Source organism: Saccoglossus kowalevskii, chromosome 2 (assembly GCF_978046115.1).
Source record: "Saccoglossus kowalevskii chromosome 2, keSacKowa6.1, whole genome shotgun sequence".
In the NCBI taxonomy this organism is placed as follows: domain Eukaryota; kingdom Metazoa; phylum Hemichordata; class Enteropneusta; family Harrimaniidae; genus Saccoglossus; species Saccoglossus kowalevskii.
In genome coordinates, this window is record NC_140642.1 from 38,583,291 (window position 1) to 38,644,238 (window position 60,948).

The 60,948-nt window shown below is 33.7% G+C and overlaps 2 protein-coding genes across 2 annotated transcripts; one reads left to right on the forward strand and one right to left on the reverse strand.

The window, feature by feature from the left end:
* Positions 1–5,566: 5,566 nt before the first annotated feature.
* On the reverse strand, positions 5,567–22,590 carry LOC100375367 (pre-mRNA-splicing factor ATP-dependent RNA helicase DHX16-like). Its single transcript, XM_002734145.4, has 17 exons — positions 22,085–22,590; positions 20,237–20,371; positions 19,871–20,107; positions 19,395–19,567; positions 18,850–18,973; positions 18,240–18,464; positions 17,519–17,934; positions 17,019–17,160; positions 15,748–15,816; positions 13,805–13,936; positions 10,626–10,886; positions 9,709–9,822; positions 9,252–9,487; positions 7,516–7,678; positions 7,017–7,178; positions 6,249–6,425; positions 5,567–5,869 (listed from the first exon to the last, which is right to left on the reverse strand). The coding sequence occupies exons 1-17, from the start codon at positions 22,289–22,291 to the stop codon at positions 5,738–5,740; spliced, it is 3,105 nt and encodes a 1,034-aa protein (XP_002734191.1). The 5' UTR covers positions 22,292–22,590; the 3' UTR covers positions 5,567–5,737.
* A 4,099-nt stretch (positions 22,591–26,689) lies between these two features.
* On the forward strand, positions 26,690–55,268 carry LOC100375521 (double zinc ribbon and ankyrin repeat-containing protein 1-like). Its single transcript, XM_002734146.4, has 15 exons — positions 26,690–26,878; positions 29,917–30,065; positions 30,769–30,916; positions 39,016–39,142; positions 40,213–40,416; positions 41,918–42,000; positions 43,743–43,842; positions 45,089–45,314; positions 46,267–46,370; positions 46,563–46,683; positions 50,119–50,187; positions 50,914–51,053; positions 51,252–51,332; positions 51,542–51,669; positions 52,764–55,268. Exons 2-15 carry the CDS (start codon positions 29,957–29,959, stop codon positions 53,038–53,040), a joined length of 1,917 nt encoding a protein of 638 aa, XP_002734192.2. The 5' UTR covers positions 26,690–26,878; positions 29,917–29,956; the 3' UTR covers positions 53,041–55,268.
* Positions 55,269–60,948: the final 5,680 nt, after the last annotated feature.

Below are 60,948 nucleotides of genomic sequence, written 5' to 3' on the forward strand. Positions count from 1 at the left end.
TGTTATGTCTGTCATCGTGTAGGCCTATTTGAAGTTTTGGACGGAACTTGGCTCAGTGATTTGGAACTAATTACGAGATATCCGTCGCGATTCTGACAGTTGGTATTCCATAGTTATTAATGTAGTGAACGATTAATCAAAAGATATGACGTATTCAGTACTTAGTGTGATTGGCTTTATGATTGAAGGTTACGCCCTAGAGTCTTTTTACTGCTTTGTAATTGGTTAGAGTTTTGAAAATGAATAAAGAGAGTTTGAGTTGGTCTTGGCGAATACTCCAGGACAGACGCAGCCTTGGGCAGTCGAGTCCAGTCCGAGAGAGTCCAGGGGCGAGCCTTGAGGCAGTCCAGTCTTGGGCGAGTCTTGGTTCAGCCTTGCGAGAGTCTTGGGGACTTTTCCCCAGGGCGCTGTGTCTTACAGAGTGCTCGATTGACCGACTAAGACGAGAGCTGAAACGTATTTCGTTGTGTGTGTCTTATTTGACTGTAAAGTATAAGTGATTTTCCCGATCCCGTACCTCAAGGGGACGAGATAGAGAGACGAGACGAGTTTCCCCCCTGGCAAGTGTGGAGAACCCGAGAGAGAAGAGAATTTATCCCTATGATACGTGAGTGGAGATCCCGGGCAGGTGTTTAACACACATTGACATCCTGTGAAGAGAAGTGGAATGGCGAACATGTGTCTTTCTTGTGAACCGAACTAGCAGCGATGGCGGAGACGACTCGGAAACCGCGCTTGACGACTAACACCGTTACCAGTATGGCACCGATGTACAACGCTGAAGAGAAGAAGATTTCAGAACCCCTTCGGAAGGACGAATATCCTATAGGACTGTATAATTCAGAATTGAGCGACATTAAAGACAAGATGAAGAAAAAGAACGACCCGGAATAACGCGACAAAAGAGGAGACGCTTATAGACTTTGACTTTAGCTATCTTTGTATTGCTTAGAGAACCGCTCGTTGGACACTGAAACTGACACTGTATAACTCAAGGACGTTGAACTCTTTTCCAGAACCCCAACCCTATTGCTCAGTAATGTAATGTATTGCTTGCTTTTCCTATTGTTTTACCGTTTTTTTTTGTGATGTTGAATTGTATGTACGTGAGCGCCCAGATCTTTGTTTTGAACTGATATTTAGTGACGTTCGAGGTCCTTTATAACGATTTAAGCGCGCCTCAGTGGACAAGTATTTGCAACACAGTGTTTTGAGTTTTGTGAAGTTTTATGGAGTTTTTATGAGTTTATGAGTACGGATTATGATGGGGAAAGTAATGCCCCAATGAGTTTTTAAGAGTTTTGAGATTTGTCGAGTACAGAGATATCGACGTTTTAAGAGTTGTTGTTGTTTATGTGTTGTTTCCGGAATACTTCTGACGCTTTTTTGAGTTGATAGCACCTTTGTAACGTTTTTTAATGTCTTTTTGGGATGAGAGTTTGGTGCGCTTTTATACGTATTGTTTGATATCGCAAGCTTTTGTTCATGATTGACAGGATTATATGTAACTCAGTAGTGTATATCGTTTTAGTCTTTTCCGTCATTTTGCCAGAGGAGTAAGGTGTTATGAAAGCGACATTGTCTTTGCATTCTGTTTCCACGCCGTATGACTTTGTTTAGATTAACGACTTTTGAGTTCAGTTGAAGTTTATAAGCGTATGTGACAGGAGTTTGATTAATAGCTTTTTATTCATTGTTTATTAGTTACCGCTTTGCAATGCTTTAACCGAGAGACGCATCCCTGGTAATCACGTGATCATGCTGTCGACTGCAGCGATTGGCTGATCGCTTGGTTACACCGCCACACCTTAGTTTTTTTTGACCTTTTGATATAGAGTTTGTAACCTTAGTAATGGAGACAGTGCAGCGAAGGGTTACCCTCAGCGGACCTGTTTGAGAAACGTGAGTCGATTGGTAGCCTTTCCCTTTTTTTTGATTTATAACCGTTGATATTTGAGACTTTATAACCATTGTATTTAGACTTTATAATCATTATACTTAATTAGTGTGTTTTACTCTTTTTGATTTATACCTTTTATTATTAGTATTGTATTTAACCTGTATGACGATGAGTAGAGGACGGTATCTTTGATTTATGAACGTGTTATGCCAAGAGGCATATCTCAGTTTGGGTGAAGGGATGTGTCATGAATTTGTTTTCGCGTATCTGTTGACCGACTTAATTAACTGATTATTAGCGAATTGCTGTGTTATGTCTGTCATCGTGTAGGCCTATTTGAAGTTTTGGACGGAACTTGGCTCAGTGATTTGGAACTAATTACGAGATATCCGTCGCGATTCTGACAGTTGGTATTCCATAGTTATTAATGTAGTGAACGATTAATCAAAAGATATGACGTATTCAGTACTTAGTGTGATTGGCTTTATGATTGAAGGTTACGCCCTAGAGTCTTTTTACTGCTTTGTAATTGGTTAGAGTTTTGAAAATGAATAAAGAGAGTTTGAGTTGGTCTTGGCGAATACTCCAGGACAGACGCAGCCTTGGGCAGTCGAGTCCAGTCCGAGAGAGTCCAGGGGCGAGCCTTGAGGCAGTCCAGTCTTGGGCGAGTCTTGGTTCAGCCTTGCGAGAGTCTTGGGGACTTTTCCCCAGGGCGCTGTGTCTTACAGAGTGCTCGATTGACCGACTAAGACGAGAGCTGAAACGTATTTCGTTGTGTGTGTCTTATTTGACTGTAAAGTATAAGTGATTTTCCCGATCCCGTACCTCAAGGGGACGAGATAGAGAGACGAGACGAGTTTCCCCCCTGGCAAGTGTGGAGAACCCGAGAGAGAAGAGAATTTACCCCTGATATTTCGCTGACTGGAAAATGTGCTAAATTAAAACCCAGTGAATTTGTAAAATTGAGCATAGAACACATTATCTGAATGATAAATCCGTGAATTTAAAACCCACTCAATATGCCTGATATGCTAAATTAGCGAAATTTAAACCCAGTGAAAATTAGTCATTTTACAGTACTGTGTTTTGTTTTCCCCAGCGTCAAATAGGTGTTCGCCATGTAATTAAGCATATTTAACACTTCCGCCACCATTGCCTGATCAGAAAAAAGAAAAACAATATAACAAATGTCAATCTTTTCTTCAGAAACACTCCACCTAAATAGCGTTAAGATTTTCACTGTTCGGAGTAATACATTAAGGAATGTATATCAGCAATATAATCAATGGCAGGTGTAGAATCGCTGAAGAGTTGGACTCAAAATACGCAGGAAATATCACCTAAATTATTTACACAATCTCTATTAGTCTGGCTAAATACGTTACTTTAATTAATAAATCGATTGAATGCAATATTCTGCTTGCAATCAACTAACTTTATGCGTTGAGTTGAATCAGTATGTTAGTCAAGAAAGTAATATGAACAGCGGAGTCTTTATTATGTAATGGACGATCAGGTGCATTAATTGTGGATTGACTTAACGGCCGGTGGTCGTCGTGGCACGTCCTGTTCGTTAGGGGCCCACATGTAAAATACAGACTACCTGTTTTAAACGATGGAAATGCTCACTGCAGAACGACGCATTTAAAATCAATCATCAACATTTCGTATCACTCAGCAATGAACATGTGCAACTTGTGTAAAATGAATTCCATTACATTTACATTCCATTAATTAACATACAATATAAATTACAAATATAAAAGACTGCGATGCAAAGAGCGGCTAGTTTTATTCTTTATTACTTCAAAGACAATCTTTTTCTCACTAAATTATAAATCCTTGAGACATAAGATACCTGTAGGACTATGGTACCCGAAGACAGCACTTTTTACAATTATATATGTCTAAATGTGGGACATATACCTACTGCCTTTGAATCGAGCCACAGTCTTTTAGAATTTGAGTCCAACGTATGAATAAATAGATGGGAGGGAACAAACCAGCCACTGGCAAAATAGTAAATAAACCAGCAGCCTCTCGACTGAGATAGCTCCGCTGTTAGCAATGTACATTTCAATAAAAGAATTAAAGATATAATTAGAAAATGAACAAATCTGAGAGAGGTTTACCTGTAGTACCTATATGTATAATATCAAAGCAATCAGACTTGCCGTTTTCAATAAAAATACAAAAATATTCACCAAATTCAGAGAATCAAAGATATCGTGAAATAAATAAATTCGAGGTTTACCTGTAGTACCAATGTCTAATATCAAAGCAATTGGACTAGCCGTTTTCAACAATAAGTCAAAAATATCACTTTTCACCAAAAATAATCATCAAAATTTGAGACTTAAAGATATCATCACGAAATGAACAAATCTAAGAGAGGTCAGGGTGGCATTCTGCAGCTCGATTCATTTGTGCTGACATTTGTGCTATTCATTTCGTGTTTCACAGTGTGAAATTTTCTCAAGATATTATTAGGCAAATGAAAAAAATATGCGGGTTTGGGTTAGGGTTTCGTGGAAAAGACTAAGCCGATGCATGTCTATTTCTTATTTCTATTCCTTGGTTAAAAAAAGACATTGGGTTGACTTGAGACAGGTTCATCAATTACTCTGAAGAGCATCCCCCAGGTTACATCGAGTAGAAACAGACGTAGTACCATCTTCACATTCCACGTGAAGCTTAGATTCAAAAGTAAGTTCATACAGTTGTTTGTCAAAGGGCGGTCAACAGTGTGACTGAAGCTAGAAGTGGAGCGACTTTTGTTATTGGTGTTGCTGTGAACAACTAGTAGCAAGGTAGTTTATGCACATGAATTTTAAACACGAACTAGGCAATAGGCAAAATGGGTTCCAACGTGACACGTTTCACAGGAGCAGAGAAAACAATTGCATTTGTTGATTTCACGAAGGTTTGGCATACATATAAATATTTTCATTAAAAATAACTGGTGAGGTCGCTGTAAACTCATTATCAAAACAGAAACAACATCTCGCTAGTGACATCTTACCACAAATTATGATAATTTAGATCCATAAGATTCAGCTGCGACATCACAGACTTAACAAGCACAGACAGGCTCCTACCTGGCTTTGTCCTTTATCAAAGGCCAATCGATGTTTAGTTCAATCAATGTGGTGGCTCAATAGACGATCTCCACATTATGTATTACACCAAACATTACGTGCAATGAATATTAATAACTTTATATAAATAGAACATGTCATCTGCCACTGGTATCTCAATACGTCAGACATTGCAAGATAACACGTTATATAAGGCTTAGCTTCACCTTAGAGCACACGATTAGTACATAACACTGCACACAATGTTGTGGTGGGATGTAATGGATTTCCTTTTTCAGCTATGACTGATTATATTATACATGTACTATGTTTATTGGCCCAACAAGTCAAGAAGCATGATGTAATTAAACCAGGCTCATCAACTATGATACATTGTATATATTCATTTCTGAATTAGTGGCTAATAGGTGTATGTAGTATGATTTCATTGACATGGTTAGTTACTCTCTAAGATATCTAGTGTTCATAACTGCCATTCTTATGTCACTGGTGTAATTCATACATAATCTTTACATAAACATATTCAAGGAAAGATGAATTATTAAATAACTGTGAGCAACTCGCTTGTTATATAACAATAAATGTTTATTAATTTATATATTTACTCATTTCAACAGGTTGATTGCAGTTATTACTGAGTAAAAATGATTAACTGTATTAACTGACAAGGTCCTTACAGTTCTATAAATTTACACATTGTTGCTATGTCTCTTTAACAGTAATGTGAAGTATTATATATTTAAGATCTTGTTTCCTCTTTACTTTTTCCTGTCATTTTTGGCATCTTCCTTCCGCTACCATCTTCTAATTCCTTTGCTTTGTAATAATGAGGAGCTACTTCCAGTAACCAACTGTTCTCAATTTCAATAACCTTAAGGGATCAGAAAATAAAATAATGTTTGGCATGATAGGATATGATAGAAAACATGAATATAACGAACAGCCTCTCAGGTTAAATAGCTCCATTGGTAGCAATGCACATTTCAATTAGAGAATTGAAGATGTCATCACAAAATGAACAAGAAGTGGAAAATATCACTTTTTTACCAAATATATTCATCAAAATTAAATATAATATCACGAAATGAACAAATCAAAGAGGACTACCCAAGGTATCAAAGCATCCGACTTGTAGTAAAAGAAGAAGTGAAAGTAAAAAATTGATGCGAAAGCCGATGGACGGCAATGGCAGATAATCACAAAATCGGAGATGAAAAAAACAATTGGTATTTGTCTTTCACTGGATATACCTGTCTCATGTATTCCTTTGTTGTAAACACTAATTCATGATATATCAGCCATCTTGGATGCTCTTCAAATAAACAACTATTAGGATGGACCATTACAGTTTGGTGATGTTTTACTGTCTTGTACTGACCACTTTTACTAAGTCTTGATGTGTGATAGAAGAAGCCAGCTGTGATGGCCTGTAGGGGGTAAACCACAAGTACACAAGATGTTGATAGACATAGAAGATAGCAAACAAATTAGAAGTTTTGAGGTAACATGGTATATTCTAATGAGAAAAAAGACGATACAATGGGCAATGTATTATGTCAACGAAACATGTAACTATCATAACTGAACAAACCAATATAGTTTATATGATGCAAATAGTCCAATGACAAAATAAGGAATACATGTAGTTCATAAACACAACAAGTCATTGTTATTGACATAGTTAGAGTTAGAATTAGGGAAAATGTTATTCATGCCAAAAATAAAGTATTATGCACCAAAAGCATAGTTAGTAATTGAGAATAATTGGTTGGCTTATTGTCAACAGAAATAAGATGAAATATATGGTCAGAAATTAATGGCTTGTGTATAGTGGTATGGTCAAAAAGCAAGATTACAGGCAGTCAACCATCTTTGATCAGATTGTGAAACTACCGGTAATTGTCATGGTCATGTATCCTAACATGAATAATTTGAAGGTAAAAGAAAAATGTAAACAATGAGAGAATAGGACAGAGGTTGACATCATGCAAATAGCCCAATTTATAAGAAAGTCTTACCTTTCTAATTGCTACAGGATCATGAGAATTTGTCGTGGGTTCAATTTCCACTCTTTCCATCAATCCCGCTAATTGTTCTCGAACATCACGTGCTCGTCTCATAGATCGATGTTGAATAAAATTCTCAAAGCACCATTGTGTGGAATGATCTGTTTCCACCCACTACAACAAAATAATAATTATTATAATATAACAATAAACGAGTGATGGCAATAATCAACCCAAGACCACTGGTCAAAAGCAAGAACGTAGTTAATGATAATAGTAACCACACAAGCAAACAATACTGACATTAGAGTTGTTAAAAAAGAGGTTATTTTGCATTATTTTAAAATTAACCTTTTTTTCTAAGTGGAATTAACCATATATTTTTAATTTTATTTAGTTTTCACCTACTAAACCAACCAATCATTTAAGCAATGCATTTCATCCGGAAATTGCACATATCCCAAGTCTGACACAAGAGGGCAGTATTACAATGATGAAACACAAGCACTACCTGATTGTAGACATTCAATAATGTGAGATGGTCTCCACCTGGTCGGAAGAAATTGACTCTGGCATTATCAGCATGAACTATTTTATCCTTTGGTCTGTAGAATATAGCACTATTGACTGATAACATGGCAGTGATTGAGAGGATTTCTTCAGAACAACGGTATCTACAAACAAAATAACAGATTAACATAAACTGACACTATTTCATAATACACATCGAGTGAGTCATTATCCACAAACAATCTGATGTTGATATTCAGCACTTGGAGCTCCTTCCTATTTATACTCCCTTATTGAAGAGTTATATATGTTGAATCTAGCCATCTGATTGGCTGCAGCAAGGTCTTATATATATATATATATGATCTGGAGCTGAATAAACTGGCATTGCCACTCGCTGGGCCTGTTTTGTAAATTGACCTAAATGCAAAGATTCACAACTAGAAACATTGTATTTTTTACTTTCTTTTTCTTGTTTATGTGTTTAATATTGTGCCGTCAGTATTTATATCGCCAGTTTGTTTTAGCTTTGAAATTTGAATAAGAAATCTAGAACGCGCACTACATGGTAGCTAAATTCTGACCCCTCAAAATTTATTAGAACGACAGTTCACACAAATAAAACCAAAAATCCATGTGGAAATCATACAATATAGTGAAAATTGGGTATTATGTTTTTGGAATTATTACACTATTAGGTGTTTTAACCACGCCTTATGAAAGAAGTACCATATAATCCAAGGAAACAAGTTGGGAGGATTGGAAATTTACACATAGCAACGTGATATAAACAGCTATTTTATAGCATATTTCTTGCTTATGCTTGGTTATTATCTCCTGCCAAATATGGTAATTTTCTCCAGAGAGGTCTTATATTCACTAACAAATATCCTCACTTGCTTTTTATAACCTCTAAATAAACAACCGTTGAAGTCTGGTATACCACAAGAATTTTCACAATGCACAAGTGTCAGGAAGTGTGTATATAAGAGTGAATTGTGCAAAATCAAGTGGCATACCTGACTTTGACTTTTTACTGCAAAAACACACACAAAAAACAAAAAATTGTACCCATTCCAATTGACCTCTATTTTGTGCTATTCACGTTTGTGGCTTACTTCTAAACATGAAAAACCATGGTATACGGCATTATTTACCATGTACTAGTTTTAAAACATGCTCTTGACCAACATATTTGGGAAACTGAAATGCTGATATAATATTATAGTATTTTTTGGTTTACTTCTGTGAGATGACTATGGATTGGAAAAGGCTAATATAGATCCCTTTTAATTCAATTTTACTGAACAACTAAGCTTCAATTGTACATTTTCTATTTCCGGTACTGGTAATGTCATATAATATAATGTCATATAAAAACAGCAAATACCATTAGAGAAAACCACCTAATGGGTCATTAATATTTTTCCATTATTGCATGTAACTGTATTGTAGTAGATTTTAGATATCTAACTTGTTATGTTTATTTTTACACCTTTATTACATTTTATAAACCAAAATAGATATGTAATTTATTCTATAAGGTTGTACCTGGTAATAAAGAATTATCTTATCTTATCTTAAGAAATATATCAAAGAAATTTACATTACTGACCAAATATGGATGTTTATGACTGGGCATGCAGCAAAAGGAGGTGGTTCTTGCAAATTGCACAAATTGGGCTGTAATATTGTTAACAAAATACAACTATCACTGCACATATTATATATACATACTTTTCTGAAGCTAGTAACATTTTTGACATCATAGGATCCACTGGAAATTCTGCCATCCGTCTTCCTAGTTTGGTTAACTCTCCTAAATGGTTTAATGCACCCAAAGCATAGAGTTGTTCTAACGCCAATACTAATGTCTCATGTGGTGGGGGATCCATGAAATCAAAGTGAATTAAATCATTTATACCAAGGCTTTTTAGCAATAATACAACATTACCAAGGTTGGTACGTTGAATCTGTAAGGGTAAATATACAAGTGATCAAATGATTAGATTTAAATTTGGTTACAGTGGTTCAAAGAAACACATAAATTTTATATTATACATAATAACCTTACTCCAACTGGGGTATTCTTTTCTTAACCTCAGTTAATTTTCCTTTTTAATTTCCTTACCTTCCAATGCCCCTTACCCTCAGCAAATAATGCTCCAAACATTAGAAAACAAATTCCCCTTACCTCAGGTACTGTAGACTCTTCTAATTCATTCTTATATGCCCATGCAGTATAAAGACGAAAACATTTACCAGCAGCCACTCGACCTGCTCTACCAGCTCTCTGATTGGCAGATGCCTAGAAATGTATTATGCAAACATGGATTACAATAATTTGCTTGCAACACTGTTACAATATTTGTATTGATAGCTAGTGCGATATACAGATTTTGAAAAATTGGTGAATAAAAACACTTTATCAAATATTTCCGCACTTTAGCTACTAATATAAGGTTAATGCCTACAGAAATATTGCATAATAATACTATAACATACAACAGCCAAATACTGTAAAATGACTAATTTTCACTGGGTTTAAATTTCGCTGATTTATCATTTCAGGCATATTCAGTGGGTTTTAAATTTAAAGTTTTATCATTTAGATAATGTGTTCTATACTAAAATTCACATATTCATTGGGTTTTAATTTAGCGCATTTTCCAGTCAGTGAAATAAGCAAAATTAAAACCCAGTGAATAATTAATCCTTTTACAGTAGCAAAGATTTTCCTCAAATGAGGATGAAAAAAGAGAGAAACCACTCAAAGAAAGAAAATAATTCTGCAACGAATGATCAACAAAAAATGTTCATTGAATGACTGGTTGTTAAAATAACAGTAAAGCTGAGAATTGGAGAGTAATAAAAACCCTTGCAAACTACCCAGTGAGTATAACCAGATAATTTGTATACAGGCATTTACCAGTTCTTGCAATTGTCAAATAGCACAATCTGAATTGAATCTGTATCTGAATTGAATCACTAGTTCTTGTGATATCAATTGAATAAGATGTGTGATGCAAGTTCCAGTCAGAAACCTAAACATTTCTAAATAAGAAATCACTAATCAAAAGGAATTGCAATTCAGAATAGTGATTAAAATACCTTTGATATTGGCGTAACAACCAATGATTCCATGCCAGTCCTGGCATTATAACTTTTCTGTTTACAGAATCCAGGATCAATAACATAAATAATTCCATCAATTGTCAATGAAGTCTCCGCAATGTTGGTTGCTAATATCACTTTGCGTGCTCCAGGTGGAGTTGGTTCAAATATCTTGGCTTGTAAATCAGATGGTAGATTTGCATAAATTGGCAGCACTAGTAACTCACGTATCTTGGAACCAAGTTTTCTTGTCCTTTCCTGCAAAAAAAAGTACCATCTGGATACTACAGATTCTTTCATTTTCACAGGAATATTTTTATATTTAACAAGCCATGCATGGCACAGTCCCCGTTAGTTATCAAATTTAAGATATATAGTTTTGTTTATAGTAATATAGCTGGAATATAACCATGTCAGGAATATGATTTTTTAACATTAAAATGATTGACATCTGATCGTCAAACAAGTACTTGTCCATATTGAAAGATATTGCTCTAGAACAGCATTAATAATCAGCCATTTTGAATACATATACCGTACTTGACCGCGTTAGCGCCCATGCCCGGGCAAGCGTCCACCCCCCACTTTTGCGCAATTTTTATATTTGGGGTCACATTCGGCAAAGCGCCCACCCCTTCAAAATGCAACTAATTTAAAACTTGGTCTTGCGTAACGAATCTTGGTAATCGTTTTTATATGATATAGCGTGGATATCGACCGCTGTGAACATGTTGTGAATGCGTAGAACACGGTAACCGTGCGTAAACTACGCTTTGACAATGACCTGTTAATACAAGTAAAATGCGGTAAATATTTCATGCCATATTCAGTTTATCTCTCAAAAAAGGCTAGTTACTAGTTTTTTGGAAAAACCATGTCGTTTATTCGCTGAAATAAATTCCAACAGATCGTACTTCGACATCGATAATTTACTTCCGCATTGCGTTACCGGAAAGTCTTCGAGAATTCCCGAAGAATTGCGTCAGTGCAACACAGCATTCTGATTGGTAAATAACCAACTTAACCCATTAGGTCAAAGGATGCTGCTGCAGGTCAAATGCAAATGCATCATGGCGGAAAGTGATTTTCATCGAGAGTTTGCGTACGATCCAACACCTTCGTCAGTGGAGATAATATGACAATTTTGACTGTGACTGTGTTCCAACAGACTCAAATGTTTTTAATTTCATGAATTCTGGTGGTTCGTAATTAATATTGTAATAAAATGTGCATAATTTGTTGTGATCATTTTTGTTTCTTCCTTGTGAAAATCAATGACGACTCAACAAATTTCGTAATTTGATTTTCCCTCAAAGACGTAATCTGTCACTTGATGAATCAAATTTTTCATTTGCACTCTTTTTCAAGGGGGGTGCTCGGGTAAGCGCCCACCCCTAAAAAATCGTGATTTTCTGAGTTGAGGCCCCTGGGCGCTAACGCGGTCGAGTACGGTATATATACAACATGATGTACAACTAATATATAAAATTTGAATATAATCAGTCAAAGCATTTTAGAGATATGGCTCTAGAAGCCCAATCATTAAAACAAAATGGCCACCAGTCAGCCATTTTGAATCCAATCTGAAAAATAAAATGACGTGCATCAGGAACTCGTGATGTCTAATGTATGTACCAAGTTTGGACGAAATCCATCCATAAATGCCAGAAATGCTTGATATTTGATGATTTTTTAGTACAAAAATGACCACCATTCGGCCATTTTGAATATGATCATCAAACCAATATACATGTATCTGTTTATCTATGACATGATGTATAATGAATATTTAAAATTTGAATATAATCAGTCAAAACAAGTCGGAGATATGGGTCTAGAAGCCCATTCATTAAAACAAAATGTCCGCCAGACAGCCATTTTGAATCCGATCTGAAAAATGAATGATGTGCATCAGGAACCTGTAATATCTAATATATGTACCAAATTTGAACGAAATCCATCCATAAATGCCAGAAATGCTTGATATTTGATGATTTTTTAGCACAAAAATGGCCACCATTTGGCCATTTTGAATAGGTCGTCAAACCAATATATCTGTCTATCTATGACATGATGTATAATGAATATTTAAAATTTGAACATGATCAGTGAAAGTAAGTCAGAGATATGGCACGAGAACCACATTCATTAAAACAAAATGGCCGCCAGTCGGCCATTTTGAATCTTATTTGAAAGGTCCCATAATGTCTAATGTATATACCAAGTTTGAACAAAATCCATCTGTAAACAGCAGCGAAATGCTTTTTAGCACAAAAATGGCCGCCATTCGGCCATCTTGAATCAGATCGTAAAACAAAATGATGTGCATCAAGGTCCTATAATGTCCAATGTATATTCCAAGTTTGAACAAAATCCATCTGTAAACAGCCGAGAAATGCTTGATTTTGATGATTTTGAGCACAAAAATGGCCGCCATTCGACCATCTTGAATCAGATCGTGGAACAAATTGATGTGCATATGTATAATATCATGTATGATGTATGTGTGAAGTTTGATTGTGATTGGTCCAGGTATTTCTAAGATACAGGTCTGGACGCACGCATGCACGCACGCACGCACGGACACACAGAGGTCAAAACATAAGTCCCTTTTTCGGACTGCGTTCGAACGGGGACTAATAACTTCATATATACAGCAATCCATAAAAATTTGTTTACACATATATGTAAGTATGATTATGAAAAATTATAACAAGTGTTTAACCTTTTCACCACCAGTTCCCACTTTTCATCCAAAATAGACCTGTTTAAATTCTATGCTTCCCTTCAAAAAAAAAACCTAATTTTGTTTTAGTAAAAATTAAAATTCACCAAAACTTTTTGTGTTGGCTCCAAATTTGTGGGTTTATTTCAAGAAATATTGAAGAATATTAGAAAAGAGTGCAGACAAATTTGGGAGAGAAATACTGGTGGTGAAATAGTTAATGGTTGACACATGAGTATCTGAGACATGATCAACCACATCTACCATTGATGTAGGTTTTTCTATTTATGCCATGTTTATTCCTGGTTCTTCTGATCTAAGATATGAATTCCAGTCACCAGAAACAAATAGCACCACACTAGTAAACTTGAGACATCCTTTCATATTCAACACACCAATTTAGGATAAAGCTGCGTGTGTTCCAGGAATTAGGTCTGTTCACTATGCATACCTGTAATATTTCCATACATGTTTCTATTTCTTCCTGTCCAGTTAAAAACACTAATACATCTCCAATAGGCTGTGTTATATGGATTTGTAAAACTGACACAGCACAGGCTTCTAGGTAGTCAGCTTCAGGTGCCTATGAAAAGTTGAAATGAGACATAAAGTAGATGGACAGTTTTCCAAAAGCCTTGTGTTTCAAAAGGACAGTTTTGGACACCCACAATGCACCATTCTCTGTGTTACATTATGTAAGATATATTGATTCAAAATTATATGCAACCTATGAATGGGGTATGACTTGTATGACATTTTATCAACTGATTTCAGAAGACAGATGATTTTCTTTGATTCACCAGTACTAGTTAGTTTTTTCAGTTCAGTCATATTGCTTGGTAATGAAGGTAACATTTTACTGTCTTTAGAATATATTTTTGCTTTCATTTTTTCTGACTAATATGCATGCAATGTTATTTTATAAATATCAAAACAAGGATACCGTATAAAAAAGAAGAATGCATATTTTGGAAATAAGTAAGAATATATAAAACAGAATCTAACAAGTCAGACTATCTAGAGATAATGTGTTACTGCAAAGTAGAAATTATAGTGCAGAAAGAAATGTCAATCACAGAAACAACTATTGGGTGCATAGTCATGTATCATTTAAAGTAACAGCACATCACTCAAAAACAGTTTGTTGAATGCCACATCAATGACAACAACCATCCATCCATCCATCCATGGAAAACAACAAGAGTATTGTTTCTTGTATTCATATTACTGGTACTTGCAGCAATATGTGAGTAATTGGATTATATTACCTTACCGTAAAATCATATTTGAGGCCGCAGCTTTAATAGAAGCTGCACCCCTAACTTGCGACATCGTTTCATGTTGAAATTGACAAGTTTTGATCCCTGGAAAAAGTCTGCAATATAAGCCACACCCCAAACTTGCACAAACCAAATTTAATTTTAAGTTAAGGCATAATTTTTTGAACATTTCAATCTTTCCTGATGCCTAGATTAGAGTCTAATTTAGGGTTTCCGTAGTCATTGACGCTTATTCGAGAGTACAGTGTTTATCGAGCGTTTATATGTGACCGAAATCATTCGTTTGCGGTGAAGCTAAGTTGAATTTTCACAATAATTCAACAAATTTATTTTTTGTACGTTATTGTAATCACTACTAAAGTAATAATCATCAATTGTAACACTTCGAAAACAAGTAAGTTATTCATTTGTGTGAAACGCAGCATGACCGGCTGGATTGCAATACCGTTACCGTGATCATTTGCTACGAATGCATTTGTTTTTGTTTTTACTTCATTTAGAATATACTTTTCGTTATCAAAAAAATATTTTTTGAACATGTGAAAATTTTTTTTTGATTGACTGTAAATTTCCCCAATGTCTAAATTAGAACATGGAAGGTACAGTCACTCTGCCAGAAGTCGAACATGCCAGTAGTCAAACACAAACGACTGTGTCAGACGACTGTCTGTCAGTTGTGACCTATACCAGTGCTAACGAATTAGAGTGACGCCTATTATAGTATACGGTACCGTACCGTAATCTCCAAATGCTTACAAGTCTATTTGTAGATATTATATATTGTGCAGTATGTTATACAGTGTGAAATTTCGTGTACAAGTTTGTCTGTGTGTAAAAATCCGAAAGTGCGCTCAGAATTGCAACAAAGTTGCAATCGAGTGACATGCATCTCATTAGCATATCATTATCCCTTCTGGCCTTTGTTTTCTGAGAAAAATTACCCACTGTTACCGAAGTGAATGCTCTAATTAAAGCCGCACCAAGACTTCACGCATCTGAATTCGCCCATTGAAAAAATGAATTTTAATTAAAGCCACTGCCTCAAATAGGAATTTTACGGTAGTATGTGAGTATGGATTATATACCTTAGTATGTGAGTAATAGGATTACATACCTTAGTGTAATAAATATCAACCGGATACCGACGACCGGGAATTCGAAATATTGGTGCATCATCAAAAAACTTAAAAGAAGAAAAAAAATAGCATAGTTATAAGATTTTTGTATCCTTGTCGTCATCGATGTGTGGTGATCAATTCAAGGTAATCTTGAATAGTCCTGTGTGTATCTGACTCACTGCTCAAGGTAAAGTTTTACAAGATTTCAAAATATACAATCATATTATATTCAACATTTACAAAACTATTCATAGCAGCACTCATCAGTTCACCCTGTATTATATTTGCTCTGTAACTAGCACATGTGTTTATGTACATATCTGCATTGTAGTGTGCATATAGGTTAATGTATTCAGTGAAGAGTGAAAAGCACATCCGCCTATTCAATAAAATACACATGTGTTTATGTACATATCTGCATTGTAGTGTGCATATAGGTTAATGTATTCAGTGAAGAGTGAAAAGCACATTCGCCTATTCAATGAAATACACATGTGTTTATGTACATATCTGCATTGTAGTGTGCATATAGGTTAATGTATTCAGTGAAGAGTGAAAAGCACATTCGCCTATTCAATGAAATACACATGTGTTTCTGTACATATCTGCATTGTAGTGTGCATATAGGTTAATGTATTCAGTGAAGAGTGAAAAGCACATTCGCCCATTCAATGAAATACACATGTGTTTATGTACATATCTGCATTGTAGTGTGCATATAGGTTAATGTATTCAGTGAAGAGTGAAAAGCACATTCGCCCATTCAATGAAATACACATGTGTTTATGTACATATCTGCATTGTAGTGTGCATATAGGTTAATGTATTCAGTGAAGAGTGAAAAGCACATTCGCCCATTCAATGAAATACACATGTGTTTATGTACATATCTGCATTGTAGTGTGCATATAGGTTAATGTATTCAGTGAAGAGTGAAAAGCACATTCGCCCATTCAATGAAATACACATGTGTTTATGTACATATCTGCATTGTAGTGTGCATATAGGTTAATGTATTCAGTGAAGAGTGAAAAGCACATTCGCCTATTCAATGAAATACACATGTGTTTATGTACATATCTGCATTGTAGTGTGCATATAGGTTAATGTATTCAGTGAAGAGTGAAAAGCACATTCGCCCATTCAATGAAATACACATGTGTTTATGTACATATCTGCATTGTAGTGTGCATATAGGTTAATGTATTCAGTGAAGAGTGAAAAGCACATTCGCCCATTCAATGAAATACACATGTTACTGGCTTACCGTAGAAAACTTCTCTGTATCCAGTGTAGCACTTGAGATAAGTAGTTTTAAATCAGGTCTGAATCTTGCGATATCTTTAACCAATCCAAACAACACATCTGTGTGTAATGTACGTTCATGTGCCTCGTCCACAATCAGTGCACTGTAAAAAACCACACCTTTATGACACAGATTCAAATTACCTTTTTAACAGCATACTGTAAATAGCTCTCATTTCATAAATTTATGGGAAAATAATATTTCACTAAGATTTATTAGGCGGGGAAGTTACAATGGCACTCAGGATGGATGATCTGTAAGTTTTGACCTGGACACAACGTGCACTAATTATTGTCAGTGACTCAATACCTTCCAATCACCAACAAAATTAGCAAATTAAAGCTTGGTAATGTGTTTGTACTTGCTGGTCTGTGCAACAGTCAAAGTCGTCACATTTTGTTTATACGAGACTCATATTTTGTGCATGTGTGGCACAACAACCACCATCCTTTAATACATACCTGTAACTTGCCAGATCGGGTTCACTTAAGAATTCCCTTAGTAACATTCCATCTGTCATATATTTCAATATAGTTCTATCAGATGTACAATCCTCAAACCTTATACTATATCCTACTTCATTTCCCAACTTGACGTTCAGTTCTTCAGCGACTCTAGCGGCAACACTCATTGCAGCGACCCTACGTGGTTGCGTACACCCTATTTTCATACCGTCCTTAGTATATCCACCTTCGTATAAATACTGAGGTATTTGAGTCGTTTTACCCGATCCTGTTTCACCTTCAATAATTAATATTTGATGTTCACTAATAGCGTCCAGTAAATCCTGACGAAACGGATAAATTGGTAAACTTTTTCTCACTTCCTGTATGCTTAGTTTCTTCTTTTCTGCCTCAGATACTTCTTGTTCATTATCCTGAAATAAAATATGCAATACATGTATAGCTAAAATTAGTTCTGTCGCTTAACCAGTTTCCTGCACTTTCCTTCAGAAATTAGGATTTTTTTATGTAAAAAAGTCTGGTAGAGAAAGGGTTAACAGCTCTTAACAACAAAAATTACAAAATATAAACAAAAATATTAAATTGATGATATTGTCAAAAAATATTTGTTTATTAACAGGCAAATTTTAAATTTAATGGCACACTGTGTACATTTACCACATACCCACATCGCTATGCATTATGGGTACACTACAATGAATATCATGTGTTGACTGACCTCTGTTTTACCAGACCCAGGCATTTGCAAGGCATTTACAAAATCAATTTCTTCAACTTCATCCAGGACCACCAACTCATATTGTTTTTGTTTATTTTTCCTTTTTGCATCTTTAGCCCCAAACTTCAGAGATCCTTTTTTCACATGTTCTTCTTCCCATCGTTTTTGTTCAGAATTTGGTCCTAATTCTTCTTCCAATGGTTCAACATACCTATCAGATGGTTTCTATAGCAACAAAGGTAAATCACAATAATTATATATTCATCAGTTATTTACTACTGTAAAATGCTTTTATATTAGCTGGAATTAATTTTCACTTAAAACAATTCTTGCATGATTTGTATGGGGTTTATTTTCATCAATTAATGTAAAATAAAGAAGAAAGGGTACATTCACTGGATTTTATTTTCACTGAATCCTCCATACAGCAAAAAGAAATAAACTAGTACAGGATGCATCTGTACACAGCAGACCAATATACAACAGGATTCTAAATGTTAATCTTTGACATGCATACTCTGAATGGTATGAGTCATAATTTCCAGGATCTACATGAGTTATACAGGTGCAATCTCATCACTTCACTGTCCTTCAATGTATATATGCTTACCATGTCATCTTTTGGCATATAGTAACGATGTTCTTTCTCAAACTCCCCAGCCTTTTTGTGTTCTTTGGCAAGTGTTAATACAGTCTTCCTGTACTTCAGCTCTTTTTTTTCTCTTTCTGTTAATCTGGAGTACAAACAGAGTGTGTAGATTTACAATGCATGGTGTGGTTATCCTTGTGTGAACACTGAATGTATATGCACATTAGTTGTGGTATTTCGAATTATACATCTGGCAAATGAAACAATGGAATTTGCTGTTCCGTAAAAAACTGTATCATTACTCATTCTACATCTTATCAGTATTCATTTGAATATTCAAATTTTCCCTTATATGGGATGAACTGCATCATCAACATTGAACACATTACAGGTCATTAACATCACATTCAAACACTTTCATTTGTTCACATTGAATGCACAAGTGTTACAGTGCATGATGGGAGTATAATCACCAACCACGGTTGTTACGAACACCGTACTGCCTTCGTGCAGACTATGCTGTATTCTTGTGATAACCTCATAGTTTCATGACATGTGTTACTTACTCTGATTTAGAAAATAGATATTCATCATCTGCAATATCAGCTTCCAGTTCTTCTAATTTATCAACTTCTCTTTTCTCTAAATATTTCCGCCGTGAACTTTTTCTTAAATCTGGTATTATTTTCTTCCTGTCTTCTGTTTCCATTTTAAGTCGTTTCTGAGCCTCTCTGTAAGCCTGTGGTACAAAAAACACTTGGGTAGGTTATCAGATTAATATAATTATCATACTTTGACACAGCTCTGTGTCTAAAATTATAACTGTATACTGTATTTGTTTTTATAGAAGTGGATCTCTAATATGAATGTGCATAAACCAAACAGGATTGTATACAGGGTTGTTACAATGTGATTTTGTTTGAAGATGTTAAAGTGCATGCACTACTAATAGAACAAATACAGTACTATATGTACAATTTTTTGTGAGCTCTATGAAAGCCATAATTGCATAAGAAAGGGATTTCAAAGGGATAATTGTTACCTTTTTATTGGATTTTTCTGTAATATTCTTTGTTTTCTCTTTATCTTTCTGTTTCATTCTTTCAGCAAACTCGTCCCTTTCTTTTAAATCTCGTAGTCTCTCTTTCTCATCATCTTCCAAATCAGATTCAGAGTCAGCGTAGTGTTTCTCGACTTCCATCTCGTGATCACTTTCACTCTCACTACTAGAGACTTTTTTCTTGCGGATATGTTGTCTCTTCTTCTCAGCTTTCTTGGACTAGAAATAAATATTTAATACTTCTGAACTATATTGAGATGACATTTATTAATTAAGAATCTGGAATTTAAATTATGTAAATATTTATGATATTTCAATAAAAATGTAAGAAGAGTTTAGAAGAAATACCTTTGTCGTCTTAGTTACGGCATAATCATCATCGTCATCAGATAACAACTGGTACTGTTTATTCTTTGTTTGAAATGCTAACGCTTCTCTTTCTTGAATTCTTGCTCTTTTCTCTGTTTGTTGTTTGTGTGGAATCTAAAAGTACAAATAGACAGTGATTTTACTATGGCTGACTTAAGAATATTTCATATATGCTGGGCACAACGCAGAATGATACAAGTCATAAGGCTCACATTTATGCTAATTACATGCAAATAGCTGGAAATTTTTATTTAAATACAACCATACAAATTTACTGATTTCTTGTGCCTAAAATGTACATCCTAAAATTTTATTAGGGTCCAAGTCTGTTTTTCTTAAACTTCTCAAGTACATTGGGAGTTGGTACACCTCACAAAAACTGTTGATTGGTCAACTGGTTTGGCATACATGTTGAATATTAGTTAAACAGGAAGTGGCCAATTTTGACCTTTTTGGGGGTCTAGGTATACTGAAAAATGGCAGAAAAACATCTAAAAATCTTTTTCTTCAGAACCACTGAACATTTTTTGTTAGCATCTATGTCTAATGCTCATTACAGTAAGCACAAACAAGATTTGTACAGGAAGTTAGAAAAATTCTATATTGCATTGTAGTATAGTGAGGGACTTACTTATTGGCACTCTCAACTGATCTAATGTTATGAAAAACAATTTGCTAGATTTTGTTTCAATGTCACTTTTCCCCTGGCAACACTTTGATATGTGACTATTTCATTTTGTCTAGATACTACTGAGTTGTTGTCTGTTTTTATATTGCTAACGTTGATGTGACTATACAAAGGAAATTGTAAATAATTCGTACAAATTTTATTTGCAGTTGCTTCAACCATTCGGGGGAAGTTAATGGGGTTATTGGAACATTGATAAAGACTTTCCCATGGAAGTTCAAGTTTCTCGATTGTGTCCACTGTAAAGTTTGTGAAGGTCTTTGTGATTGGTCACATGGTTTGGCCGCCATCATTTTTTCTAAACAGGAAGTAATTTATCTATTGATGAACATTTATCTGATTATCTTTAAATTTGCCATGTTGCATCTTTATATCAACTCCTTCAGACAGCAAACAAATAATTCAAATCAGTCATGTGATTTCACCGCCATTTAGGGCATTTCTTTCATATGAATGCTTCAACCAATCAACTAGGTATTTGGTGAGTAGCATATATGACCATAACTTGATCGAGGAAAATAAAATAATTTTCTTCAGTCGAATACCTCGGCCTTCATCTTGGGTTTTTGGCGAAAACACCACACTTTGAGTGCTTTAACCGATCAAGTTGATATATTATTATGTAATATGTGTTGCCAAAGCTTCTTTAAGAGAAAAATGTATTGCTTGGTCTTAAAACAGTGCACATCAATTAGCTGTGTATCTGCCTCATTTCTATAGCAGGACTTATGGCGGTGCTTGAGTGGGCAGCCAACTACAAAATGTCCAATCTGTCATGGATCCAGTTCTTGGCAGATACAACTGCTGAGAATCACTGCCAAAAAATGGTTATATTAAATGATAACAAGAACTGCGGTTTCCTACTACCATTTCATACATAGTTATCTCATCCTATGTTTAAGCTAATCTCACAACAAATTTGCTTTCTGGATTAAAATTACAATGGATAATAAAAGATAGATTAACATTGTAAACAACATAAACAATAGTGTCCCATGATTCCTTGGTGCAATCCCCGAGTTTGGCAGGTTCCTGTAAGATTTGAAACATACTAAAATTGAGATGAATTGAAGAAATTACGGTGCTTGTTTTGCAACTTCTTGTTATAGGCCCATGACAATAATAGTACCAATGTTCACCTTATTCCATAATTGGTGAGCGAATGTCACCATGGGTTGATCCATATCAACAGTACCAGTGTCTTGTAATCGACTAATAAACTCATCTCCACTATTCGATTTACCGGCTAAGCTTATAAGATATTCGCCGATATATCGATCACTCATACCCAATATATCGTGTAGCTTGTCGTTAACCCACGTCTCCACTTCCCTGCTCGATGCCATGATTGCCCGATGATGGCAAAAGTCAATACCGGACGTCACAGTTACGTATACATGCACTGAGGTCCGGTGTACTACAAACAGGGTATCAACACGGCGTGTCAACTGTTAGTAGATCCCAGCAGTTGTTTCTTCGATAGTAGACGGATACAGGTTCGAATACTTGTATAATTGTCTTGTAAAACACTAAACTAGGGAATAAGTGACTAGAACCAACTTAGGCAACGGTTATTTTTACAATCACGCTGACTGCACTCTTTCTAACTTTTCACGCAAGACGCCGCCATCTTTGTTATTGTGTACCGATCGGTTATCGGTTGAGGGCGCTAGTTAAACAAACTCGTTGTTTTTGCGTATATTAGTTTGTAGGAATTATATCGCTCATTTCAATGTATTTATGTGTATTAGACTCAATAAAAACATAATTATAATTATTCTAGAGAAAACATAAGTATAATTATACTTGAATAGTAAAATAAAAAACACAATAGGAATAAATAAAGTGAATAAATCAATAGCTATTTACATTAAAATGATGCTACCTAACAACAAACCAATATGAATTTAAAAAGTTACAAGAATTCAATCTGTTAATGCTTTTAAAGACCTGTGTTCATTTACATATCGGGCTCCAAGATTGTGGTATAAGCTGATGTGGACATCAAATCAGTTGACAATCTAACTATTTTAAAAAAAGAAAAATTAAAAATGTTCCCTATTCTGATTGCAGTTTCAATTTTGTGCTTATTATTATTGCAGCATGTGGGCTACTTCTATGTTTTCGGAGATTAAATAACGTGATTGTTTGATACCAATACACACGACATTCCCATACCACGTAGTATATATGACACAACACAACACTTGCAAAATTTATCCAATAAATTATCATTCCATGCTTGTAGTATATAGATGTGATCGCATCGAAGATACTTGTAGTACGATACCGCCCATATTAATAATTCCCCCCCCCTGCAATTTCAAGTTCCATGTTTTATATGAATATTTCTCGATATTTAATGGTTTAGATTACATATTTCAATTACCCGTGCAATAACTCTTTAATGGTTTCAAACTAGTTATATATACATTTTAATAGTACAATTCTAAACATGGTTGTTACTATTTCAAAATAATTCATGCCATGCCATGCCATTTAAAACAAATTTCTAGAAGTTTTTTTTTCTTCTGAAAATTGTTCACGTAGAAAGAAAAAAATCACATAAACTCGTGAAATGTGTGACTTCTATTGTCACCGTGACTGTGGCCTTAAATTATAATTTTCTACAGTTATCACGTTTTGTACTGCGAATGTATTTCTGTGTCCTTTTGAGTCACACAATATTGTTAAAAAACAGTTATATGTAATGTTTTGTTCAGGTAAATTAATCTTGTGCAATTTAATAATATTTTACGTAATATAGAACGTATTGTGAGAGAAACCCGTCGCTGTTGGCGAGCATATTTCCAGCAATCCTAATCTGGACACTGGCGGCGCTCGCACATAAATCACATAAAGCCACAACACATCAGAAATATATATATATATATACCTTTGGGTACACTGGTACTTATCATCAAAACGTAACTTGTGGCTTTGTCTTTACATTGGTGATAATAGCGTGACAATTGCAATAATTAACCGTAAAAGAAACTTGCAATTTAGCATTGTACTTGACTAGATACTAGTGTTGTGCTTCCTCGTCGGGATGATCGAATCTCATTGAGTCTCAAATAGTTATGGACAGACAGATCCGCTTGTAAATTTGTCTTATGCTAGTCAAGTTGTCGATTGTGATTTCGTTCTGGCTTCAGTCAGTCAGTATTAGTTATACTCTCAGATTCAATAGAATAAAATAGGCATTTCTTACCGAATTCTCAATAAAAATAGAGAAACAAAGCAGTAAGTTGCCCGTAGCACGCTTGTCCATCCTGAGAAAGCATGAATGCTTTGTATGTGGTGGCTTGGAAAAATAAAGAAATTTTGGGAAAATAGTCGTTGGTGAAGAGACCTCCGCTAAGCAGCTTACCCCATCACCATATTGAGACTTACATCTAAACTCCAAAGATGACGCCCCTACACTATTTTTTTCTACATTATTAACCATGGAAACAAAGAATTAGCATTTCGAATTATACTTATATCGGTATTACATCAATAGTTATTAATAAACAATCCTAATGCTGTTTTTTTCCAGATCTAGCTCCACAACTATTGAATATGCATAACATCTGCTGATACAGTACTGATTAAACAGAGTTATGACTACAATTTGGTATTCGCTGCATGCGTGTACCTGACAATGTCTGAAATCCAACGATCCCTCTTATATATTCGGTTAAAGTGTTCCTCTAAATATGACCTCCCTGTAAAATGAGCTAATTGTATAATATAGATAATATTAGTAAAAAAATAAGATTTAGGTTTCATTCATTCAGAACAGAATAATTGTGTGCAGTATACGAAATGGCCTTTGGCTTCTCAGAAGACATCTGATACGTACTTAAGGTTATAACATTATTTTTTTTATATACAACCAATTATATTGCAATGTGACGTCAGTTGTCTGTTTTGCTATATACATTGTAAAAGCACAGCACGGATTTATAAGATTGGAGTATATAATGTCTAGACATTACTTTACTGTGGCTCATTTAATTAAAACTACAGACAGTTTCACATTCCAATTGTCAAACTGCACTATCTCGCTGTACCTGTATAGTGTTACATTGTAACATCACATCCGGGCATTACATCATTTACCCATTGTGTTACAGTGTAATTAGCTGAAAGATGCTTAGAATAACTGTGCACAGGTACAGTGGAATATTTTCAGAGGCAGCGGCATGTAATTTTGCATGAGGGGCGAGATCTGAAATCTAGACCCTCTGAAATGCTATTTCCTGCATTTCCTGCAGGATTTTAGCTTGATGGGGGGGGGGGCACCAACATTTTTATGCCCCCGGTGCCGCCGCCACTGATTTTGATTACAGGTTGTGATTACTTACAAAAATGCCAAAATATCTTCAATAATTCAATTAAAATAGCCACGTTCATGTTGGTTAGACTTGCATACAGTCTATTGTTTACTCTTGGTGTTTTTGTTTCAATAAAACAAAAGATGATGGGAGCGTGTTAAATGGCAAAAGCTTGGGTTACCGCGAAAGTCCGCGAAACCCTGCTCTCAATTGGAAAAGAACCATCAAGCAAATATGAAAGAAAGTTTTTTGTTATAAATATCACCTTTTACTACAAAACTGATACTGGTACTACAAAAAAAGAGAAACTCGTGCCTAGAACTTTATGAAGTCATTGTAAATACTCATAGTCATTTAAACAGTTTTGAAGAAGTAAATAAGTGCTGTTACCACTGTCGCTACCATTAAAACATAAACAATTATCACAGTAAATATTTAACAAATTACGGTGTAATGATTCACATACATTGTACATGCACGTCTTTCATATTTAACGTTTTTACTGGGATAGAAAATGTTGAGATATGAGGGAATGTTTCAGTCAAAGGAACCAATAAATATTGCTTGTAAACTATTAAAAAAAACAAAACATTTTTGATCAATTTTTGAGGTCGTTTTATGAAAATGTTTTCATTTCAGAGTGTTGAACATTACTGAAACCCAACCCCTCTTGCTGCAATATATATATATATAGCAATATATTTATAAACGGCTTTGTAGAATTGGTCGAAAATGTCAGTTTTAACCAGCATCGCTGAAAAACGTCAGAGAATTCGCCACCCACACACGACAGTGTTATTATTGTAAAATGTGAATGAGGGGTCAAAGTATGTTTTGTAAATCTACAATCTCTTCCGCACCGTGAATCTTACCCTTATCTTTCTGAGACCACATCATTGTTCCCCGGGCGAGTCACTTGTATAATTTACAAGGTAAAATTCCTCAAAAAACCCACCCCTTGACAAATTTTTACAAAATTAATTAGTCCAAAAAAACAAGTGGCGCCAAGGGAAGTGAGATTATCACAAGATGTAGCAAATCGTTTTCATAACTATTGGACCATTTTATAGCGGCAATAAGAAAGTCTTTGGCCATTTTGCAATGTTCATAGGTACTTTCCTAGTTTGCTAACTCCCCGTGCAAATCATGATCTATTTGTGTAAATCATAACGGTTTTCACTTGCGGATATTAAACAATAAATTATGTAAATTTGACCGCAAAGCCCTAAAACTTTTGTATAACACCGTAAACGTAATTACATTGTTGTAATTGCGTTTTACCTAATTTGTTAGTACAACTCTAAGTAATATGGAAAATAACTCGCTGTACATCAAACTAGGTTATTGGAGGAACTAAATAACGAACGCCTCGTTTCCCTGCCCATTGATAGAAACTCGGTGCAATTTGTTTTTGCTAGCAACCACGCTGTAGTAGAGTTGGCTTAGTCAACTGTGTATTTACGGCAAAACTACCGTGGATTTCACTAGAGTAAGCACATTCTAACGTAACCGCAGCACATTAGCCAAATTATTAAGTGTTATCGTGTGTTTATTACGACACCGTATACCGCGATTACGACTTGTTTGGACAGTGTTTGTAACCCAAGGAAGGTACGTTATTCGTTAATTTGGGTTGTCAAAGTTGCTTCCTCGTTCTATAGTGAGATTTGATCGTTCGTCAAATATTTCACTGCGGCGGGAAGTTTGTAATAACGTGAGTCGTAGCTATAGCTATTTCTCACTTTTATTCTAATTTTACTATGTGATTCAGTTGAAGGCCGGGTGTGTTGACGACGCTAAATTCTAAAGTGTCAATGTGTGTATACCAACTGCTGCTGTACCATACGCTTTCAGCACATAACAATGAACCACATTTCTGAAGCCATTGCAACAGCGACCTGGTGCTCATATTTATGGAATTTGGTATCGATTTCAAGACGTCGTTCGAATAATAATAATTTTGCTATGGAACTCCCTAATTGGGTTATGATTACCGCGGTGTTCTTCCGGTTATAATGGAATACTTCTACTTGTATGCCGTCTCAAAATGTCATGCAAGTGTCCCGATATGACGCCTTATGTATTTAATTAAGTTATTAATGGTATTTGTATTCTTGAATACGTTGGCTGACATACAGAGAAAGGTTACCATGGACACCGTTAAATAAATTCAATTACTAAAAATAATTAGTTCTGTATAAAAAACAACCTAATTTCTACTTTCACTTTGGTCATATAGAATGATCACGTGAATACATGTACACATTGTACTATCATTTCATTTATATGTTAATTAATAGTTGTATTTTGTTATATAGCCGGTGGTATTTATATATTTGAACAACAAAGAATCAATATAATATAAAAAACATCAGTGAAAAGTAAACTGCATGTCAAGTACTGTTTGTATAATAATAAAAAAGGCTTCTGATTAGACTGGCCATGTGAAGCGATGGCAACAATAACACATTTAATATGAAAGTGCAAAAAAGAAGACTCTATTATACTTTAAAAAAAGTGATTAAGTATTTCAGGCGAATGAGGTGATACACCTTAGGGAAATACTCTTTTATTTATTGCGGATATTTTCATTCAACTGACCTTAGATTTGTCATCATAGATCCAGAGAGTATGTGTAATCAATAAATTGTGTATTAAATCTTGGAAAGACGGGAATATTCAAATCAGATATCCCTGCCTTCCGGCAAACTGTAGTTTAATTTGAATCCCATGGTTATACTTTCAGGAGTAAGTGATTTATCTTTTGGGTGAAAATATAAACCATCAAAATTTGTGAAATCAAAAAAAACTTTGTAGCACAGTTCAGGGGACTAGCAGTGATGAAGTAGATTTGTGAGTATTCGGAAGTATCAAGGTGAATGTTTAAAAAAATAAATAATATGGAAGTTATAGAGAGATAAGCATGTTTATTGCAGGTAATCATTATAGGATCCTGGGGGGGGGGGGGATTAAAGTAACATTGAGCTCACTCCAGGCTATCATTATTTCTGTCAGATTCAGTATATACTGTGTTAGTTTACTCATACCAGAATAGTTAATGTCAAAATATTAGGTTAGAATTTGTTGGTGTGTTCAGTTTATCCATTGCTGAAAGAAAGGTAAATAGTTTCTCAAGAAAATAGCCCGTCAGATATAGTCCAAAACATTAACTTGTATTTTGGGTTCTATCTGTCTGTCTTTGTGTCCGTATATGCATGCGAGTCTGTTCGATGTCATATCTCATACATGCCTGAAAATATTGCTTTTGGGTTTCAGTGAAATATTTTTTTTTTTAAGTGTGTATACTATATTTACATGGACATGAACTGCTCAGTAGATTGCAATAAAGCTTGGTAGATAGATGCTTAGACCTGATCAGTTTTGGGTTGAAATTCATGCATAACAATTACCAAATTTACATAATAATTAGCCATGTTTCAGCTGTTCCAATGATATCTCAAGAGTCACTCATCAGATTTTAATGAAACTTAGTACATAGATAATGTGCAGACCTTATTAGTTTTTTGTCGAAATCCTTGCATATTAATTACCTAATTTACGTAATTGTTGGCCAATGTTTAGTTGTTTCATAGGTATCTCAAGCACCACTCATCAGATTTCAATGAAACTGCTGACTGTGGGATAAATGACAGACCGTAAACCACATATTGTATCTACAATCACATTAATTTATTTTGTTTTAATACAGTTTTGTATTTCTGTATTCTGTTTTCAATACTGTAGACCAGATTGCAGAGCAGAGGAGAACTCAAAAAGCAAAGCGTTTTATTTTTAAATGCTTCCTATTTCTACTTAACATGTCTCTCATCATATCATTAGCAAATGGAAGATCATTCTAAGCTTTTTTTCATTTTTCAATTGTCCCTTTTTTCTCTGATACACTTTTCCCAATTATATTTTTATATATGCTTTCATACAAAGGCAAGACATAATGGTTTCAAATGCATGCCATTTTTTTTGTGTTAATAAAATTTCTTTGACATTATTTCTTCTCCATTTCCTCAAATTCAACGAACTATGTCATTGACAATGACTTGTTTTTAATATGAATTAATTATTAAATTACCCCATTTATATCATTACCGTGTCATTGTATATTAAAAAAATGTGATGGAATATTTTCTGTGTAGAAACCTCTTATTGTTTTTTTATAATGTGAAGGATAAAAGTGATTGATTAAGACAAGTTGAAATAAAAAGTGTTTCCACAACACTGCCTATATTAGTCTATGTAATTATTCATGTTAAGGTGACTCAGTATGTAGGGTTTTACTGATTGCTTCATAGACTTACTACAAGTGTCTATTCAGATTGCAAACCATTATCCGCAAAGAATAAAATGAAAACAAATTTAATTCAATGACAACAAAAGAGATGCTTTATTACTACACCTCATCATATGAACATTTTGTTTAAAATATTATTGATCACCATAGCAACTGTTATAAAAATCATGCATACACTGTTGTAAATTACTGCCCAAGACAGATAATTTTCCAGTTGGGCTGGTAAAAATTAAAAATTACATGTTGGGTTTGTCTGGTAAAACATTGTCATGGGCTGCTTCAATAAAAATATTAGAAAATCTAATTTTAATATTACATGTGTCTTTATTTTTCTACATTTTAGGTGTTTTTGATGTTAGACTGTGATTTCTGAATCAGTCAAAATGTCTGCTGGTGCTATAGCAACGCCCCTCATTATCCCATTAAGACCACCTCTACTGGGAACTACAAGTTCACATATTGACACCAACACTTTTATTGAGATAAGATCAGGTGAGTGTATTAAATATTATTTTTATATTAAATATAAAGTTTTGAAAAATATTTTGGCCCTTTCACATTTACCGTATTTTTGACTGAAAACAGTAGTGGACACCAATATAAAACAATTGTCTGAATTAAGAAACCCTTTTGGAAATTGTATCAAATAATTTACTGTCTTGTATGAGTACAAAACACTATTGCTGTATTTTCTCTATTAGTAGCACATGTGTTTACATACGTTACAGAGGTGTGTCTATGACCAAAATGTAAAATGTTGATGATTCAGTATACAACAAATTAGTTTATATGCGCTTCTACTGGAGATGCATTTCTGAGTGAATATGGTACTTAGTGACTGTTAATAATAAGTTTTGTACCTGCTCAGTATTTCGTAATTTTGTTGAATTATCAGACAATTTCGTTTTAGAAGTGTTAAAATCCTTCTTGGGGTAACATTTCAGGGAAGATGCGAGATAAAAAGAAACAAGAGAATGAAATCTAAACTTTAAGTGATCATTTTAACTTGAGCTTCATTTCTTGTCTGAATGATTACGATTTCATTTTCTTGCTCAATATTCCATGCATGATGTCGTCTACTATTTAATATGAAAGATTCAGAGCGTTTACTTAAATTTGTATGACACGTTTAACAGAGGTCAAAGGTCAATCATGGAATGGAATGGATAACCTATCAATTTATTTCTATTGTTAGATTCCTCCGGAGTGGAGATATTTTATACTACTAATGGTACCAAACCAGACCACGTCCACAAGGCTTTGAATAGAACAACACAAAAATATAAGAGACCTTTCCTACTAAGAGAAGGCAAGAGGACTATCAAAGCGGTGGCAGTCTCTCGGTAAGTTATGTTGTCTGTACAATAGTCAGACTTACTCATTGTGCCCTTTATAGAAGCACATTCTATAATTAGCCTGGTAACTAAACTTGTTGTCTAGGTGACATGATCAAATATATTATTATAGTATCATTTATAATAATTTTATATAAATACTGTTAAATAAATTATTGCCGTACTGAGAACTATAAAAAAATTATTATTCATTTATTAGTTGTAAATTTTTGCCTTTACAAATTGTAATGGAACTAACTTTCATTGTAAATTATTCTGTTTAAGGAGCACATTCAGTGGAAATTTTGCAATTTACCAAAAATGAGTCTCATGAGCATTGTGAAATGGTTAAAAGTGTGATATTTATTAGAGTTCATAGCTCATGTAGTTCCAAACTGCTTACCGTAATATACGTTTATCATTGAGCATGTGGACTAAATTGCACACATTTGTAGTGAATCAATAATTGTAGTTTTTTATCTTTTTTTTGCTTATACAATTACAAGATATTTATACAGTAGGTTATAATGAATGATGCCCCTTTTCTTTTATAATTGGGTTCAGATCCTGGAATGCCAGTACAGGGCAGGATCAACATTCAAGTATCTTAAGGTCAACCAGATCTCTTTTATCAAGGAGTTGTAATAAAAATGACTATACAGGAGTAGATATTTTAGTTAACATGGCTACACATTAACACATCAACAGCTTTTTCCCCCACTGATTTTTGTGGCTATATATGGTGACTTTTTCTGTGTGCATTGTATTAATGTGTAGTCCATTATAGAGTTGAAATTTATTGCATACTTTGAACTACCAACTAAGATACGTTTTTGCCACTCCTTGCTTTCCTTGTTAAAATACTGCCACAGGATATACATCGCATTACTCATACTTCCACACTTCAACAAAGTCAGGTTGAGGCCATGACATTCTGTCATAATATTAGCACTGTGAAAACAATGTTTTTTGGAGTGGAAGTAAAATGTAGTTTCATGAAAGTTTTTCAAACATTTTTTTTGTTTCCTTTTGTCTTGGTAGTAAATACGATTGGTTTATGGTGAGACTAGCTACCAGTTTACTTTTTAATTATTTCATTTTTTTTTAAATTTCCAAATTTCATTTCCTGTTTTGAAAATAATCTTTACCGTAATACTATATTTGCTGTATTACATCTCTAATTTTTATTTTTTTTCCCATTATTTAAATATGACTTATTTTGACCATACATTAATACACACATATTTATGTTATCATAACTCTTATAACAGACTGACTATGCTCAAATTGTAGTAGTATAGTTCATTATAGTGAAATGCTCCATTTTCCAGCCCAGTCCAACCAGTTCAAGTCACTTCAAGAACAAAACATTGCACAGAAAAGTATACCAGTGAAAATATCAGCAATATCTAAACTCTATATACTAGTATTGTCTCGCTGCATATTTTCAACGCATATTATTATACATATGTCACCGTAACACCATAAGTTACAGCGTTCCGTAATTTTGCGGTATTTTACGGGGTATTTTCATCCTACCATATAAGAAAATGCGAATTCCAAATATGGAATGATTACTTTTCATAAGTGTTCTCTAATAATAAAAACAATTATGACTGCCACCAGTGTTTGACCGGATTCCACACAAAGAAGTTCACTGATTCTGTTCTAAACTTTTTGGATTTTGGCTTTCTCATGATGTATCCTTGGAAGGAAAAGAGGTATAATAATGTTGCATCAACCTCCATTGCGCGTCGGTTGATACTTCCGCTGTACTGTCTTTGTGCATACTTTGAGGTATCCTCGTAAAAAGCTCATAGTATCAACCAGTTTGACTATTCAACCACATTCCAACACAACTCTCCCGTTACTCACTCTTCTTGGTAGAGTGTTGCATAATCGTTTAAAAATACGCGAAGAATAACTATGATATCATTATTCCACAGTTATCATGAAGTTTGTTTCAATTTAGTTCTTTGTTCCCTCTTAATAAAAGTATAGAATATAAACTCTGAGCACTATTCAGTGTGGAATGTAAGACATTATAACATTACCTAAGTCTCATGTAATGCATTGTCATGTGTTCTAACCCCAACATAGGCACCTGTCCAACTTCATAGTTAGAGTGTTATAATGTCAGAAACAATTTACAATCGTATATCCATCATCATTAAATTGACCTGTTTATATTGTCTGTTACCATAGTAACACAGGATATAGGCAAGATTTCTTTATTAGATTATAGACCAATGAAATTAAGCTACTCACTTGACATTTTGAAAAGCTGTACAAGTATAGACTAAACCATTAGAAATGTAGGGGTGTCAAAGGTCAGTATTTGTGTCTTCAACACTGAGATAATATGATGAGTTGTGTTGTTTTTTAAATAGCCTATTGCCCTTTTAGCACCTTTCACAAAATAAACTTTTTAATTTCATTTTAAAATTTTTTTTCAAATATTTTTCAAGATCTATTGTTGTTGCAAAATAGTTTGGTACAACATATCAGGAATAAAATTCGTAAAAATGAACAAAATAGTGCACTAAAATTTGGCAGTGAAAGTAATGACATCTAAAGGATTAGTATACTTGCTGGCATGTAATTTGAAACATTTCAGGTTTGCGTTCTTCTTGAGGTTCACTCATGTGTATTATAACAGGTGATTAAACTTAACCAATTAGTAAACACATTACTACTGCCCTATGAGTTACCATGTTATGTATAGACTCCCTAACACCTATGTAAAACAAAATAAATATTCTACATCTATTTTAGTAAAATATTTAATATTGTAAATAATTATACTTCATTTTTGTATGCATTTTTTAATGAATTGTTTTCAAATTCTATCCAATGTAATCTATTGTTATTTTCTAATTTTCTATAATGCTATTTTCTTTTGATATTTAATAAAATTTGAGGGAGAATTGGACAATTCTTTGTAGTATTTAGTTTGTATTGAACTCCAGAAAATGAAAGTAACATTTCACTAATTGTAATCAATACGTTGTCAATATACTGCAGTCAGCGTTCTGCTAGCGATGAGAAATGTAATCAATAACTACCACGTTTTGAGCAATGTATGCAGAGTTAATCAATAAAAATCAAGTAATGTAATTTGCTTTGCATCAAAATGCTACATTTTATATATTTTACAATAAAATTAGTGTATAAACTTGTAAATTAATTTTTATTAAATTATTATTCATATATTGAACTAGACTTTTTCATAAAATAATACTCCCCTTTTAATTTAATTTTATTGTATTTTTATGACGAAATAAAAATGCTTTAACATTCTAACAGTGTTTATGTACTCAAAGTGTATGCATATCCAAGTATCTGTCCATGCATCCTTGCTATGAATAATTCTTTGTAATTTGCATATTAATTAGTTGAAGTACACAATGTTCCAATTGGTCAGTACAAATTCAAGCTAAATTCTTAACCTTGAGATACATGTATATCTGCACTATCTAATTACAGTATTCACTAGAAGCATATTTCCAATATAAGTGCTTATGAACCAAAAAATGCATTTTTATATACTGAATAATTAAAATATGACTTGTGCGCTACTATTAGAGCAAATAGTCTATGTTGACTGTTATATTTGTCACTATTTTGGTGCTAAATTTTGCAAATATTTCATGTATTTATGTATTTTTTTATGTATTGATTTGAGATCAATTTGACATTCCTTTGACTATATACTGGTTTGATAAATTTTTTTGGAAAAATAAGAGAAAATATTATGCAGGTTAGTTTTTTCATGCAAAGGGTTAATAAGGTATATTAAAAATTCTCAATTTAAAAGTTACTTAATATATTTTGTTCTATAAAGCCCAAATATCTATATCAAGTTGTTCATAAAAAAGTAACTTTTGTAAATGGCAGGTGCATCGATACAAAAATATCTATCGATGTGACTGACATGTTCCACATGTATCACGACATAAGTGAAAACCAATTTCCTACATTTTGTAATTGACAATCTATTAATCCCATTTAGTTCTTTACTTTATTAAAAGTGTTCCAGTGATAGGAAATCCTGCATGGAATCGTTTTGTGGCATATATATGAATCACTGTTACATGTACATCTATGATAGTTATTAACACACATATTGAGAAGGAAATGACATCGGTTAAATTGTCGATAAAAGGACAATAGTTCAGTTTAGTGTGATTGCATTTCTGTGGTCAAATGTTAGTGATAAAAAAAGAGGAGTGCCCTTACGTTTTTTTAGTGAATAATACTATGCATGTACAGTCAACATTGGAAATCAATAATCATGAATGAAGTGCAAATTATTCATATTTCCATGACAACAGTAATTCATGATACTTTAAAATGTATTCCTACAATCAAGTCACTTCTTAGAATGTGCTGTGTTGTGTGGGAGAATAAATACAAAACAGAAAACTGCTAGTGACAATCTATCAATGCCTAATGGATGACTTCTTTGTTCTTTGCTTTCACAAGTGCCCCTACAGTTTTAAATGCGACTATACTCTATCCATTCTTGTATCCATGGAGATAGTATCTAAAAACAGGCAGAAATATACCTCTTAATATTGACTGATGATTGGGTTATATTGACAATCATTTTTTATATTGGAATGCTATTTGAGTTGAATTTGCTGTATGGAATATGAATGAGGAATTGATAATTGAAAGTGGACATTGTCTGATATGATTATGCAATGATACAGGTTGCAGAATTTCTGTTGTTACTACACTCTGTATTACGTTGCCATGGGTACATAAAGAGTGTGAATACATTGCGATTGAAGTGAGCGACTTGTAATAGTCATGTGATGTTGATGTCTGCAAGTTTTATGCTTCTGCAATTACACATGTACTACGTGAAGTATCATGCAGCGTGTGGTTGAAGGATGCTTATCTATGAAATCCTCACTCTGCATTTCTGTTTTCTCTGAGTGTCTAAAGTGAGTTACATGAATGTTGAAGTTTTGTAAAACCAAGCAATTAATGTACTCCAGTACTGAAGCATAATTACTGCAAATGACTTCAGCCTGCAGGAGAACCGTCTTACTGTGATTTCACTAATGTTTCCACACAATACACTTGTTAATAATAATTGGCAACGCACTTCGACAGAAAAAATTAACATGATTGATGAAGATAAAAATGCTATTTTAAAGATATCACATTTTCTAGGAAAAAAAATAATTTTCCATAGTCCAAAATAATATATAACATGTGAGCTGTGAAATTATGATATATATGTACATGTCATTATTTGCCCCAAGTATGAATAAATTCACTACGTTCAATTACCCACCATAGACTCCGGTCAGTCAAAATGACTATTTTGAACTGTAGGCATTAATCAGTGATTCTGCCAATGACGGAGAAGAAAGGAGATCCCTCTGCCTAAATTAACCATAGCAGTATTAAACAAATAAAAAATAAAATAATGTGGAACTATGGAAATGTGTTTTGTTCAGAGTTGGACAGTTCACATCCTCTTCTCTGACACCATTGGACTGTTCACATCCTCTTCTCTGACACCATTGGACTGTTCACATCCTCTTCTCTGACACCATTGAACTGTTCACATCCTCTTCTCTGACACCATTGGACTGTTCACATCCTCTTTTCTGACACCATTGGACTGTTCACATCCTCTTCTCTGACACCATTGGACTGTTCAAATCCTCTTCTCTGACACCATTGGACTGTTCACATCCTCTTTTCTGACACCATTGGACTGTTCACATCCTCTTCTCTGACACCATTGGACTGTTCAAATCCTCTTCTCTGACACCATTGGACTGTTCACATCCTCTTCTCTGACACCATTGGACTGTTCAAATCCTCTTCTCTGACACCATTGGACTGTTCACATTCTCTTCTCTGACACCATTGGACTGTTCACATTCTCTTCTCTGACACCATTGGACTGTTCAAATCCTCTTCTCTGACACCATTGGACTGTTCACATTCTCTTCTCTGACACCATTGGACTGTTCACATCCTCTTCTCTGACACCATTGGACTGTTCACATCCTCTTCTCTGACACCATTGGACTGTTCACATCCTCTTCTCTGACACCATTGGACTGTTCACATCCTCTTCTCTGACACCATTGGACTGTTCACTTCCTCTTCTCTGACACCATTGGACTGTTCACATCCTCTTCTCTGACACCATTGGACTGTTCAAATCCTCTTCTCTGACACCATTGGACTGTTCACATTCTCTTCTCTGACACCATTGGACTGTTCACATTCTCTTCTCTGACACCATTGGACTGTTCACATCCTCTTCTCTGACACCATTGGACTGTTCAAATCCTCTTCTCTGACACCATTGTACTGTTCAAATTCTCTTCTCTGACACCATTGGACTGTTCACATTCTCTTCTCTGACACCATTGGACTGTTCACATTCTCTTCTCTGACACCATTGGACTGTTCATATCCTCTTCTCTGACACCATTGGACTGTTCAAATCCTCTTCTCTGACACCATTGTACTGTTCAAATTCTCTTCTCTGACACCATTGGACTGTTCACATTCTCTTCTCTGACACCATTGGACTGTTCACATTCTCTTCTCTGACACCATTGGACTGTTCACATTCTCTTCTCTGACACCATTGGACTGTTCACATCCTCTTCTCTGACACCATTGGACTGTTCAAATCCTCTTCTCTGACACCATTGGACTGTTCACATCCTCTTCTCTGACACCATTGGACTGTTCAAATCCTCTTCTCTGACACCATTGGACTGTTCAAATCCTCTTCTCTGACACCATTGGACTGTTCAAATCCTCTTCTCTGACACCATTGGACTGTTCACATCCTCTTCTCTGACACCATTGGACTGTTCAAATCCTCTTCTCTGACACCATTGGACTGTTCACATTCTCTTCTCTGACACCATTGGACTGTTCACATTCTCTTCTCTGACACCATTGGACTGTTCAAATCCTCTTCTCTGACACCATTGGACTGTTCACATCCTCTTCTCTGACACCATTGGACTGTTCACATTCTCTTCTCTGACACCATTGGACTGTTCACATTCTCTTCTCTGACACCATTGGACTGTTCACATTCTCTTCTCTGACACCATTGGACTGTTCACATTCTCTTTTCTGACACCATTGGACTGTTCACATCCTCTTCTCTGACACCATTGGACTGTTCACATTCTCTTCTCTGACACCATTGGACTGTTCACATTCTCTTCTCTGACACCATTGGACTGTTCAAATCCTCTTCTCTGACACCATTGGACTGTTCACATTCTCTTCTCTGACACCATTGGACTGTTCACATCCTTTTCTCTGACACCGTTGGACTGTTCAAATCCTCTTCTCTGATACCATTGGACTGTTCACATTCTCTTCTCTGACACCATTGGACTGTTCACATTCTCTTCTCTGAAACCATTGGACTGTTCACATCCTCTTCTCTGACACCATTGGACTGTTCAAATCCTCTGCTCTGACACCATTGGACTGTTCACATTCTCTTCTCTGACACCATTGGACTGTTCACATTCTCTTCTCTGACACCATTGGACTGTTCACATTCTCTTCTCTGACACCATTGGACTGTTCACATTCCCTTCTCTGACACCATTGGACTGTTCAAATCCTCTTCTCTGACACCATTGGACTATTCACATCCTCTTCTCTGACACCATTGGACTGTTCACATTCTCTTCTCTTCTCTTCTCTTCTCTGACACCATTGGACTGTTCACATTCTCTTCTCTGACACCATTGGACTGTTCAAATCCTCTTCTCTGACACCATTGGACTGTTCACATTCTCTTTTCTGACACCATTGGACTGTTCAAATCCTCTTCTCTGACACCATTGGACTGTTCACATTCTCTTCTCTGACACCATTGGACTGTTCAAATCCTCTGCTCTGACACCATTGGACTGTTCACATTCTCTTCTCTGACACCATTGGACTGTTCACATTCTCTTCTCTGACACCATTGGACTGTTCACATTCTCTTCTCTGACACTTATAGGCTGATTGCTCTGATACTTCATAGACAGTGATAGTGGATGTTTAGGTAAATGTATAGTAAATTATAAAATATTTTATAATTATAGGAATGGTCTTCAAGAAAGTCAACTAGTTACAAAGACTTTCCAGGTAGATCTTGCAATCCCAGATGTGGATCATATACAGGATCCTGCTGAAGATGATGAAAGAAACTTTCAGTTTGCATATCATAAGGTAATATTTATAACAGTTGTGATGATTGGTTTAGATGACTAGCCAATCAGGCAGGTTGTATTTCACGATACTAATTTTGTAATGTTACCATGTGTAAATTGCTGTATTGATAAACAGGTGATTATATTGGACATATTTGCCAGTCTTAATATATGGCATCCTTAATAATTCAATTTGATAATTCATAGTTTCAGAGTAAGAAATTAGATTATGAATCATGAGAAAATCTCAGTGTAGAAATAGTTCTGTTTCTTGTTACGTACTGTAAAAATCATACTATTAATATACTGCTATTGATGCACAATTAGAGAACAGATAATGTCAAAATATTTATATTTCCTCAAGTATTTATCACACTTTCAAAAATTTTATATTTTAAGATGAAAGTTTATTTCCTTTTGTACAGAACCAAAAATATATTGTCAATTTTTTTTAAAGATTCTATTCTATTCTATTCTATTCTATTCTATTCTATTCTATTCTATTCTATTCTATTCTATTCTATTCTATTCTATTCTATTCTATTCTATTCTATTCTATTCTGTTCTATTCTATTATATTCTGTTCTATTCTATTCTATTCTATTCTATTGGAATATTGAAAGTTTCAAAACATGTTTCCTCCACATGATAGTTCATTCAATTATAGAATGGATTTTAAAATATTATTTCACTCTTTGGTAAAGATTTTATATTGAGAATATATTCATATATATTTGTGTATAATTTCTAATTAAAAAATAATTTGGCATATTAACTAAGATTATTTTCTGTGAGGCATTAACATTGTGAAGTTCACTGAAATTTTAAGGTCTGGTTTCTTTTTGTTTCGACAAAAGAATTACAAGGAAATGAGGATATGGAAATAAAGTCATTTTCTGCTTGACTGTCATTCATTCTTATGTCATTGATTCATCCTCAAATATTTATTAAACTACTGTCAATTGTTTGAGGGCATGTCACTTTCGAATTGATAGATGATAGCAATAATGCTGAACTAGTGTTTGTTACCATGTCAACAATTAATAGCTGCAAGCAAATGGAGTATCTATTTTATTTGTTTTATTTTAGGCACCTTATAGAAGCAGATCAAGGTCACGGTCACCCCCACCTATGTTAACTAGACCAAGATCACGTTCTTCATCACCAATTTTTAGACGATCAACAGATTTAAATTTAGATTTACATCGGTTACAGCTTGATGAAAGAAACGTGCTGACCAGAACAGATTCAGGATTTTATTCAACAGGTCAAGTGAACGGTCATACCAGAGAGGTCAGTTTAGCATTGTGGGTGATGTCATCTCTTGTACAAGAGTACATAATGAGATGGTCTTACTTGTTTTCTTTGTATTTGTAGCACTAGCATATCTAAGCAAAATTAGTTTATTTACTGATAAACATACATTAGGTAAAATGTAGTGACTGCGTATTACAGAAGTTTAAAATTAGGAATTACCGGTATATATTTACATTTTAAAATTTTATGATATGTATAACAAAGGAAAATTACATAAAAAATCATTTTGTTGTCATTAAATGCATTCTTCTCACAATGTCTGATGTAATTCTTTGCATATATGTTCGTGGTTTTTTTTGTGATGAGTGAAATGTTCAATATTGTTTTAATGTCTAATTTATTTTAAAAGAAACTGTAACCATTTTATTGTGATAAATAATCTAGTACTAAGTTCACTCACATTTTGTGCAGTAAATTGTAAGTCACCAATAAATGACAATTTGGTATGAATCAAATAAAATAAGCAAAAATAAATTATACTTTACATTATCTGTTGTATATACTGGTACTACCTGAACTATATTGTTAATATTTTAAAACTTTAATGCTCTATTAAAAATTTGATGAAAAACAATGTGAGAAGGGAAAGTGAAAACAAGATTATTTAAGTACACATCTATTGTAGATGCGCTCCTAATAGAGCTAATATGGTACATGTACATGTTTGAAATTCAGAATTATGAAAGTACAAATTTTCTCTTTTGCCTGTCCCTACACTATTTTGACCATATTTGAGAAAACATCACAAAACTGTAGCAGGCCTTGACTGAGATTTTATAGAAAAAAAACAGATCAAATCACAGTTGTGACAAGAAAAATAAAAAAATCTTTTATCTACCTATTCAGAAAAACCGTGATATAGGAACCACAATTTGTTTATTTGGCCTTGAAACTGTGTAGTGAAAATTTCAGTACAGCATGGCAGTCCGATAGGGTGTCCAGGCAAGTGCTTTTGTGGCCTTCTTGAATAGAGCCCTAATGATATATCTACTATGCGTTCACAAATAATACAAAATAGTTATTATTGGAGTGAAACCATGTGTGTATATATAAACAATGTTAGTTTTAATCCATTTTATGAATGTATGTGTATTTCCCTCCACTTTCATTTTAATTTTTTTATTTTGTTAGATTAGTTTTACATTGTTACTGTCTTGTCACCATGACGATTTCTGTGTCATATTTCTAGTTATCCCTAGATTGTATTTTCCGTATGAGCGATAATGATGCTGCTTCATTTCATCACGTAATAACTTTATCTATCACAATCTCCTGATCTCTGATCTCCGGCTGATTCTCTCTTCTTTTTTTGTTGTATTTAATCATGTTATTCATCAACAGGTGATTATTGTTGTGAGTGATTACGCTTTGCACATCTCATGCTGTTATAAACGTGAATAGTTGCCGTTACCTGCTGTTTTCGATTGAATCTTGGCTTCATTAGTAATATTACTTGAATTTCATTTTCTTCTCTTAGTCTAACTCATACCCGGTCCACCAGACATCAAGTACGCAGCCATACCAGTCTATACACCCACCAAGGGAGTATGACTTCATGAAGTAAGTATTCAGTATTTGATTTCTGAGTGTCTTTACAATAGTCATATTTAAGTATTGATGTCTACTGAATCTGTAAAGTTCACTTTGTAATCTATGTTCAATAGTATGAGTAATATTTGTATAATCCATACAGTTTGGAAACTCTGTACTAATATGTATATTTTGAATTAATATATTTCTTCTAAATTTGCATAATTAAAAAAATAATATAATTTGAAAATAAAAATTTGAATAACTATTGAACACTATCCCCATCATAGTTACCGTTTTTTGTACACAGCCTAAAGTATTATACATATAGTAAGTACACTATAAATATTGAAACTCAGAAGTACAATCACAAATATGAATTATAGATACTTCATTTATAATTCATTTCTATGATCACAGATTATAATAACAATGACTGTGGATAAAGATAATATAGACGTTTGGGACTGAGTAATCTTCTGTGAATGTGCTGAGATATGTGTCTATATATACAGAGAAATTCAAATTATAATCTTTTATTATGTATTCATACAGTGATTGATTTGTGATTTATGTTGCCATAGCAATAATACTGATTAATTTTAATTTATTGATGTTGTATACAAAGAGCTTAATATTAGTTTATTCTGAATAGATGTGGATATCAATACTCAGATTTGCGTGCTGAGATGATGAAAACTTTTAATGAATAGTTCATTTCACTAAAATGTTTTTTTACGGACTTGTGATGGATTAAGAATGTTCAGTACAATTTAACTTTTGTTATGTGAGCATACTCTTGCTGGGTCAAAACAGGCTTGTGAGAGTATGTGCATAATATCAGTTTTGTATATTTTATCCTTGACAGAATTGAAATATCATATTTTGCGATTTGCTTTTGGTTCACATTTTGGAAGTGTTACTTCTATGAATCTATGTGTAAAATGATAGAAAATCTTGATTTTTTCAGGAAACTGTTTTAAATATATGAGTATGATCATTACAATTTTTATACCACAAATTTGAGGATCTCAAATTGGATGTATAAGCTTTTTACATGGGAATACTTTCATTAATTGGCATAGCAAATACTATTAAATGTGAATACCATTACAAAGCAGGTGGTGATTAATTATTTTTATTTTTAGAACATCTTTCACTTCATAAACCCTCTTATATTATTATACTTATAATTCGGTCTTCATGCTTTTTGTCCACACTAATATATCTCCAAGGCTTAGATTCATTCTCAATTACTAACTATGTATTTTGGTCCATATTACCACAGTACCTCTGTGATATTACTTGATTTTTGGCATGAATAACATTTCCCCTAAATCCAACAAGAACTATGTCATTACTATGACTTGTTAAATTTCCAACAAATGACAAGCATTTTGATATTTGGAATGGCCATGCATTAACTGAATAAACACAGAAATTATAATAGGTGTATGACCACTATTTCTTTATTTCAACTAATATCTCTAATTTGAAAAAAATAAAAATCAGGAAATTCTTGATGTGTTTATTAAATTGTATCAAATATCCTTTTTATAATGACAATATTTGTACAGAAACGTTTTTAGTATACTGCTTCATGACAATGATTTAAAGGCTCTTAAAATAATAATTTTGTCACACCCATAACTAATATAAACATTAGCATGTTATTTAAGACATAATTTATATTGGGTGCACTGTTATATTTAATGTTTTCATTCTTTTTGATTTATTTTTAGTTATTGTTTTTTGAATTGCTTTATTCACAGTAAACAAGTTGTGATGGCTGGCGATTATCCAATGCGATCCTCAATAGCAGAGCCTCAGTATTGGGTGAACGGCCGACCAATTAAAACACAGAATACACAGGTTAGCTCATCTCTGACCTTTCAAAATGTCACTCACAAATGTAATTCTATGTCTGCTGTAAACAAAATGACCTTTAAGCTTTTCTGACATTGTGTTATTAAAACATGGGGAAACAATATCTAAAATAAGTGTCTTAAGGCAATGAAGTATTATAATAACATCCAGTGTACCTTACACTAATGTGTGGTGATTGTCGACTTGACAGGAAATACCTATTGTGTTTAGATACACATAGCTACATCACTACTTTCATACTAGGAACATACATTAGGTATCCCCATGGGATATCAGGTTAATATTAAACCAATAGAGTAGGAATTATAACAGTGTGAGTACTGTCTAGTAATGTGGTCTGATAGCATGATCATAATAATTAGCTAAAAAATCAGTTTCTTGTAACCTTGTATGATCTAAAAGTCAGTGGCTATCTCTAGTGTCTGTGCCTCATTGCACATTTACACAATTGCTTTGTCTTTTACTGAGACCGTTTTTTTTTTATTTATCTTCACAATATTTATATTGCTCAAAGTCACTTGCATATGTTTTGGCTGTTGCTAGGCAATTAGACCATCTTGCTATGCATCAGTGATCATTATTTTGTGTTGTCATAGTTACAATACTTGGGTAACATCCTGTGTGTTTGTAGAGCTCCAGCGGTGATTATCTTTTGAAGTAAAAACATAAAATTAAAAAATATTGCATAACACGTTGAATGCCACACAACTGTTACTCCATATGTTACAGGCAGTACTTTGTCTGTCTGTGTTAATGCTCTGTATATAAGGGGAACTTTTGACCTGTTTCAATGTAATGGCTTGTACCCTATACCAACACAAACAAACAAAAATGTCAATAGCTGAAAAAACTTAAAATTAATTACAATTCAACATTACGAACAAATTCAAAACAATTTAAATTCTAAATCTGAAATAATGACAATGACTTATTGCGCAACACATACTTTGTTTACATTATCTTGTTTAGTTTTGTTTTTTGTGCTTTAATTTTACTATTTTTTTATCCATAAATGTTAATAATATCAATATTCATATATATTCAGGTCCAGGTAAATCCCCCTCCCCCCTAGTAAAGGTACTTGTACATGATTATAATCCACTCTAATTAGTTAGATCATAAGTTTTAGATATTTTCAATTGCAAGTAATTACTTAGCGTAATTGAGATGCAGCTTACTGATGCATGTATCTGTGTATATTAAGGCTATTGCTGTTGATGTCTCATTACAGGTAGTACCATCTGGTAATGTGAGCTGGGAGCATTCGTTGTCACTCCCACTGCGTACGCTGGACAAACAATCCATTGCTACACAGACATCCGGATTAGTATTTCCCACACCAGAACAACTCTATCGTATGAGATCTGAAATAGAAGATTTAGCACGGGTGAGACAAGAATTAAAGAGACTAAAAGAAGAACAGAAACCAGTACTCACAGACGCAAGCATTGGCAAAGGTATAAATGACAAGTCTTAATTGTGACTTACAAATGTGAATTCATGTCTTTGTTGAGTAAAAAATGTACATTACTAGACTCTTAGCACCAGCATTGTCAGTGTTGACCCGCAAGCCTTTCAACCATACCATCAACTTTACCATACCATACCATACCATACCATACCATAACATAACATAACATAACATAACATAACATAACATAACATAACATAACATAACATAACATAACATAACATAACATAACATAACATAACATAACATAACATAACATAACATAACATAACATAACATAACATAACATAACATAACATAACATTTAACCCGTGACCCCTATTGTCAAATTTGAACTTTGACCTCTTGCCATCTTTGTAAACTTTCACAAAATGGTCTTGTCAATTACTGTCAGGATTTTTCCATAAAACAAAAACTTTATTTATTTATTTATTTGGGATTAACAAACAAATTAATAAAAACAAATTGTACCAAGGTAAAAATAGTGTAAAATGTTGTATTAAAGTATTTAATCTATTGTCTAATTTGTTGATGGTGTCAGACTAAATTGTGAGTAATATTGCTACCGACCTGGTCCATAGGTATAAGCCCTGTTGTTATCCATGAACAATTTCTTATTGGTTCTTGGTAGGTGTATTTGCAATATTAAATCTCTGTTGTATCCAAGTTATGACCCATCACACTACTCTGTTTATACTCTCAATTACTGTGTTATTTCTTTTATCAAATAAGCATATATTTTTTTCTGGATTTCATATTAAAGGCTGGTTTACTTTCAGATGTGCATTCTTACTTTATCCAACCATTAGGGAGTACATTGGATTATGCTGACACCGGTTTATTTGTCAGATTGTTCTGAATCCAAACCAACCTTAATCTATGCAAGCATAGGCAAAAGTCAATTTAAATTCTTACTGTTTTTTCAATTTATTTTTCAGGATTTTGGCAAAAACAGTTAACACACATAACAGAACACATCAAGGAGTTTACTACACAGAATGCAGAATTTAGAGCTACTGTGTCTGAGCCCAGGTTAACAAGAGTAAGTATATATAGCATGATAAGTGATTAGATATGTATGTAATATTTGTTGATGATGTGTACTGAAGTTAATGTATTTAACAAATAATAATATGTAAACACAAACAAAAACTATATAAATAGTCATTGATCATAACCATGATAGTAATTGTAATAAATAAAGCTAGAAAGCTGATTGTACATATCTCATTAGATCATAGGAGCTGCAGTGGAAGACGAAGATGATGAATACAGTGTCACTTTTACATTTAGGAAATTACCGACTCCAGAATATCGGTCGTCAAGACCATGTCGACAACAGTATGATAAACAAGGTTTGTGTTTTGCTGGCACTTGTATTGTGAAAATTTTCGATTTACAGATTTGCAGTTTGAATAAATTATCCATTCACCAGGCTGGTAAATATGGGTTTCATTTCTAAATGTTGCCAGATTCAATAATTCGATGAGCACTTGCAACATTTCAATGAAAAAAATATATTTGTGACAGTACAGTTATAATAGTATGTGATGATAATATACTATGTGGCTATGTTAATATATACATGCAACGTGGTCACTTGTGTTAATATACCACATGGTGACCCATGTTAAAATAATAATGTGGTGACTTGTAGTAATATACCATGTGGTGACTTGTAGTAATATACCATGTGGTGACCCATGTTAAAATAATAATGTGGTGACTTGTAGTAATATACCATGTGGTGACTTGTGGTAATATACCATGTGGCGACCCATGTTAAAATACTAATGTGGTGACTTGTAGTAATATACCATGTGGTGACTTGTAGTAATATACCATGTGGTGACTTGTGATATACCATGTGGTGACTTGTAGTAATATACCATGTGGTGACTTGTGGTAATATACCATGTGGTGATTTGTAGTAATATACCATGTGGTGACTTGTAGTAATATACCATGTGGTGACTTGTAGTAATATACCATGTGGTGACTTGTGGTAATATACCATGTGGTGACTTGTGGTAATATACCATGTGGTGACCCATGTTAAAATACTAATGTGGTGACTTGTAGTAATATACCATGTGATGACTTGTAGTAATATACCATGTGGAGACTTGTAGTAATGTACCATGTGGTCACTTGTGGTAATATACCATGTGGTGACTTGTAGTAATGTACCATGTGGTCACTTGTGGTAATATACCATGTGGTCACTTGTGGTAATATACCATGTGGTGACTTGTAGTAATATACCATGTGGAGACTTGTAGTAATGTACCATGTGGTGACTTGTAGAAATATACCATGTGGTGACTTGTGGTAATATACCATGTGGTGACTTGTAGTAATATACCATGTGGTCACTTGTGGTAATATACCATGTGATGACTTGTAGTAATATACCATGTGGTGACCCATGTTAAAATAATAATGTGGTGACTTGTAGTAATGTACCATGTGGTCACTTGTGGTAATATACCATGTGGTGACCCATGTTAAAATACTAATGTGGTGACTTGTAGTAATATACCATGTGGTGACTTGTAGTAATATACCATGTGGTTACTTGTAGTAATATACCATGTGGAGACTTGTAGTAATGTACCATGTGGTCACTTGTGGTAATATACCATGTGGTGACTTGTAGTAATGTACCATGTGGTCACTTGTGGTAATATACCATGTGGTCACTTGTGGTAATATACCATGTGGTGACTTGTAGTAATATACCATGTGGAGACTTGTAGTAATATACCATGTGGTGACTTGTAGTAATATACTATGTGGTGACCCATGTTAAAATACTAATGTGGTGACTTGTAGTAATATACCATGTGGTGACTTGTAGTAATGTACCATGTGGTCACTTGTGGTAATATACCATGTGGAGACTTGTGGTAATATACCATGTGGAGACTTGTGGTAATATACCATGTGGAGACTTGTGGTAATATACCATGTGGAGACTTGTAGTAATATACCATGTGGAGACTTGTGGTAATATACCATGTGGTCACTTGTGTTAATATACCGCATGGTGACCCATGTTAAAATACTAATGTTGTGACTTATGGTAATATACCATGTGGTGACTTGTGGTAATATACCATGTGGAGACTTGTGGTAATATACCATGTGGAGACTTGTAGTAATGTACCGTGTGGTCACTTGTGGTATTATACCATGTGTTGACTTGTAGTAATGTACCATGTGGTCACTTGTGGTAATATACCATGTGGTCACTTGTGGTAATATACCATGTGGTGACTTGTAGTAATATACCATGTGGAGACTTGTAGTAATGTACCATGTGGTGACTTGTAGTAATGTACCATGTGGTCACTTGTGGTAATATACCATGTGGTCACTTGTGGTAATATACCATGTGGTGACTTGTAGTAATATACCATGTGGAGACTTGTAGTAATATACCATGTGGAGACTTTTAGTAATATACTATGTGGTCACTTGTGGTAATATACCATGTGGTGACTTGTAGTAATAAACCATGTGGTCACTTGTGGTAATATACCATGTGGTGACCCATGTTAAAATACTAATGTGGTGACTTGTAGTAATATACCATGTGGTGACTGGTAGTAATGTACCATGTGGTGACTTGTAGTAATATACCATGTGGTGTTTTCTAGTAATATACCATGTGGTGACCCATGTTAAAATACTAATGTGGTGACTTGTAGTAATATACCATGTGGTGACTGGTAGTAATATACCATGTGGTGACCCATGTTAAAATACTAATGTGGTGACTTGTAGTAATATACCATGTGGTGACTTGTAGTAATGTACCATGTGGTCACTTGTGGTAATATACCATGTGGAGACTTGTGGTAATATACCATGTGGAGACTTGTGGTAATATACCATGTGGAGACTTGTGGTAATATACCATGTGGAGACTTGTAGTAATATACCATGTGGAGACTTGTGGTAATATACCATGTGGTCACTTGTGTTAATATACCGCATGGTGACCCATGTTAAAATACTAATGTTGTGACTTATGGTAATATACCATGTGGTGACTTATGGTAATATACCATGTGGTGACTTGTGGTAATATACCATGTGGTGACCCATGTTAAAATACTAATGTGGTGACTTGTAGTAATATACCATGTGGTGACTGGTAGTAATATACCATGTGGTGACCCATGTTAAAATACTAATGTGGTGACTTGTAGTAATATACCATGTGGTGACTTGTAGTAATGTACCATGTGGTCACTTGTGGTAATATACCATGTGGAGACTTGTGGTAATATACCATGTGGAGACTTGTGGTAATATACCATGTGGAGACTTGTGGTAATATACCATGTGGAGACTTGTAGTAATATACCATGTGGAGACTTGTGGTAATATACCATGTGGTCACTTGTGTTAATATACCGCATGGTGACCCATGTTAAAATACTAATGTTGTGACTTATGGTAATATACCATGTGGTGACTTATGGTAATATACCATGTGGTGACTTGTGGTAATATACCATGTGGTGACCCATGTTAAAATACTAATGTGGTGACTTATGGTAATATACCATGTGGTGACTTGTGGTAATATACCATGTGGTGACCCATGTTAAAATACTAATGTGGTGACTAATTATTGCATGACTGAATACAAACAAGAGAGCATATACAATGTATATGATGTACTCTGATAAAAATATCACACACTGAAACTGTAAATTCGTCCATCGTTACACAAACCGCAATGTAAATATGATAGTGACGTTGACTTATCACTCCAGGTCCAAAATACTTTGCTACAAGAGAAAGAGGATATTACAGTGATGACTGTGGTAGTGTATATAGTATAGGTAAGTAGTGTATCTTATATGTGATGAAAATAATTTGTTTATGTTGATTACAGTAATATATTTGTAGGTTACAGTAGTATATTTATAGATTATCATGGTGTATTTCTACACTTTAGATTACAATGTCATATTTATAGATTACAGTAGTATATTTATAGATTATCATGGTGTATTTCTACACTTTAGATTACAATGTCATATTTATAGATTACAGTAGTATATTTATAGATTAGCATGGTGTATTTTTACACTTTAGATTGCAATGTCATATTTATAGATTACAGTAGTATATTTATAGATTAGCATGGTGTATTTTTTTACTATTTAGATTACAATGTCATTTATAGATTACAGTAGTATATTTATAGATTAGCATGGTGTATTTTTTTACTATTTAGATTACAATGTCATATTTATAGGTTACAGTAGTATATTTATAGATTAGCATGGTGTATTTTTCTACTATTTAGATTACAATGTCATATTTATAGATTACAGTAGTATATTTATAGATTATCATGGTGTATTTCTACACTTTAGATTACAATGTCATATTTATAGATTACAGTAGTATATTTATAGATTATCATGGTGTATTTTTCTACTATTTAGATTACAATGTCATATTTATAGATTACAGTAGTATATTTATAGATTATCACAGGTATTTATACATATATAGATTACAGTAGTTCAGGCTAATCTCCTCAATTTATGTTTCCTCAGACTCGTATGAAACGTACGAGAAACCAAGGAAACAAATAGGTGGGAGAGCAAAGAAAAGAATTATTCCCAGACCACGAAAGAGGCATCCATCGGAAGAAAGAGAACGATCCAGGGAAAGGTCTTATCAGGAGAAAATGCATGTGAGTAATTACCTAGATACAACATATTGATTCAATTCTAATATTGCCACAGGTCATTCAGATGAAGTCTCCTACCAGATAGAAAGAAAAAATACATTTTGCCACTAGAGGGCATTTCAATAATATTCTGATTTACAATTCAAATGTTAATAATTACTGATATCATAAATTGAATCTTGCGTTGTATTTCTTTACTAGCCTGAAGACAGACTCCTTCTAAAAGAGATTGGATCGAAAGGGAAGGGAAGATCAGAGGAAGTACAACAATTGTTGGATGAGGTAATACTTAGTTTAGGGCTACCACAGATTAATATTATATGGTACAGCCGTAATCACTGATAGTTATCTTTACATAAGAATTTAACTATTTTATTGACAGAATATTTAAATATGACTTTGTATGGTAAATCATGTGCAAGCACACATATTGCTGCTGAATACCATGCACATGGCTTAACCTTTGTTCACCTGATTGTGTTATTTTACAGGGTGCCAATCCTAATGTTGAGAATGTAGATGGTGTACCTGTACTTGCTATAGCTGTAATCAATGGTCTCATCAACTGTGTACCAGTATTGGTGGAAGCCGGTGCTAAAATCAATAAAAGATTTGGAGCGTAAGTATAGTTCTACTATAATCCTATATTGTTACAACATAACTGCAGTGTGTTACATCTTTTTTATAGTACCGGTAATATGTATTTGTAATGTAATGTAGATATTTGATATGCAGAAATGATTGTCATTTTTGAGACCTATTTCAACTGTGAGTTTGAACATTATTTTGTTGAAATATAACCAAATAGAGATGACCAAATCTAACGAAAATATTGTTTTAGACACAATTGCATAGACAAGGCTAATGCCACATGGAATGCAATGTGACAACTATTGGTTGAGTAGTCGGCATCATTGAAATTGATCAAGTTGCCATTATGTACCATAATCCCTGAGGTTGGATTGCAAAACTAGATTTCAATAAATGATACCATATGTAGACCTGGATGCAACCCCACGGCCGGCAATCTTTTCACTTTTTTTCACATGCAAGTGATTTAATGCTCTATGTTGGTATATATCGTATATGTTGTATCATATTTTGGCGATGGCCATTACAGATTAAAACTAATGGCACAGGGAATGATTTATTAACAATAAAAATCAGAAAATTATTAGTTACAAATATTACCGATTGTTTGCACTGTAATTCCATACAATATCACTTTTATTCAGAAACTGTTTATGAAATTTTGGAAGACTGATATGCATAGCAAAATGTTATTAACTGAGTATAATGATGTGTGTTCAGAACAAAGATTCTATAAGATGGTATGCAAGGATGGTATCCATGAATGCAATGAAAATCTAATTTGTGCAAATTTACGTACTTTGATTGTGGAAATAGGAATGAATGCATATATTGGCATATTCTAGAAAACAAAAACATAACACATTGTAAAGACATCGAAAAAAAAAAAGTTGAGACAAACACTAACCATTTCTTTTACATAATTACATAATGCATTTGTCTTGAAATGTACATTTGTCACACAATTATGTGATTTATTTTATATGATTTCAAAATGGTTTATCATCACATACTATAACAGTTGCATACATATGGTATATTGTACAGAATTATATTATAGTGTTAGAAGAGATCTGGATTTCATTCTAAGATTAAATGCAAATTTCTCACCTAATTTGACAGGAGGGGAAACACAGCACTGCATGAGGCGGTTTTAAAAGGACCAGGTGCCAAGAAAATGATAGAAACACTGATATCTAATGGAGCTAATTCCCAAGTACAAAATAATAAAGGTATAACACCGTATGACCTTGCTGTGAAAGCTGGATATGATGGAATTACAAACATGTTAGCATCCAATGTGGGATTTTCTTTGATGGATAGATTATCTAAAAAATACAGCAATGGCGATTTCAAGAAACACAGCAGTAGAAGAGAATTAGACTTGGATGGATTTTAGTGACAGTACTAAATCTACTTGCATCAAATGAACTTGAAAAGCATGCACTTAGAACATCTCAGCACAAATGTACATTCAATCATGGCTAAGTAAGTAGCCAACAATCACACAAGACAATTCACCTGAAAAGTGTTTTTTTTAATAGGCACTTTTTCATCAAGTTGTCAGCAGTGACAACAAACAGTGTCCCTTATGTCTCAAATTATTAAACATAAATTTCCAATTATTACATACCTTTAATATCTGGGTTACGTGGGCATCCATTTTCTTAAACAAGTTTGATCAAAACGCCATAGCATATAGAAATAATACAGTGCACCCAGACGTTTGGGCATCGAAGCAATTGACTGCAAATTTAAGCCATGCAACCATATATAACACAACAATAGTGCAAAGCAACTACACACATCCTAATCTTTGTATACATGTTGCTATAGCGATGGATTCAGTAGAACAACACAGTGTCTCATCAAGGATGTGTGATTAGTGCCAATTTTTGACAATTCTCCAACTTTTCTGGTGTAGGCAAAATTTTTACATTGAAATTCTGTGTATTTTTTTAATTGTAAATTACACAGTGTTAGCAACTACCAACTGGTATATACTGTTAATGCTTCCAACCTGGAAATCCAGGTTGAACATATTTGTCGTCTTATCTGCAAACTGGAAACATGGGAATTGCAATGTATCTACAAATGTACCTGACCAAACAAGAGTACAAAATAGTTTTGGGGAGAACTTTCAACATGACCTGCAATGTTAACGCATCTTTTCAACACAATGAAATATTGCATTTTTGTGGCAGTAATAAACAATGAAGATTTCGATGCAAATGATAGAAATTGAACAAGAATGGATACAAGTGGTGGAACAAGCGAAGATCAATTTGATAAAAGTATGGTTGAAAAGATCCCCTCTTGTAAACTGAGTAATGAGAGTTTCCGTCTGGATGAGACACCAACAATATTGTATTACAATATGATTCAACATCTCACAAATAATACATTTATTTTTTGAACATACAAAATCTCATTAAAACTTAGATTTGGAATTAGATGTTATTAGACATAATTTATTAGAGCAGATGCATATACAAATTGAGAAAATCAGTGACAATTTTTTTTTTTTTCATAGAAAAATTATATAAACCGGGTTATATATGGATTCACTGTAGCATACTTGAACTAGCAGTAATTTGTTTCTTTTACAATTTTTTTATGTACATTTTATTTCAATTTTACTGGATTTGTACAGACATATATGAAGAATCTTGTAATTATCAAAATTTTAAATAAAGTCATTTTATTAATTGTATTTTATATCCTAAATGGTAAACCTTTTGTAATATAAATATAATAACTAATAATAATAGTATAATTAGTTTTGAATTTATCTATTTATTTGCTTGTACATCCTCTACTGTTCTTAGGTAGTATAGATAAAATCATAATTAATTAAAAACTCATTAACAGATTTTAATTTATAAAGTTTACATATGGGGAAAAGAAAAAATAATGATTTCTTTTCATGACTGACCTCTAACTTTTTACTCCTTCATAGTATTTAGAATGCATTACTGCTCTTCTTATCACATTTTTTTATCAAAATTTTTGCCTGAGGACTAGAAATGCTGCCTGACCTGTATTTTGATTCACTGATGTACAAGTACAGTCTTTAGTTGATCTTTCCCTGGGTTCACTCAGTTGTGTTCAAGTCTTGGCCTTCGCATTCTTATAAATCTGTTAAGCTCCTCCCTCCTAGAGTAAGGTCAACTGGTTCAACCCCAGGTAGAATTTGAACTTTGACCTACTGATAACTGTGACTTCCAGATTCACTAACTCAAACTGACAACAACAATCTTTTCACAAAAGATAAGTTTATTTTGTAATTGTACTATTTTTTAAGAAAATGTATATTTTGTAAAGCAATAAATTTGTATCTTTGAAATTTAATAAAATTATTTTCCCCGTAAGGATTTACATTTACCGGTACAACTAATAGTATCACAATGTTTTTGTTTTTTTTATCAAAAGAACGTTATATAGCCCTCTGTGGTTGGAAAATAGTTGACTTCGTTTTTACATTGATTGGTACAATGATTGTAGAATACATTTATGGATGTAGATATGTGATTTAGTGGACTAGATAAATCTCAGGGCTACTGTGTCTAATCATGTACAGAACAGCTTTCACAGAAATAAAGACACTTTGTTATACTGATTCCTAAATTGGTGGTTAACTGATAATGATCTTATGTAAACAAGTTTCCTGGTTGCTGAGTGTGTGTGTGTGTGCGTCAGTCAGAGATTCGTTTTTGACTCTTATTTTCTCAACTACATTCTTAGCTGTTGTTCAGGTAGCAAGATATTATAAATTGTATTTAATCCTGCTTTGTGGATATGAATGAAAACAAAGTCATAAATCTTCTAAGTAATGTGAATACCTACAATACAAAATGTTTGGACATTGAAACGGGTGTAAGAAAATATCTTACTAAAACTGTTCCTGTTTATTAGAAGTGTATTGCGGTCGATCGTGTACATGATGGCTAAGTAACCAAAGAACCTCAACTCTGCCTTTGACTGCTCTGAGGGTTTTCATGGCTTTGTTATTTACTGCACTGAGGTTTGTGAAATTTAAACATGCTTAAGTAATATGGGTCATTCACCTGTTGTCTCAGGAACAGCTCTTCCAAGGGTTCATAAATACGATGTTTCATTAGTCTGACAAAATAATCCCATACATTCTACCATTTTCAACGCATCTTGCAACCTCTGTATATTTTTTTATTCCAAGAAAACCGTCAGACTAAATTATAAGTTAGCTTGTTTTTATGTGTTTATATTTCATGCGTTCATGCGTAAAGCTCACAACAGTACTAAAACTATAGGTACTTAATTTTGTATCTAGCTGCAAATGCTTGGTATTAAATTCTTAGAACAATACAGAGATATTGGTCATTAATCTTCAAATAGTTCGAAAATGCTAAAGTTTTAAAGCTTGTATAGTATATGAGTAAATAAACATTTATATAACGACTGCAACACAGATAAACATTGTGTTACTTTCTCGTCTAGTACAAGTATAAGATGCATTTATGCATTGATTGAACGGTGTAGCTGTAGACAATTTGTCATATTACAATGTGTGGAAGGTGGGACATTGCAATTTTTCATTTTCTATTATGTCAAATGTATAAACGCGATTACATCGTTATTTAAGAACAAAATGTAGCTAGATCGATATTGGAGTACACCTACTATTATGTCCCTCGTTTCTTGAGACAGTAATTCTCCTGTAATATCGAAGGATTTCAATTATTTTGTCCAAAAACCGTATTTAGATCGATATTAGAGATTGTTCATTTTGAAGTTCCTCTTTTCTTGTACCAGTAATTCTCCAATAGAAACCATAGAATCTAAATAATTTTCATCAGAAGTTAGAATAATTTAATAGTTCTAGAAGTCAAGGCAAAATGATAATTGTCCGATATTGGACAACTCTTTAATATTGATAATTTTTTGATAATATGGTAAAAAAAAATCAGTGTCACGTCTCCTGTAGTGAATCATTTACATATGTACCGGGTGGCACGTTTACTTGTGTAATAGACGGAACTTTTGCAACGATTCAATCCTTTTTAACTGTTTCTTTGTAAACGTTCAAAGAAGGGAATTCAAATGAATGAAAGAATAATATGGTCCATCTTACTTGTATTTTCACTGCATACTTTTTCTACATTATTTCTTCATATTCTGTTTTACATTTACAATCTATCTATTTACTTGTCTATCGTTATTGTCGTTTACAATATACCAACATATATGTAATACGCTATTTGAGAAAATGAATTAACAATAAATACTTAGATTATTGAACCCTCGGACTAATGAACCTCGAACAAATAAACCCTCGGATTAATGAACCTTGGACAAATAAATCCTCGAATTAATGAACCTTGGACAAATAAACCCTCGGATTAATGAACCTTGGATAAATAAACCCTCCGATTACTGAACCTCGGACAAATAAACCTTCGGAGAAATGAAGCCTCGGAATATTGACCTGTAACCTTTGCCACAATTTATCTATGCCACTGTATTCATGTCTACTTGTATATATCACACTATGTTTATGTCTACCTATAGCTATATCTCTATCACATACTAATATATCTAACTAAATCTATTCCACTGTATTCACATACCTACCTATAACTATTACACTATATTCTTATACCTAACTATATCTATTTCATATACTCATATACCTAACTATATCTAAACCACTATATTTATATATCTATACTACTATATTCTTATATCTAACTATATCTATTTCATATACTCATATATCTAACTATCTGTACCACTATATTTATATGTCTTACTATATGTAAACCATTATTTTCCTATACCTAACTGTATCTATTTCCATATACTCATATACCATAAAATTATTTTATATTTTTAAATCATTCATTTGTCTAATTAACTCATGTATCTCTTCCTCCAATCTAATTTTTTTGATAAATTTACCAATCTCACAGTCAGTCTTTCGCTTTGTTCCTCTGTTCACAATCTGTTTCTCAATAACCAACTGACAATTCTTTTTAACAACATTGGCAGCTTATTTAAATTGATTCAAAATTTAATATTAGCCTTTCAAACAAGAAGCTTGGCAACTAGTATTTGTCAGATATTTGAGACACAAAAAGTATTGTTGATATAATTTATTCAAGAGCACATCTACAACAAGTTCAATTCAAATCTGATTTTACAATTATCAGAAATTGGCTAATAATAATAATAATTAGATAATCTATATGCATGTTTTTTCAATATAAAACTAATTAGGTCAGCAGATTATGCCCCAAAAAATCTACGAACCAAATTTCAATGAAATGTGATGGTTATGCATATTATGCAAATTAGGCAATTAGTATGCTTGAATTTCAATCCACAACTAATCAGGTCTTTACCATGTTCCCAAGCACATAAACACTAAGTGTTGTTGAAATGCAATAATTGGGTTTTGAGAAAAAAAATCTGTAATGATTATACAAAGTGAGCAATTATTATGCATATATTTCAACCCAAAACTAATTAGGTCTGTGTATTATCCCAAGCACATATGTATCAATTTTCATCATGATGTGATGATTAATTCTGAAAGCCGAAAAGTAAATAATTAGGCAAATTAGGTAGTTATTATGGATGTATTTAAAGTAGTTAAATTAGGGTGTTGCACAGTATTGATGTGCTGAGATTCATTGATATAATATTATAAGTATTGATGGAAAACAGAAAACTGACTAATTGTTATGCAAATAAGGTAATTAATATGCAATTTTTATTCAATACTAATCAGGTCTGCGAAATGCATGTATGTGCACCAATATACCAAGTTTCATTGAAATCTGACCAGCGGTTCTTGAGATAATTCTGGAACAGACATACATACTTACGCACATACAGAGAGACAGGGTATCTGCAGGGTAACTATCCTGTTGTGTGGAAAATGATATTCTGGAAAGTCTTTTAGATTCTTTTACATAAAAAATTAAAGTCAGCTCCATCCCATATACAACTTGTGCCATCTTGCATTGAATAATACTTTTTATGTATTCCTTCTTTCCTGACTACAATTTCATCATCACATTGAATCCATTGAACGCCCATGAAATTACATGGCTTTATATACCAAGTTTTATTGAAATCTGATGAGTGGTTGAGATATTGGTAGAAAAGCTAAATATTAGCTAATTAATATGCAATGTAGGACATTAATACGCTTGAATTTCAATCAAAAACTAATCCGGTCTGAGCATGATCCCAGAGCATCTATGTATCAAGTTTCATTAAAATATGTTAAATGGTTCTTGAGAAAAAAGGAAAAATTGGCTGATTAATATGCCAATTTGATCATTAATATGCACGAATTTTAACCAAAAAATATTTGAGTGTGCGCATTATTCCAGAGCTTCTATATATCAAGTTTCATTAAAATCTGTTAAATGGTTCTTGAGAAAAAAAGGTAAAATTGGCTAATTAATATGCCAATTGGATCATTAATAAGCACGAATTTTAACCTGGGAAAGTTTGAGTGTGCGCATTATCCCAGAGCTTCTATATATCAAGTTTCATTAAAATCTGTTGAATATAGATATAGGGGTCTCGTCTGAACAAAGATGGCGACTTTGACTGTTGCGCAGATCAACGAGTACGAACTGATACGTTTCCAAGCTTTAATTAGGCAATTTTCATGTGACTGGAAGGTATCGAAGGAGTCACCGTCGGTAATCAGTGCAAATCGCGCCCAGGTCAAACCTCATACTTCTGATTTCCATTTGAAGAACGCATTGGATTGTTGGAAAATCAATGTTTATCAACACAAATGTCACACATGCGCAGCCCGACGACTAACGCGCTTTAAGATCAATCGGTCGTGACGAGTAATTGCATGGGAGACTACATGAGCAAACCACAGGGTGAAATACTTTTTTTTTGGACCCAGTAAAAACATAGAAAAGACATAAAACATTTTTCGTATTTTTATAATTGCAATGTAACACCTTTATAGTAGAAGGTCGTGCTGATTATTTTGATATTTTAAGTTTATAGAATGTTTTAAAATTTGCACGTATTTTCAACGCACAACTAACTTTTGCCGTCGGCTATAATGAATGTAAGCTATTAAAACGGAGTGCAAATTTGTGAATAGTGAGTGCAAAGTTGGTAGATTTGCGTGTATGTTTGAACGAAGTTGTTGTCATATTTAACCGTGAAATTATAAAGTAGGAAAAGAGAATAAAATGCAAGTGAAAGTATCGTATAATGGCATAGTGTCTTATGGGCAGACCGTGACATGTTCTAAAAGAGCCTAAAAAGACAGGAGAACCATTAGAAAAGTAAGTGGGTTTTCTATTATATTTTACCTAAGTCATTGTAACATCGACCCCGCAGTTAAAAATATAAAGAAAATGAGCAAATGTGTTAGAAAAGCCACTTATATTAGCAGATCATACCCATTTGAAAGCGTAACATGATAAACAAACTGCTTACAAAGTAGTGAAAAGTGGTTGCAAAGTTAGCAAATTTACATGGAAATGTGATCTATGTTGTTATATTATCGAGCCTTTAGAAAAAGTGAATAAATATGTCATAAATGTCCGTTTATTATCGTACTGACTTTCAAAGCATGGATAGGTCATAGGTCAATTTACGAAAGACACGAGTGAAAACGAATGCAATTTCGAAACACTTCCAAACAATAAATGGCCGCCAATTCGAATAAATTTCAAATGATCCCAGGGGTCGTGTGGTCGTGTGTAACAAAAGTTAAGATCAATCGGGCGTGGCTAGTAATTGCATGGGAGACTACGGCATCAAACACATGTTCTTTGAGGTTAATTCTTTGAGGTTAATTAGAGGTAATTTGAAAACTTTCTTTAATATAAATGATTGTTATATTGCAATCTCCTATTGTAGTGACTCTATTTATTGTATTTTCTGTGCTTTGTTTCTTGTATGTGTATTTCATTTCCAGTACTATTGTCTTGTCTACCCCGTCATTTTTCAAATTTTCAAATGCGTGATCGGTTATGACAACAACATTGGTCCAACGCTCAAATTTCTTCGCCAACCTTTCAGTCACTTTGCAAAACTTGTCACGCTGTATTCAACAGATTGCGGCCAACAATTATGACAGTCCGATAGTATTATTGGCTCTTGCGAGTCTTTTCGTACTTTTTTCATTGTTTCAACTACGTATATGACAACAACAACGGTAATGTTTTTATGGCGACTTGACTGATTTCCCCATCACTTTGCACGCTATTCTCTGCAAATTGTTGCCAACTGGAATGATTGTCCGCTGACATAAGAAACATCGAGCGTTTAAATGCGT

Excerpts from the sequence above, each read along its gene's own strand:
- LOC100375367 (XM_002734145.4), bottom strand. The coding sequence starts at position 22,291 with ATGGCATCGAGCAGGGAAGTGGAGACGTGGGTTAACGACAAGCTACAC. Across the intron at positions 18,974-19,394 it reads TATCTATTTTCTAAATCAGA|ATTAACAGAAAGAGAAAAAA; the intron begins GTAAGTAACACA and ends TTTGTACTCCAG. Across the intron at positions 13,937-15,747 it reads TTGATATTTATTACACTAAG|GCACCTGAAGCTGACTACCT; the intron begins GTATGTAATCCT and ends AACTTTTCATAG.
- LOC100375521 (XM_002734146.4), top strand. The coding sequence starts at position 29,957 with ATGTCTGCTGGTGCTATAGCAACGCCCCTCATTATCCCATTAAGACCA. Across the intron at positions 45,315-46,266 it reads AGACGCAAGCATTGGCAAAG|GATTTTGGCAAAAACAGTTA; the intron begins GTATAAATGACA and ends TTTATTTTTCAG. Across the intron at positions 50,188-50,913 it reads TGGTAGTGTATATAGTATAG|ACTCGTATGAAACGTACGAG; the intron begins GTAAGTAGTGTA and ends ATGTTTCCTCAG.